The following is a 72,089-nucleotide window of genomic DNA, read 5'->3' on the forward strand; positions in this document are numbered from 1 at the left end:
ATTACAGAATTATACAACTCAGTAGAAAGTCAGAGGAGCAGAACTGAGCAAGTAGAAGCTAGAATTTCTGAACTCGAAGATAAATCACTTGACACTAATATATTTGAAGAAAAGTCAGATAAAAGAATTTCAAAAAATGAAGAAACCTTAAGAATCATGTGGGACTCTATCAAGGGAAATAACCTACGAGTGATTGGAGTACCAGAACAGGGAGGAATAACAGAAAAAACAGAGAAATTGTTGAAAATTTGTTGGCAAAAAACTTCCCTGATATTGTGAAAGATGAGAAGATATCTATCCAAGATGCTCATCGAACTCCACGTAAGGTAGATGTTAAAAGAAAGGCACCAAGACATGTTATAATAAACTTGCCAAAGCCAAAGATAAAGAGACAATTATAAGAGCAGCGAGGGATAAACGAAAAGTCACCTACAAAGGAGAGCCAATAAGAATAAGCTCGGACTACTCGGCAGAAACCATGCAGGCAAGAAGGCAATGGGATGACGTATTTAAAAAATTGAAGGAAAAAAATGGCCTGCCAAGAATCATATATCCATCAAAACTGCCTCTTAAATATCAAGGTGAAATTAAGGCATTTCCAGATAAACACAAGTTGAGGGAATTCATAAAAACCAAACCAAAACTACAAGAAATCCTAAAGGAAGTTCTTTGGTTAGAAAACCAATAATATCAGGTATCAACCCAAGACTAGAACACTGGGCAGAGCAACCAGAAGTCAACCCAGACAGGGAAATCCAAAAAAACAAAGCAAGAAAAAAAAAAACAAACAAACCCCAAACAGGGTAACAGCGATGTTATTATATAAAAGAAGACAACATTAAAACAATAAAGAGGGGCTTTAAAAAATGTAATCATACACCTTCCATATGGAGAGGAAGATATGGCGATATAAAGAAATAAAAGTTAGTTTTAAATTTAGAAAAATAGGGTAAATAATAAGGCAACCACAAAGGAGGAAAACTATCCTACTCATCAAAATAAAATACAAGGGAAAAATATAGACTCGGCAGAAACAAAACAACAACAAATATGAGGAAAGGACAATACATTAAGAAAATCTCAGCACATAAAATTAAGTGGGAAAAAGAAACTGTCAACAACACACACAAAAAGACATCAAAATGATAGCACTAAATTCATACCTATGCATAATTACCCTGAATGTAAATGGACTAAATGCACCAATAAAGAGACAGAGAGTGGCAGAATGGATTAAAAAACAAGATCCGCCTATATGCTGCCTACAAGTGACACACCTTAGACTTAGAGACACAAACAAACTAAAGCTCAAAGGATGGACAAAATATATCAAGCAAACAACAATCAAAAAAGAGTAGGAGTGACAATATTAATTTCTGACAAAACAGACTTTGAAGTTAAATCCATCAGAAAGGATAAGGAAGGACACTGTGTAATGATTAAAGGGACAATACACCTAGAAGATGTAACCATATTAAATATTTATGCACCCAATGACAGGGCTGCAAGATACATAAAACAAACTATCAGCATTGAAAAGTGAGATATACAACTCCACAATAATAGTAGGAGACTTTAACACACCACTTTTGGTAAAGGACAGGACATCCAGAAAGAAGCTGAATAAAGACATGGAAGATCTAAATGCCACAATCAACCAACTTGACCTCGTAGACATATACAGAACACTCCACCGAACAGCAACCAACTATACTTTCTTTTCTAGTGCACATGGAACATTCTCTAGAATAGACCACATATTAGGTCACAAAGCAAGCCTTAGCAGAATCCAAAACATTGAAATATTAAAAAGCATCTTCTCTGACCATAAGGCCATAAAAGTAGAAATCAATAACAGCAAAAGCCTGGCTACAACCAATGACTTCCCTGACAGGGAACACAACAGAGAACCCCTGAGGGAGCAGGAGAGCAATGGGATGCAGACCCCAAATTCTCATAAGACCAGACTTAATGGTCTGACTGAGACTAGAAGGACCCCAGTGGTCATGGCCCCAGACCTTCTGTTGGCCCAGGACAGGAACCATTCCCAAAGCCAACTCTTCAGACATGGATTGGGGTGGACAATGGGTTGGAGAGGGATGCTGGTGAGGAGTGAGCTTCTTGGATCAGGTGGACACTTGAGACTATGTTGGCATCTCCTGGCTGGAGGGGAGATGAGAGGGTGGACGGGGTTAGAAGCTGGCAAAATGGACACAAAAAGAGAGAGCGGGCTGTCTCATTAGGGGGAGAGTAATTGGGAGTGTGCAGCAAGGTGTATATGGGTTTTTGTGTGAGAGACTGACTTGATTTGTAAACCTTCACTTAAAGCACAATAAAAACTTATATAAAAAAATAACCCTTGGAATTTGCCAGCAGTCAAGGTGTCTTTGTTTTTCTGAAACAGCTAGACAACACTTAAAAATGTGCAAGCGAGTTGATCATAACTATGCACTAAGGCCGTAGTCATGCATATACATTGAGGCCCCAATGACTATTGTGAAGGACTCTGAACTTTGGAGCTTTCTTTTGAGCTTCCAAATTTATGATGCTTGTGGGAGGACTGGCATGTCTCTGGGGAGATGAAGTTCCATGCTAAAAACTGCTCCTAGGCCTTGCCTATGCATCTCTTCATATATATCCTTTTGTGGTTAAATTAAGAAGGTTATAGTGAGTATAGCCCTTTCCATGAGTTCTGTGAGTCATTCTAGTGAATTATCAAACCCATTGGGGCAGTGAAAGCCAGTAGGACCTTGTGCCTGCCTATTTGGCAGTTGATTAGAAGAGTGTCTAAATTGTGAGAACTCAGCTTTAGACTAGTGGACAGAAGGGGGCTGTGCATGCAGTCATTTTGTAAAGCTCTAACTCTGGGTGGTTAGGGTCATTGAGAGAGAAAACACAACGTGGGTGGCTGGTGTCAGAGATGGAAAAGTGGGAAATGGGGATGTAAATTGTCTTTGCATTTTTGGGATCAGACTTATATCGATTATTATGAACTCACAGAACATAATATAAAGGTACAGTAATTAAAACAGCTTGGCACTGGCATATAATAAACATATAGACCAAGGGAATAGAAGTGAGAGTCCAGTAATAAATCCATACATCTGTGGTCAACTGATTTACAACATGGTGGCTAAAGCCATTCAATGGGGAAGGAAGAGTATCTTTAATAAATAGTTCTGGGAAAAGTGGATTTCCACATGCAGAAGAATGATTCAGTATCCATGCCTCACACCATACACAAAAACCAATTCAAAATGAATCAATACCTAAATGTGAAAACTAAAACCATAAAACCCTTAGAAGAAAATATAGGGATGTGGCTGAAGGGCCACATATATATATATATATATATATTTAATTTTTATTGTGCTTTAAGTGAAAGTTTACAAATCAAGTCAGTCTCTCATACAAAAATTTATATACGCCTTGAAAAATTTTTTCTTTATATACTCCTAGTTGCTCTTTCCCTAATGAGACAGCCCACTCCCTCACTCCACTCTCTGTTTTCGTGTCCATTCGGCCAGCTTCTGACCCCCTCTGCCCTCTCATCTCGTCTCCAGACAGGAGGTGCCCACATAGTCTCATGTGTCTGCTTGATCCAAGAAGCTCACTCCTCACCAGTATCATTTAGTATCCCATAGTCCAATCCAATCCCTGTCTGAAGAGTTGGCTTTGGGAGTGGTTCCAATCTTGGGCTAACAGAAGGTCTGGGGACCATGACCTCCAGGGTCCTTCTAGTGTCAGTCAGACCATTAAGTCTGGTCTTTTTACAACAATTTGGGGTCTGCATCCCACTGCTCTCCTGCTCCCTCAGGGGTTCTCTGTTGTGTTCCCTGTCAGGGCAGTCACCAGTTGTAGCCAGGCACCATCTAGTTCTTCTGGTCTCAGGCTGATGTAGTCTCTGGTTTATGTGGCCCTTTCTGTCTCTTGGGCTCATAATTACCTTGTGTCTTTGGTGGTCTTCATTCTCCTTTGCTCCAGGTGGGTTGAGAGCAATTGATGCATCTTAGATGTCCACTTGCTAGAGTTTAAGACCCCAGACGCCACTTTCCAAAGTGGGATGCAGAATGTTTTCTTAATAGATTTTTTTATGCCAATTGACTTAGATGTCCCCTGAAACCATGGTCCCCAAACCCCTGCCCCTGCTATGCTGGTCTTGAAAGCGTTCAGTTTATTCAGGAAACTGAAGGGCCCTATTTTTAACAATGGTATAAAAATGGTGTGGCATCAGACCTCCTCATCTAACTTTAGAAAGAGGAGAGAGATTTATCGTCAGCATCAGACCAAAGCTGATGATTCCTATGAGGTGGAGGTCAGACATATACCTTCACTTTCCAACCTTTTTTTTTTTTTTTTTTTTTACCAATTCTGATACCAGCTCTCTCTCCCACGGTGCTCTCTACTTCCGTGCTGAGTTTGATAGTTCGTTGCAACGGGCGCACAGAATTCACAGATCATACTCATGGTGTTTAATAGGGAAGTAATAGGTTTGCATGGTGGTTAATGCACTTGGCTGCTAACAGAAACGTCAGCTGTTCAAAACCACCAGATGGTCCATGGGAGAAAGATGTCGCAGTGTGCTTCCGTAAAGATTTACAGTGTTGGAAACCCTGTGAGGCAGTTCTACTCTGTTCTATAGGGCCACTGTGAGTTGGAATTGACTTGATGGCAATGAGTTTTGGTTTTAACAGGTTACAATTCAGGATCAGGATCAAGTTGGAAGTAATAGGAACAACTCAGGATACAGTTCTTTGATCAGGACAGCTTCTTCTTGGCTGCTGCCACTGGTCCCTTGCTCTTAGCCTGGATCCTATGCTCTTGGCCTGGCCTCTGCCCTGCTCAGGCAAGTGTTACAGCTTTTTAGCTCCACCAGCAAGTGCCCAGAGGCACCCCACTCTGCCAAGAAGCCTCTTGCATGAAGGTGCTCGGTTCTCTTGCTCTGTGGACCGGTAAGTCCACTGTAGCCGTGGGTGAGGAAGCCCACCACCATCTCACGCTGGTCTCCTGGTTCTGCTGCTGCTGTTTCTCTGCTGCACTTGCTCCCACCTCTCGCCATCTTGTGCCTTCTCCAGTGTTACAGATCTGTCTCCTGGGTTTAGGAGGCTGTCAGTACAGAGACCCTGGGTCCAAAGATGCACTCTGCTCCTGGCTCTTCTTCTTGATGGTAGTGAGGTCCCCCTCCAGTCTTTTGGATTGGCTCCCTTTAAGCCCAGCAGGATGGCAAAACTGACCCACACCCTATAAGGGTTTCATGTATTTCATTTGCATAGCCCCACTCCACAAGGATTCCATGCACCTTATTAGCATTATTAGCAAGCTGTTCAATCCCCTTCGTGGGCCACAAGCACTTTATTTGCATAGCCTGCCCAACCATTTTATGGGAGTCAAAAGACCGTGGTTAGAAGGGCCATATAATAGTAATTCACTACACTGCAGATGGATTATCAGATATGACAACAAAAACATGAGCCACAAAAGACAAAACAGATAAATGGGACTTTACAAAAGTTAAGTAATTTTGTTCATCAAAGGACTTTATTAACAAAATGAAAAGACAAGCTACAAATAGGGAGAAAATTTTCGGGAATTACATAGCTAATAAAGGTCTAATATCCGAAATATATTTTAAAAAAAGTCTACAACTTAACAACAAAAAGACAAACAACCCAATCAAAAAGTGAGCAAAGGACTTAGACATTTTGCCAAAGGAAAAATTTTTTTTTTTTACCAAAGAGAATATTCAAATGGCCAACAAACACATGAAAATATGCTAAATATCATTAGCCATTAGAGAAATCCAAATAAAAACTATAATGTGATACCGCCCGACCCCTACTAGAATGGCAATGATAAAAACAAACAAAAAACAGGAAATGATAGGTGTTGGCGAGGCTGTGGAGAGAAACTGGAAGCCTCATTCGTTGCTGGTGGGAATGTGAAATGGTATAACCATTGTGGAAAACAGTTTGGTGGTTCCTCAAAAAGTTGAACATAGAACTACCACATGATCCAGCAATTTCAATCCTAGGTATACACCCAGATGAATTGAAGGTTGGAACAAAAACAGAAACCTGTGCACCAACCAATGTTCATTGTAACACTTTTCATAATAGCCAAAATGTGGAAACAACCAAAACGTCCATCGACAAATGGACAAGCCAAATGTGGTATATACACACAATGAAATACTACTCACCCATAAAGATAAATGAAACCTTAATGCATGCCACTACATGCATGAACCTTGAAAACATCTTGCTGCATGAAATAAGTCAGTCACAAAAGGACAAATACTGTATGATGTCATGTATTGGAAATAAGCAAGTGCATAGAAATTAAAGATTATTAATGGTTACTAGAGGTGGGAAGGAGGGGGAAAGGGAAGCTTTTGTTTGAAGAGCATTGAGCTTATGTCAATGGTGGTGGAACAATTTGGAAAAGGATAGAGAGAATGGTTGCACAACTTGAAGAATGTACTCTATGTTACTGAATTATACATATAGAAGTTGTTGAATAGGCTTATGCTTTGTTATGTATATTTTTACCACACACACACACACACAGAATGTGACTGAAGGAAGAGACAACTATCAGGATCTGCTTTTTCTAACTTCTTATTTCTCTGACTCCAGGCTGGTCATGAAGCATTAAACTTTGACAAGGTCACTCCCATCCTGACAGGTCTGAAACAGAAAACCTCCTTTGGGAGACCTGTGTTGGACAATGAGTTTTCTTCAGTAGCTACTGCTCACCCAAGGTAAGCATGTCCTCTTTTAGTTAGTTGAGTTTGCAGATTGTGAAAATGTATTAGAGCCTGTTGAACAGTTTTGGGAAAAGATCTCTGTGGCAGATATTATTTGCACCATTCTTGGATTCCTGCTTAAAATCAAGGAGATTTCATCCAGGATTTTAGCACAATAAGGGAGAAGATCTTGTAATTGACGAGAAGATATTTGCTGCCCCAGCAAGCCCCTATTCAAACAGAGGCAAAGAGACTCAGTTCTGATCTATACTACAGAGAGAGAGAGAGAGAACGAGAACTGTAGCAATTCAAACATATCTTTTGGCCTTAATTGCCTCTACTGAAAGTAAAAATGGTTTGGATTATATTATCTGGTTAACTGATGACTGGCCCTCAAGTCTTTCTGGGTGAGTTTTGAAACATGTTAGAGAATAGGAAAACTTGGTGCTATGAAACCAGGAATTCCAATGGGAAGGGAATTAAGCTGATTGTGTTAGATAAACTCCCAGGAGAAGTTGGCAGGGGAAGATCAATTCGGTTCCAGAAACATTATTTGTTACCTTCTATAAGCCCAGAACTCACTATTTTAGAAGCTATGGAGGTTGAAAGAAAAGTAGGATATGGTTCCTGTTCTCAAGGAGCACACATTTTAACGAAAGATATACACGATCAGCTCAAAGCAGAATATGATACACTCTGTGAAACAGGTACATGGACATCTGAGGGAAGATAAGTCTATAGTCACGTGGGGTGATCCAGAAAGGCTTTATGAAGGCAGTGGAGAGAACACTTAGTGACTCCCATTCAGATGATCCTGGGTTCGAATGCCAGTTCTGACACTTTCCAGTTCTGGGACCATGAGCTAGAAAATCCTCTGAGCTTCAGATTCCTCAGCTTTAAAATGGGGATTATATTAGTAAATGTCTGCTCTACTCACTTGCAGGGTTGTTGTGAAGATAAAGCAAGATGATATATTAAACATGCTCTGTAAACTGTAAAGCAGTATATAAGCGAAAGAGATTATGTTAATTATCATATTACTTGCATTGAACATAGTTGAAGTTGTGAGAGTGGATGAAATTGCCAGGAGAGAGGGAGTGGCAGAAGACAGGAATGCCTACATTGTGTGAAGGGAGAAAGATAAACAAGGCAAGATGGAGAAGAACTTGAAGGAGTAGTCATAGAAGCCAAGGGAAACGTGGTCAACAGTGTTGGAGGAGTGGCAGGGTGCAGGAAATGCTTAGTTTAAGGATGATTTAAGTGTATTTAAAGACAGAGCAGGATCCAGTAGATAGGAATAAAATAAAGATAAAAAAGAGAGGAGACGACTAGGATGGCCACAATACTGTTATCAACAATAACAAGGGCTGGGGAGGATGTGGGGAAATTGAAGATGTACCACATTGCTTGTGGGAATGTGGAATAGTGTAGGTACTTTGGAAAAGTCTTTAGCAGTTCCTCAAAATGTTAAACATAGTTACCATAAGACCTAACAATTCCACTCCTAGTTATATACCAAAAAAAATAGAAAACAGGGACTCAAACAGATACTTGTACACCAGTGTTAATAGCAGCATTATTCGTAATAGTCTGAAGGTGGGAACAACCCAAATGCCTATCGGCTAATGAATGAATAAACAAAATGTGGTATATATACACCATGGAGTATCATGCAGTCATAAAGAGAAATGAAGTTCTGATATATGCTATAACAGGGGTGGACCTTGACGACATTGTGATGAGTGAAAGAAGCCAGTCACAGAAGTCCAAATACTGTATGATTCCATTTAAACGAAATGTTCAGAGTAGACAAAGAGTAGAGTAGTGATTGCCTATGGTTGGGGGAGGCGGTTGGGAACAAATGGGGGGTGAACGCTAATAGGAACAGGATTTCTTTTTGAGATAATGAAAATTTCTGGAATTAGTGATGATGGTTGCCCAGCTTTGTGGCTATACTAAAGAGTACTAATTGTACACTTTAAGTAGTCCCTGTGTGGTGCAAATAGTTAACACGCTTGGCTGCTAAACAAAAGTTTGGTGGTTGGAATCCACCAAGAGGTGCCTCAGAAGAAAGGTCTGGTGATCTATTTCCAAAAAATCAGCCATTGAAAACCCTATGGAGCACCAAGCTCTACTCTGACACACATGGAGTCACATGAGTTGGAATCAACTTGATGGCAACTGGTATACTTTAAGGTGAATGCTATGGTGTGTGACTTATATTTCAGTTAAAAAAAAAAGTGGAAAAAGAAAGATAAGAAAAATGAGGGTGAGACCCAAAGCATAGTTGGAAAGATTAGCCTGGGCAAGAAATAACACCATCTTTTCTGTGTGAGAAATTTTGAGGTGGAGATACGCTCACATCACAGAGCATGGCTTTAAGGGTAGCTAACACGTATGTACTTCCTAGGAGCCAGGCATTTTTCTAACTGCTTTACATGTTATTTATTTAATCCCCAAAATAACCTTAAGAGGTTGGTACTATTTTTATCCCCATTTCATGGATGGGAAAACTGAAACACAGAGAGGTTAAGAAACTTGCTTAAAATCATGTAGTTGGGATAAATGCCAGAGCTGGGATTGGAATCCAGACAGACTGGCCCCAGAGTCTAGCACTTAACCACTACACCGTACTACATTTCTCAAGTCTCCATATTCTCAGTAAGGCAGGTAAGGCTGAGTGCTGAGGGTGACAAATGTGATAAGGGTTGTGAGCAGAAAAGGTTAGAAAAATACTATGAAGAACATGGGAGGGAGTCAACACCTAAATTTTTATTCAAGGTTGTTGGCAGTAGAGGCCTAGCGGAGGTTGGGCTGATTTGTATCACACCCAATCAGCCCAGTTTCTCCATTTTCACTAACATTCAGCAGCATTTGCTGAATTCTAGCCCTTACTGTTCTACTCCTGCAGGTCTGTGGCAGTTTTCCTATGTGGTCCTTGGACTTTGGCAAAGAGTCTGCACAAATGCCATCAATACTCTAGTCCAGATTCTAGGAAAGGACAGTTCTAGTTCAACCACTAAAATTTCTGAATTACGGAATAGGGATGGTAATCTGCATTTTGTCTCTCCTTTGTAACCTCAACAAGTTATTTGGTCAGGTTTGGGCAGCCACTTAAAGATAATAATGTGTCTCTGAGACTTAAGTCCCTGGCATTCCCTCTTGATTGCATTCAACTTTTGTCATACATGAGCTCCACCAACCTAAGAAGTTCAGAAGGCACAATAATTGCAAAGCCCATGGATCCTTTCTTTGGAAAATAACCATAAATCCTTCCTGAGAATCACGACTGCAACAAAGTCTGATAGGAGAGCTTTGGTGGTTGCCATTTACACAATTTAACCCCAGATGATTTTGCTGATTCCAAGTGTTCCTATCTCCTGGACTTGGGTTCATAATCTCCCTTCCCACCCTCACAGAAGATTTCTAAGTAGGGTGATTTTAAATAAAAATTTATTGAATAATTAATGACAAAACATAATAAACATAAATAACAAAACAATGAACATAAAATTACCGAGAACCCCATCCCCATATAACACCAACGATGTACATTCTTACTGTCATTTTAAACATGGTTTTACCCAGTGTGAACAGCAATTTAGGCTTTAATATTTTTGCTCATCAAAAAATGAAGGATTTTCTTAACCGCTCAATGAGTCTTTTGTTACTTTTTCTGGGCTCTCCATTTGGGGAAGAAAATCTTGAAAGTACATTTCATGTGTTTATGTCCTTATTAGTTTGTATTGTTCTGCTGGAAATAACTGCAAAAAACTTGAACCCCATCTTAGGATGGCTTATTTAGTCAACAGGGGCTGTTACAGCTATTTTTATTAAGGGCATTTATTGTTTAGTTTTTTTAAAAGGTAAAGCGTTTAGAATTTTAATACACTTTTTTTTTGGTAGGGCTTCTAGTTACCTATTCACAAAGGACTTATTCACCCAGTGACATAAGCAGAACGACTTTTCTTTCTCTCATTAAAATGCTTTTTATTTCGACCATCTATCTGCCCTTGGCCTGCAGTGACTGCACCTGCCCTGGGATGTTAATAGTCACAGTGAATCACTAAGAGGAAAGAAGACTGGGCCCCTAAAAGTTGGAAATGCCACACATCATTGTGCCCAGACAATCCAACTCATAGATTTCTAAGAATGTTTCTACTGAATTAGGATTATGGCACTATCTCTCTACCCTTAAGTGACCAAGAATGAAGAAGTGATTGTTTTTAATTATTCAGAAACCTATATGGCTTGAAGGATTATTATTTTTTCCAGTCACTAGTCCAAACACAATAAAGGTAGGTCATCAACTCATGGTAGCTGAGTGTATTTACTTTATTAACTGGACATCAGGAGAAAATACTGATGAGTGTTTCCCTTGGGAAGGATTGGGCTATCATTGCTGCTGCCAATTTGTTCACCCAGATTTTAGCTATCTATATGAAGTCTAATAAGGCTTTAGGAAAATGCACAATGAAACCTTGAAGCTATGGTTCCTATCAGACAACTGCTAATCTAATTGTCCCTGGATCTTCAGTGACCTTGATTTGGAATCTTAATGTTCCCTTGAAACTTATGAATTCCTATTGAGGAAAGCTTCACTCTTGAAGTCCAGATACACTACACTTCCAGATACGAGTGCTGCCAAGATCAGCATATCAAGGTCTGAATATTGATGGAATTAGGCTGAAAAGGCAATGGTAATAAAAAATCCTACTCATAATCAACATCCTGACTTGGGGATCATCAGGATACTCAGAAAGCTCCTCTGCTGTTTTAAGCAAGTTTGGCTTTTTAGGTTGTAATATGAAATACCACATCCAGAAAATTTTTGTTGTCAGTGTCTATATCAGAGTTTCAGAAAACTCCTCAATTTCAGTGTCTCTCATGAAGTTGATTATCTTTCTATTCTTTTGCTTTGCATGTAAGCAATATGCTATTACATTCTCTAAGCCTACGTCAGGCTTACCTGACCACAATCCTAACCCAGGGGTAGGATTCTGTGAATACAGGCTCAAGAGTAGTTCCAGGAGAACTTGACTAATTATTAAGGCAACTCTCAGCCTCTTGAAGGTGGCCTGATGGAGAGAAAGCATGTTTCCCCTTAATGCCACTATGACAGAGAAAACACTAGGCTGGAAGACCCATAGGTTAGAGCCAGTGGCACTGCTTATGCTCATGCCTGTCTACAAGGAAGTAGGCAGGGGCAGACCTAAAGGGTAATCTGACAGCTTGTGCTCTACATTTGGTCCTCTTAAAATAAATGAGAAAAATATAGACATTTTAGGGTTTGCTATGTTTTACCAGAATACATACAGTTATAGGGTAAATTGTAGGCTAGTGACTACCTAGAAGATAGGATGAAATGTACTTTGTTAATTTATTTCTGTTCAGTTTTTATTTCACCTTAAACATGTGAAAAATTAGTGGCTTTTCTTGAGTTTTAGAACAGACGAGTAAATGTCAACAGTCTCTTATAACCAGTGCTAACATGTCTTTGCCTTAAGTCTGAACTATATGTGTGAACAGATCTACTATTGACATCAAAATGCATTTTGATATTTGGATTTTTCTAAACACACTGCTCTGCTAGGCTCTTTGTTTGGTTGGCCTTTGACCATTTCACATCTCTAAGAACTTGCTATTTTATCCCAGTAGACTCATAAGGAAATTCTAGAAAGTTCTCAAAGGACAAAGCCTTATCATTCCCACTGAAAGCAAACTAAACAAAAACTAAGTTCCAGAAAACACTGCTTCTGAGAAATTCTCAAATACTTTCATCATAAGAACAAACGGCTAACTTAAAAGCAGAAGCAGAGCTATGGCAATGTAACATTAAAGCACAATACTGTGGTAAGGGTAGGAAACAATTCTAAGGTTTCTCCCTTGTTCTTCACAGCTTTTTAAAAGCAAAAAGGTCATATATATCAATTTGCAGTATACTAAAATTGTGTTCAAAGTTTATTTCAAGTCACAGAAAATATACAAACTAAGACAACAGAAATGAAGTGATTTTGTTCTGAGATAAGGTGATGGGAGTCCTCCACCTGGCACCAATCTGAGTCGTTCAAGGGTTAGGATATAGAAGTCATCTTTTCAGCATTTCAACAGAGTTATGGAACTATTTTCCAGATTTGTTGCCAGGTATTTTGAAAACCTGTAAGATAAAGTCAAGAGAAAACCATTAGAAGTAGAGACAAAGTTCTCTTCCCTCTACATCAGGAAAAAAATAAAATAAAAAGGCTGTGGAGGGAGGATATATATAAGATCACTACAAATCACCAGGGGCAGATTTCTAAGGTGTCTGCCTCCTGCCTTCCAAAAGCAATCATCCCTTACAGTAGGGTTTCTCAACTCAGCACCACTGACATTCTGGGCTAGACAAATCTTTGTCGTGTGGAATGCCCTTGCATTACAGGATGTGTAGCAGTGTATCTCTACCCACTGAATGTCAGTAATGCGCCCCACCCTCTATTTGTGACAACCAAAAACGTCCTCAGACACTGCCAAATGTCCCTTAGGGGGCAAAACTGCCTCTGGTTGAGAACCACTGATCTACGTATTTTTACGCAAATAATGTGCGCCTTCTATATTTATTTGCCAGCTGCTCCCTCCCCTGTCGAGGTAGTTTCACAAGTGTTGCTATGCCAATTTTCTTTACATGTTGCCGTAAAAAAATCAGCATAAGCACTGACAAAAATATCTTGCGGTGGGGGGACAGCAGGTGGCAAACAAACGCAGAAGGCATGGGTTATTTGCGTCAAAATACGGTAATAGTAATGATATCTAAGCCTATCAGTGATGGCAGGATGGACCACAACAGGCTAGAGGGAGAGCCAACGTTTTGGCCACAATATGCAAAGTACCAGCAAATATACATCAAAACCCTGCCCATATAAAGTTGCAAAAATCTACACACAAACACACACACATACACAAATGTAGATTTTTAAAAAATGGTGGAAACTGAATAAGGTCTGTAGTCTAGTTAACAGTAAAGCAAAAATATCAATTTCCTGATTTTGATATTGTATACAGCAATTCAAGATGTCAGCATTGCGTAAACAGTACAGGAGACTATGCTATTTTTGTATCTTCCTGTTAATCTATAATTATTTCAAAATAAAAAGTAAAAAACAAAAAACCTTGTCCTGTGGTTAACGTGCAAGACTCCAAAATGAGGTATTTTATAGGCAAGAATACATAATGAAAGAACCTTCAGAAATATTCTACCTCCACTATCCAAAAACAGTAATTTTCTCACATCATAGGGATGCCTTCTCTGGCATAAATAAATTGGAAAAAATAAATGAGGGGAACAGCTTATCTATTCCTCTAAATATAATACCTAGTTTATGCTTTTAGTGAAGAAAACTTAACACCTGGGGTGTCTGGAATAAAACGTTAGAGTAGTGGTCACACCAAAAGCCTAGATAGCCGCCCATCTACGCCAGCTTCCCGTTATAGTTCGGTCATTTTCGGTGTGAATTTAGATATGATGCATTTACAAAAGACATTTACAAATACATTTTTATTGCTGTAAAATACATATAACATAAATTGCCATTTTAACCATTTTAAATGTACATTTCGGTGGCATTAATTATATTCACAATGTCTTATAACCATCACCACTATTTGGTGTGTATCCTTCCAGAATTAGTTGAATTATTTTATTGTAATCTATCCCATCAAAATGCAGAAAATACAAAGATTTTCAGTAAAAAGTGTAAATATTTCAGATAACACGTTTCCATCACTCCAAACAGAAACTCTGTACCCGTTAAGCATTAACTCCTCATTCCCTGCAATAATATTCTGAAATACAATTTATTGAGGCTGCTAATTTGTGTATGTGAGTTCACTATCATATGATAACATATGGGTGGGCATTATAATGTGGGTGGGAAGAAAGTAGAAACTCAAAAGGTGATTATTCCAGTTGATACTGGAACAATGTGAATTTGAAACTGTGTCTAGAAAATGGAATTGTTTGAAATACAAAGATAGGATGTTAGGGGAAAAAATTAAAAAAGAAATACCAATACCTATAATCAAGTTAGGTCACATGATTATTTGTGAGGCAGGTTCTCTGGATAGTTTTTTACCTGACCGATGAACAAGAAAGGTAAGGGCAGCAGTGTGCAGCAATCTCTAAAGCGTGCAGAAACTGAGGATAACGGTACACTTGCTACCGTACATTATGTGCTGTAATAGTTTAACGTCAGAATATTCAATATAAAACAAACACTGGAAACCGAAATATTGACACAATTTATCGAAATTCTTTGTATTTTCTACATTTTGATAGGACAGCTTATAATAAAATAATACAACTAATTCTGGAAGGATACAAACCAAAGTATATTTAGAAGTAATGTCTGAGGAATGAGACTGAGAAAGCAGGGGTTTTTATTTTTAACTTTCTACATTTCTGTATTTGAGTAATTTTGTTGAGCTGCTCACATCTTACTTTTGTCATTTGGAAAGAAAAGTTAAAATGAAATTACACTGATTTCAACAACTGAGAAAATGTTCTATGGTTTTACCCTATCCCTGTAGGGGCTGACCTACCCAAGGGGAAGAGTCTAGGTAAGAGGCCTGAGGGCCTTAGCAAGAACAGTCTTGTTGGTTAAGGCTGAAAGTATATACCCGTAAGGCACAAGGAGTGTGGCCCACTCCGGTGGGGTTCCGTTTGCTCACCTTTCAAGGCGCTCCAGTAGACTTCTGTATCTGTTCTTTTAAGATCAGGATACTCTGCCTTTGTTCAGGAGGCAGCATGGCGATCTGGTCTGCGGTCAGTTGAAGAACCTGCATAATCAAAGCAGCCTGTGCGGAAGAAAACAGGCAATGAGTTTTAATATTGATAGCTTCAAAAACATCAGCTTCTGCCCAAAAGGCCACCGTGGTGGGATATGGAGCTGAATGGGGAATGGAAGTATTTCAGACACAAGAAACAGCAGCCGAAAAGAAGCTGGTGAGAAAAGACGCAATGAGAAGAACACATACAAATGAAAATACCTAAGATTAGACGATGTCAAACAGACATGAATCTTCGTGAATCCAAAGGTCCTGCAGACTAATATGGTAAGCCCCCAGAGAGCAACTTTAATCCCGTTTTGAAAGTTTCCTTTTAGTAAGTTTTTCCATCAGACATGACCTCCCCACGAAGTTGAATACAAAAACAGAAAGATACACTAGTAGGGAATCTATTATTATTTCTTTTTTTAGGGAGGAAGAGATTTGGTTTGTCAGGTCGATCTGGCCTACGCACAAAATAAAGTCTATTGGCGGATGAGTGTGAAATGTAAGATAAGCTGCCATTTATGTCCACTGAAGAACTGTAGGAGCAGGCCCACAAACTTTCAGGTAACAAGATGATAAAAGAGTTCTACATGGAAGTAAACATCACCTCCAAAGAGACTCTGAGGACCCAGGACGTCTACATGGCAACTGTGAAAAGAGGAATCACAAAGACTAAAGAGTGTTGCTTACCTTCTCATGATCCTGTGGAGTGACTTGGTTCTGCCCAGGACTAAAGCCACCAGGCTGGCCTCCACTCTGCATGCCTGCCCCTTGCATGCCTGCCCCTTGCATGCCTGCCCCTTGCATGCCCGCTCCCTGCATGACTGGGACCTAGGTGCATAAAGAGAGATGAGGAGAGATTTTCTGAACTTCTCATGTATGAGTAACCAGAATCCAGTATTAGCAACGTGCAAAATAAGATCTGCATATGGATATGAAAAAAAAATTAATGACCCTGAAGATCATCTTCTTACTATTAACAATGGCAGAAGGCAGAGGTTAGCCGGAGATTAATGAGCAAGTTAGACACACCTCTTACAACGGCTTCAGCATTATTAACAAATATCATACAACTGGGTATCGTCAAATCAAGCAAAATTCAGCCACCCTGGAAACCAGCACTCAGTGGAAACACAAATGAAAGCCACTAGATTCTAAGAGATAACGTCTGCTGGTCCGCAGGGGAAACTACATTCACAGGGATAACATCTACCCCTAGTTCAATCAGACAGAGGTAATCTGTCCAAAAGGCCCTATCCCACAAGTAAGGCAGGGACCATCATAATGCCAGAGGCAAAACGGAGATGGGAAGGCCTCCGGGGGAAAGAGTGCTGTTAGCCCAACATTTGCTTTTTCTAGCTTTTCATAGAGAATATGCTACAGATGTGTTCACTAAATACAGACCAAGAAAAATGACTGACCTGAATTAAAAGAACAAAGTACAGTTACATTATACTTCTCCAAATTTAAGATTTTCAGTGAGTCCAGCCCTTTGGAAGACTACCAGAATGCAAGTAAAAGGCTTCCAAGCACCTAGAATAACTGCTAAAAGGGCCCTACACTAGAGCTATGTTCACACTCAGGCATTCACCCAGAGCTTACGTACTCTTATTAAATACACACTGTTAACAGACTTGGTACCTGCTTCCCCAGCAGATTAGAAACAGCAAAGCATAAAACAAATGCAGGATAAACAAGTGTTAGGAGCAGGTATCATGACAGCAATTTGGAGAGCTGGGTGACAGCCTGACAGTGAAGGAGACCGGAAACCAAAAAAGGAGATAGTGATGCTTAGTATGCTTACTGAGGTATATTATTGCATATACAGTAATGGATACATTTAATGACCTTTAGTAGTCAACAAAGATTAAAATTATTTTCTGTATCCTGTTTAAGATTGGAAGGAAGCATACAAGACACTTTATAAGTTATTTTTCATTAAACTAGTTTAAAAACTTGGTAGAATATTTCTATTATCTGGAACTTTCACTTACGTGCATTAATTAATTTCCCAAGGAAATTGGAGAACTGAAGCACTAGTGTAGCTCTATACAGATTGCTAGGATATCACTCTTTCTGTGCTTTACCACTGCTGAATCCAGAGACTGGTATGAGCTTTAACGGTTAGTCACAGATCTGAAACACCTATGAGCGTAACCTTTTTGCAGCTTTAGTCAGTGCTAATTTGAGGTGCTGTAATGTGATGTGATCTAGCCATTCGATAACAGCCACTTCAAGTTTCCAGAGGCGCCTGTTCTGGCAGAACAGTAACACTAAGGATGACCACGCACCCTGGTTTGCCTAAGACAGTCCCAGTGTATGCCCTTGCCCCGGATTAATCATTAACAGTACCCTCTTTCACTTTCAAATGTATCCTTGTTTAGATAGTACATTATGTAACCATCCAAATAATAAGCCTTTTACTCACAAGATTCCAATGGGGTAGACTGGAGTTAATTTTAAAATCTGATTTAAAATTATGAATTAAGGATATATAGTCACATAAAAAACCAAGGCACAGAACAGTGAAGGGGGGAATAAGAATATATACTCACATCTGCTGGAAACCAAAAACAACCAAACTAAACCCAGCGCCGTCGAGTCGATTCCGACTCATAGCGACCCTATAGGACAGAGTAGAACTGCCCCATAGAGTTTCCAAGGAGCGCCTGGCAGATTCAAACTGCCGACCCTTTGGTTAGCAGCCGTAGCACTTAACCACTACATCACCAGGGCTTCCATCTGCTGGAAAGATACATAAAAATCTAATAAAAGTGATTATCTCTAGGAGTTGGCAGAGGGCACAGGGAAAACAGGTACAGGGAGGAAGCAAGATTCTTAATGTCTATCTTTTATATGTGACTATGTATTTTTTTTTAATGTATTTATATAGCTGAATATATTAACAATTCAAAAAACTTTTTTAAAGGTTTGAAGATAGAATCTGTAATTTTCCTCACCTCAGATCAAACTGGCTTTATAGAATCTACTAATGAAAACTATATATACCTAATATTACAGAGTAATTAGTTCAAGCACTAGCAGAGATAAAAGAACAAATCATTATCCAGAAATTCTCTTCCAAGCATTATTTTCAATGTTTTTTCTCCCCAGTGTTATCAACAGAATTACACAAGCAATGATACATCTACCCATTATGTAACTGTTGTCTGTCTCCCCAACTGGAATGTAAGCTCCATGAGGGAAGGGACTTTATTTTGTTCATATTGCTATATGCCCAGTACCTAGATCCATGTTTTGGTACACAGTGGTTGCTCAATAAATATTTCTTGAAGACCGAATGAAGACATAAAGAACCATTTCTATTATGAGGTTATTGATCATAAAAGAAAAAAAATGCTAACAAATTGATTCCAACTCATGGTGACCCTACAGGATAGACTAAAACTGCCCCATAGGGTTTCCAAGGAATGGCTGGTGGATTTGACCTGCTGACCCTTAGGTTAGCAGCTGAGTTCTTTAACCACTGTGCCACCAGAGGCTGCATACTGATCATAGAGGGCACAATAAAAATCAAGGCCTACAAACAAAGTTTTTTAAAAGCATAACTTGAAAAACAATAGAGAAACATATTCCTCACATTACTGGAAAAAACATATTCATATTTCATATTAAAAAGGGGGAGGAAGACACACATTCACATACACACAGGTGCAAATAACAGGACAGAGCAGTACGATGGAAAAAATAATGGGTTCTATTCCTTTGCTTAGCCACTGTTCAGTTGTGTGAACTTGGCCAAGTCATCTGAGTTCTTATGCCTCAGTTTCCAAACCCATAAAATGAGCAAATTGGACGACATGTTCCATTCCAGCTCTGATATGCAAAATCAATCTCTCTCTCTCACACACACACACACATAGGAAGAAGACACAAAAATATAGGGGAGAGGGAAAGAGAGAAGTACACAGAGGAAGGCACATATAAGAAAAAGGACAGTGGAGGGGCTAGAGGGAATGAAAGAGCTAGCATATAAAAACTCAGGAAAGATACACACATACCACCTCCCCATAACCAACTGGGGGAAGAAGGAGGAGATGATAACACGCAATCACAGGACAGACCACCACATTCACATGGTGGGAGAGGGCCAAATAAAGAAGAGAAAGAAGAGACAAGAACTCAATTCCATTGTTTTAAGGTGACCATTAGTAAATTGCATTTCATACTCCACTGCTCACTTACGCTATATGATGAGGGTAAATTAATATAGGTTTCTACAAACCTAAAATTATCTAAATGACACTTACAGCTCTTCACATGCTCTAATCCATGGGTCTTAATTAGGGTTGTACATTAGCATCATTTGGGGAGGTTCTTCAAACCATCTATGCCCAGAAACTACTGACAGAGATTCTCAGAGTGAGGTCTTAGGTGAGGTCCAGGCAAGTACACCTCAGAAAAATCCTGTACATGATGTTGATTTGTGTCCCCAATGAAGAGCACTGTCGAATCCCTAAAATTTCAGGGGCTCTGCTCTGAGTGGAATAGCTACCGAAATTGTGGGACAAAGTTGCTTTTAGACTACAGTCTTGGTGGCCAGAAAATCAGCATGCTAAGTGACAGAGAAATTAAGAAAGGGAAATTCTAGCCTTCTCTCTGTAACAAACTGAGAAATAGCCCAAATCAGAAAGCAGTAATAATCAGGCTAAATAATCAGTTCCTGAATAGATCAAGATTTCATATAGAAGCTAAAAGTGAGTACTATACATACCTGCCTAGATCCCTGGGGACCAACGGCCCCCATGCTAATTGGTCCAGGACCCTGGATTCCACCGGGCATAGGGCCTCTAGGGCCAGGGACTGGGCCCCTTGTATCCAAGCCTCTGGCTTCCATTCCTCTGACTTCCATCGCACGGGCCTCCATCGCGCGGGCCTCCATCGCACGGGCCTCCATCGCACGGGCCTCCATCGCACGGGCCTCCAATCCTCTTGCCTCCATGGCTCGTGCCTCCATCCCTCGCGCATCCATTCCTCGGGGATCTCTTCCACCTGTAGAGAAAGTTGTAAGAAACTATTGTATAGCTATTCTCCTTTACTGCAAGAACCAACAATCGAAGAAAAATAGAAATCTACGCCTTTATTTATATCGCCTCCCAACTGAGACTGCTTTCTCCTCCCCAGTTTCTCAGATATGCAGCTAAACCTTAAAAATGCTTGCCAACCCCATTTCCTCAGCATTCTTTATCTCAGGTTAGAGTCTAAGACAGCCAGGGTCATTACTAGTACACAACTACCAGTTAGCCTTGTGACAAGGACTCCTCTTACCTCTGCCATCTAAGGGTGGACCCCTCTGATCGATCATGGGTCCTCTCGGCTCTGCCATTAAAGGTCTGGGCTCCGTTAATGGCCCTCCCCTCATCTCATGTGGGGGTGGGCCACGGTTGTCATGGCCAGGGACATGGTGCATGGGTGGACCCTGATGGGGTGGTCCCATGTAACCTCTAGAGATGGAGAAAAATGTTGTATTTAAAAACAGAACAATACAAGAAGAAAGAGTAAACCGGGAGATCAGTAAGTAAAATCAAAGAACTGATGCAAACGTCAATGTACCAATGCTAACAAGATAATAAAACCAAATAGGTTGAAGCTACAGAGACATAAATTCATGTATACGATAATTTCATATTTGGTTGGGGCACTCACAATTAGGGAAGAATTAACAGATATTCATTATATATATATAATGAGGCAATATAGTATCGTGACAAAGAACATGGGTTCTGGATTCAGATTGTATGGGTTCAAATCTAGGCTCTATCACTTGTTAGCTGTGTGATCTTGGGCACATCTACTTAACTTCCCTATGCCTCAGTTTCTTTATCTGTAAGATAGGACTAATAATAATACCTATCTCACAGGTTTGTTGTGTGATTTAATGAGATGATCTAAGTACCTAGAGTCAGAGGCCATTAATGCTGCCAATTATGATTACTGTTATTAGTATTACTACTACCATTGAACAAGATAAGTTTTCTCTGTTCAGATATCTGTGCTGGAATTTCTGATTTCTGAGGATACAGTAGTTGGTGTTAGATCAAAATGACATATTGAACTACACAGCTCTACCCTAGAAGAAGCACTTAGTCTTGGACAGTGGCCATGAATATTTATTTATGTTTTGAAGTAGGCAAACAGGTACAACCAGTACTGAAAGTCTTTATTCTCAAACCAAGGGAAAAATTCCAATTTCTCCAATCTTTCCCTTCTATGTTATCGCTCACCTAGGCTCAACCTCTCCAGTTACAGTAAGTAAAGTGCCTCCACGTGGGTCATTTGGAGCATCTCCTAACAGACCTCGAGGAGTTGGAACACTGGCAGGCAAGGGTCCACGCTGCATAGCTGCTCTGGGGTCTTGCATCGGCACTGACAGGGAAACAAACGGGGCGTTACTGCTGTGAATGACACATAAGGAAAAAAGAAATGACTCTGTATACCACTGACAACATAATTCAGACACCTTAAAGTGGGTGAAACCTCACCACGGCAGAATCTTCTTGCAGTTCAAGAACAGAAGCAGGGTGTAGGCAGAATCTGCACCATGTCAGAGGTATGGATGGAATTATATAAAGAGCAAACTGGCATGCAACCTATCAAAGACTAGCACTGCGACCTGAAGAGGCTTATGCTCCTGGTTTTCCTTAAAATCAATCTTAGTTCAAGGGCCAAGGTCACAAAAGAGGTAGGGTCTTGGCATAAAGGAACACTGCCATATCTCTGCAAGAACCCGCCGTCTCCTTACAGACTGCTATTCCATCCAAGCCTCCTGACACCAGTAGGGAGGGAGTACAGCCTCAGACAGATGCCCATATCATCCATGTTCTCTGCCCTGTGTGAAGAGGTCAATCTTAGGCTTGTGGCCCCAACAGGAAAAAATTAAAAAACAAAAACCCACAAAACACTACTCTTTTGGGTTCTGAATGTGAGGATGACTGCCAAACAGCTCTTCGCGTCTCAACGTCCCACCCTGAACACCACAAGCAACAGGAAACCCGCAGATACGATGGGTACCTTGAACTCGCTCAATTGATGCAGGCCCGGCGGGTCCCACAGGCGAGTGCTGTAGGGCTCCTGGGTGAGCAGTAAGTTTAAAAGGAGAAAAAGCAGGCACTTAAAATAGCTTGCATGCACACGCAGAAACATACACATATAGAGACTGGAGATTTACACATGTAAGTTAAAAAGTCAAGAGTTCATTAGCTTGCTTAAGGTTATGAAATCTTCCTATATTAGTTCCTTTGCATTGCTGAAACACAGTTCCACTTTGACAAGATAGCTTCCCAAGGTAAAACTCATGGGCCAGAGATTTATTTGGGCAAAAATACCAGCCATTTTCATTTTTCATCTCTGCTACTATTACGTTTTCCCCTAAATCCCCTTATGACACCACTAAAAAAATAAATCCATAAAAGGATCATTTTGAATCCCTTATTAAGCAAAGAGTGGAAATGTATTTTCGCAAGCAAAATATGAAAGGAAGTGCACTGAAAGTGAAAGGCAAGATTTATTCTGGAGAAGCCCAGACAGAAGTGAGGCAGTACTATTTTTGCTGTATTTTAAAGCAAAAAAATTTCTGCTAACAAATATCAAATGGGGAAATGCAGTGAGTGAACTTTTGATAAGCAAAGAGACTAGCACTCCACAAGAAATACTCTGCCACAGGTCTTCAATCATAAACATTATGACAACAGCAAACAAAGACTAATAAGATGACAAGGGCATACATATTAAATATAGGTGGCAGAAAGCAAGAAAAAGTATATTCTCGGTCATTTCAGTGTTTCCTTTCACCACGACAAACGTACAACAGAAAAACTGTTGTTGTTAGTTGCCGTCAAGTTGATTATGACTCATGGCAACCCACAGATTACAGGAAAATTAAGACAAACTGGGCACGAATTAAATGATGCTTACTTCCTCTGCTGGGTACTGAAAAAAAAATCTAGAAAAAAAAACCCATCTCATTTTGTCTCTTCATGAAGACACCCTTGATATACCTTCACAATGTGAGTCATTTCCCTTTGTTAATGTTTGACCAGAAAGTCGAGGGTAACCCTAGCAGAAAGAAAGATGTCTTGCAGATGTTATGTATTAAAAAGCTAAAGCTGCTATTAGGCTGAGGAGAGGGAAAAGGATGACTGAAACCCTAATCCCTTCTCACTACCGCAAAAATACTCTGGGTGTATGTACACAATCTTTTGACAGTGGCTGAGGGTGGCTGGGGTGGGGTGGAGCATACAACAGCATAGGCTGCTTAGAGAAAAGATGAGGTATCTGGCCAGGAGCTTGTCCTGTTGTCAGCCTTCTGTGCAGAAACAATTACTAGTTCTGTCACTTCAGCAACCAACCCCAGGGTACATGCCATAGAAAAGGAGCATAGTGCACAGACCTATATCTTAATATTTTGCTTTTTAAAAATGAGTTATACTTATTGGCCATATGCTAAGAAGAAACGTGTAAAGTTGTTGTCTTTTCTCCTCACAGAGATGCAATGAATAAGAGGAGGAGGTACTGAAGAATATTTTTGTAAGTTAAGAGAGGCAGTGTGGAGTGACGGAAAGTGGATAAGCTTTGGGGTCAGAGACTTCTGAATCCTGGCTCTGCCACGTACTAGTTGGAAGATGAGCACACCAAGTCTCCCCCTCCACCAAAAAAAAAAAAAAAAAAAACCCACTGCCATCGAGTTGATTCCTACTCATGGCGACCCTATAGGACAGGGAAGAACTGCCCCAAAGTGTTTCCAAGGAGTGCCTGATGGATTCAAACTGCCAACTTTTTGGTTAGCACCGTAGCTCTGAACCGCTACGCCACCAGGGCTTCTACACCAAGTCCAGTCCACATTAATCAGACATTAGAATTTATTTACCTGTCCCCTTGAGTAAGTAACTTAAAAATTCTGAGCTTCCGTCTCTTTACCTGTAAAACTGAGGTGGTGCTACCTAACTCACAAAGTTGTTTATGAAGATTAAAGTGTGTAGCATATAGGACACACTCAAATTTATCATTAATTCCTTCTCTTCTCATCCTCTCCCCTCCTAACATTGTTTTCAACCGAGTCACTGCATTTTCTTTTCTTTCAAACTCCTGTAACATGGAAAAATAAGGTGGATATTTTAGAATGACTGCTGGCTACAGTACAACATACACTTATCAAATAGGCTTCATAGACCTATGACTCCTACCACTTTTCACTTGGGTTTAAATCTAGTCTTCCTATATATCCTGTCACGTATCATATACTCATTATTAGAATTCCTTACTTAGTCAACAGATATCCTCAGAAGGAGAGAGAACATGCCAATGGAATTATTAGACTATCAAGAAACCAAAAAGCCAAACCCACTGCTGTCGAGTTGATTCTGACTCATAGCGATCCTACAGGACGGAGTAGAACTGCCCGATAGGGTTTCCAAGGAGCAGCCGGTGGATTCGAACGGCCGAGCTTTTGGTTAGCAGCTGAGCTCTTAACCACTGCACCACCAGGGCTCCAACTATCAGGAAAAGGCAATATAAATTAAATAGAAACAAAGGATCCATTTGCTTCATCCTTGATTCTTATAGAACTGGGCTCTGAATCACTAGGTAGAAAGTACAGACCACCACATCCAACAGAACTTTCTGTGATGGAAATGTTTTACATCTGCACTTTCCAGTAGGGTATCCACTAGCTACATGGGGCTGTTGAGTACTTGGAGTGGCTAGTGTGATTGTGGAACTGAATTTTAAATTTTATTTAACTTTAATTAATTTAATATTTAAATAGCCACATGTGGTTAGTGGCTTCCATATTGGACAATGCAGAAACATACAACAGCACCAAATTCAGTCCACATAAATCAGGCATTAATATTTTACCTTGTCCCCTCTCCAAGGACACTGGTCCACTTCCTGGTATTCCAACCTGGGCCTGCATACCCCCTGGAAGATAAACGGAAGGGAAAAAAAAAGCATAGATTAGGACAGTGGATGAGTTTACACATTTCCCCATGCTGCCCACAGACAGAACCTACAAAGAAAGATACTATGTATCATTAAACAATGTAGTTACACAGAAGATAGAATCTGTTAGTATACTTTATGCTGTCTCTGGGTGGTACAAATGGTTAATACGCTTGGCTGCTAACAAATGTTGACAGGTCGAGTCCACCCAGAGGCACCTTGGAAGAAAAGCCTGGTGATCTACTTCTGAAAAAACAGTTCTACTCTGACACACATGGAGTCACCATGAGTTGGGGTAGACTCGATGGCAACTGGATGGTATCTTTTTTAATACTTTGTGCTTAAGGTGTCAAAAAAGAGAGTTAAATAAGAATACTTAAGCTTATTGTCTACCAAAACCTTGGCAGGAAGCTCTTTTGTAATACAAGAAAACAATGCCCCTTATCCAGTGGATTCTCATGGGAAGCAGTATTGTTCCCAGGGAATTTTGTAAATGTGTGGGTACACTGTTTCGGTTGTAACAATGATTTGTGAAGGCATGGCTGACATTTACTGAGAAAGTACCAACCCACTCAAACCCACTGCCATTGAGTTGATTCTGACTTGCAGCAACTCTGTAGGGCAGAGTAGAAATGTTCCATAGGGTTCCCAAGGAGCGGCTGGTGGAGTCAAACTGCAAACCTTTTGGCTAGTACCTGAACGCTTAATTACCGTGCCACCAGGGCTCCATTACCAGCGACACTAAATGTCCTGTAATGCATGAGACAGTCTTGCAAAATTAAGAATTACCCTGTCTTGTGCAACTTTCAAATGTCTCACCAAACATTCACATGAAAACCTGTTTATAGTTATCTGGACTTAGAACCTGTTTTACTTGTAAACACAGGTTTCTTTAAGATGAATTTTCCAGAAATGCAATTACTGAGTAATTAAAGGTACTATAATTTTGTTTTGTTAAGAACTTTACCAAGAGTTCTCACCATTTCAGAAAAGCACATCACCAACGTCAGCAGTGCTTGTGGTATCTGAGTTGCCAAAACAACATACTTACATTTATCAATATTTTTTGTATTCATGAGACTGCTATGTAGGTGCAAGCATCTAATACATTTTTTCTAGTGTAGTTGTGTCTGTATACTTGCACATTAAAAAACAGATTTTTCATTATAATCTTTTATTTCTCTGTATTACAGCTTAGGGCATTATACTGATTTTTTTTAAAATTACATTTAAGTAGGTTGTATCATATGTGAATTTCACTGCAGGATAGTAGAGAGTCATTACAAAATATCTGTTACAAAAAGGGGACACTGGGTCTAATAGGGTTGAGAATCACTGGCTTACTTTAATGATTAGGTGGTGCAGTGGTTAAGGGATCGGCTGCTGTCTTAGTCATCTAGTGCTGCTATAGCAGAAATACCATGTGTGGATGGCTTTAACAAAGATAAATTTATTTCTTCACAGTAAAGTAGGCTAAAGTCCAAATTCAGGGTGTCAACTCCAGGGAAAGTCTTTCTCTGTCGGCCTTCTCAATCTTCCCCCAGACTAGGAGGTTCTCTGTGCAGGGACCCCGGGTCCAAAGGATGCATTCTACTCCCAGCACTGCTTTCTTGGTGGTATGAGGTCCCCACTGTCTCTGCCTGCTTTCCTTTTCTTTTATCTCTTGTAAGATAAAAGGTGGTACAGGCCACACTTCAGAGAAATTCCCTTTACTTTGGATCAAGGATGTGACCTGAGTAAGTGCTTACAATCCCATCCTAATCCTCTTTAACATAAAATTACAATCACAAAGTGGAGGACTCTCACACAATACTGGGAATCATGGCCTAACAAATTGACACATATTTTTGGGTGGACACAATTCAACCCATGATAGTTGCTAACCAAAAGGTTAGCTGTTCAAATCCACCAGCTGCTCCTTGGAAATGCTATAGGGCAGTTATACCCTGTCCCATAGGGTTGCCATGAGTCAGAATCAATTCGGTTTTTTACTGTTTATACAAAGAATGATCATGTACAAGTCCCTGTCTGGTCTTTTCCACATTGCAATAACTTTCTTTTCCTCAAAGGAGCAACATATGCTGTGAGTGAGGAAAAAGACAAGTCAACTGTTTCCAGTTCATTAATACTTCCATAAAATAGCAAGTACACTTTACATTTCTTTATTCCATTTAACATGCCAAGCACCAAAAACCTATGGATTAAGAACTTAAAGAACTGGGAGCTAGTCTTGCCTCTGCTACCAAGTAACTGTGATTTTGAACAAGTGATTTGATAAAATTAACGTATCCTTCGGCTTCCTCATCTGTAAAGTGAAAGGACTGGTCTAAATCAGTGGTTCTCAGACTGTACCCTGACCAGCGGCAGCATCATCTGAGAATTTGTTGATGCTATTTATTTTTTTTATTAGGTGCCGTCGAGTCGGTTCTGACTCATAGTGACCCTATGCACAACAGAACGAAACACAGCCCGGTCCTGAGCCATCCTTACAATCGTTGTTATGCTTGAGCTCACTGTTGCAGCCACTGTGTCAATCCACCTCCTTGAGGGTCTTCCTCTTTTCCTCTGACCCTGTACTCTGCCAAGCATGATGTCCTTCTCCAGGGACTGATCCCTCCTGACAACATGTCCAAAATATGTAAGACGCACTTTCACCATCCTTGCTTCTAAGGAGCATTCTGGTTATACTTCTTCCAAGACAGATTTGTTTGTTCTTTTGGCAGTCCGTGGTATATTCAATACTCTTCACTAGCACCACAATTCAAAGGCATCAATTCTTCTTCAGTCTTCCTTATTCATTGTCCAGCTTTCACATGCATATGATGCAACTGAAAATACCATGGCTTGGGTCAGGTGCACCTTAGTCTTCAAGGTGACATCTTTGCTCTTCAATACTTTAAGGAGGTCCTTTGCAGCAGATTGGCCCAATGCAATGCATCTTTTGACTTCTCGACTGCTGCTTTCATGGCTGTTGATTGTGGATCCAAGTAAAATGAAATCCTTGACAACTTCAATCTTTTCTCCGTTTATCACGATGTTGCTCATTGGTCCAGTTGTGAGGATTTCTGTTTTCTTTATGTTGACGAGCAATCCATACTGAAGGCTGTGGTCTTTGATCTTCATTAGCAAGTGCTTCAAGTCCTCTTCACTTTCACCAAGCAAGGTTGTGTCATCTGCATAATGCAGGTTGTTAATGAGTCTTCCTCCAATCCTGATGCCCTGTTCTTCTTCATATAGTCCAGCTTCTCGGATTATTTGCTCAGCATACAGATTGAATAGGTATGGTGAAAGAAAACATCCCTGTTGCAAACCTTTCCTGACTTTAAACCAATCAGTATTCCCTTGTTCTGTCTGAACAACTGCCTCTTGATCTATGTAAAGGTTCCTCATGAGCACAATTAAGTGTTCTGGAATTCCCATTCTTCGCAACGTTATCCATAATTTGTTATGATCCACACAGTTGAATGCCTTTGCGTAGTCAATAAAACACAGGTAAGCATCCTTCTGGTATTCTCTGCTTTCAGACAGGATCCATCTGACATCAGCAATGATATCCCTGGTTCCACGTCCTCTTCTGAAACCACCCTGAATTTCTGGTAGTTCCCTGTTGATACACTGCTGCAGCCGTTTTCCAATGATCTTCAGTAGAATTTTGCTTGCGTGTGTTATTAATGATATTGTTCTATCATTTCCACATTTGGTTGGATCACCTTTCTTGGGAATAGGCATAAATATGGATCTCTTCCAGTCAGTTGGCCAGGAAGCTGTCTTCCATATCTCTTGGCATAGATAAGTGAGCACCTCCAGCGCTGCATCTGTTTGTTGAAACATCTCAACTGATATTCCATCAATTCCTGGAGCCTTGATTTTTGCCAATGCCTTCAGAGCAAGTTGAACTTCTTCCTTCAGTACCATTGGTTCCTGATCATATGCCACCTCTTGAAATGGTTAAACGTCGACTAATTCTTTTTGGTATAATGACTCTGTGTATTCCTTCCATCTTCTTTTGATGCTTCCTGCACCACAATTTCCCCATAGAATCCTTCACTATTGCAACTCGAGGCTTGAATTTTTTCTTCAGTTCCTTTAGCTTGAGAAACGCTGAGCGTGTTCTTCCGTTTTGGTTTTCCATCTCCAGCTTTTTGCACGTCATTATAATACTTTGTCTCCTCAAGAAACCCTTTGAAATCTTCTGTTCAGTTCTTTTACTTCATCAATTCTTCCTTTTGCTTTAGCTGCTCGACACTCAAGAGCAAGTTTCAGAGTCTCCTCTGACATCCATCTTGGTCTTGTCTTTCTTTCCTGTCTTTTCAATGGCCTCTTGCTTTCTTCATGAATGATGTCCTTGATGTCATTCCACAACTCATCTGGTCTTCGGTCACTAGTGTTCAATGCTTCAAATCTATTCTTCAGATGGTCTCTAAATTCAGGTGGGATATACTCAAGGTCATATTTTGGCTCTCGTGGACTTGCTCTGATTTTCTTCAGTTTCAAGCTTGAACTTGCATATGAGCAATTGATGGTCTGCTCCACAGTCGGCCTCTGGCCTTGTTCTGACTGATGATATTGAGCTTTTCCATCATCTCTTTCCACAGATTTCTTAGAAATAAAAAATCCTTAGGCCCCACACCAGACCTACCGAATTAGAAACTCAGGTGTGGGGGACCCCAGCCATTGGTGTTTTAATAGCCCTTCAGTTTGAGTCTGGTACACACTGAGCCACTGGTATAAATGATGGAAACCCTGGTGGTGTAGTGGTTAAGTGCTATGGCTGCTAACCATAGGGTTGGCAGTTCAAATCCACCAGGTGCTCTTTGGAAACTCTATGGGGCAGTTCTACTCTGTCCTATAGGGTTGCTATGAGTCGGAATCAACTCAATGACACTGGGCTTGGGCTTGGCCTAAATGATTTCAAGCTTTCTTCTAGCAATAATGTTCTATGATTATTTACCTAGACTACTTACCAAAACAATATACGCAAAGATTTAGGATCTGAGGAAAGTAGTGGCAGAAAGAATTATGGGCATAACTGCTTATATTATATTATACAGTATTATATAATAAATCTTTATTTCTCTGGGCTAGAGATTCCTAAGTGGAATTGGTGGGTCAAAGTGTCCATGAATTTTTAATATTAATATATTCTGACAAGACTATTTTCTGAAAAGACTGAAAAACTTCATATTCCCCCCAGCAATGTATGAGAACCACCTTCCCACCAGTATCAGGTGTCATTTCTCTTTTAAATTCCTGCTAATCTGTGTAAGTAAACTGGAATTTCATTGTTATACAATTTACAATCCCCTGACTAGAAATGCATTTGTTTTTGTTGGTCATTTAGATTTGCTCTTGTATGAAGTGCCTAATCATTTTCTTTGCCCACTGTTCTACTAGGTTGTTTTCTTTCTTATCAATTGCCAGAGGTTTGAACAAGGTACCTCAAAAATCTTAAGTGAGTTTTAAGTTTTAATAACTTCAGAAGTATAAATGCTACAAATTTACAAAAAAACATCATTTGAAAGTTTAATTATTTAACTTCATTTACACTTGCTTTCAACTTTTATGATTTCCTTTTGGTTTCTTCTGGTTTATTTTAATTATTTTTCTAATTTCTTAAAACTAGTACTTAGAATTCTTATGTTTTTCAATAATATAGACTTTAAGGACATTCATTTCCTTCAAGTATTGCTTTCACTACTTCCCATACTTTTTTTTTTTGTATGAAGTATGGTTTTTTTATATGCTTTATAAATTTCTTATTATTTTCTCTTTAATCCAAGGATTACTTTAGTGTTCCCCCCAGTTATTTATTTCTGATTTATTGGCTTATAATCAAACAGTGTGGCCTGTAAAATCTCCATTTTTTCTAATTTGTCAAGGTTTTACTTTACGGTCCATGGTCATTTGGGGGAAAAAGTATATTCTGTCGTCAAAAGATGTAAGGCTCTCTCTATATGTTAAATCACATTTATTGATTGTATTATTTAATTGCTCTATGCCCTTATTTATTTTTTAACTACTAGCACAATGCTACGGAGCCCTGGTAGCATAGTGGTTAAGAGTTATGGCTGCTAGCCAAAAGGTTGGCAGTTTGAATCCACCAGCCACTCCTTGGAAATCCTATGGAGCAGTCCTACTCTGTCCTATAGGGTCTCTATGAGTTGGAATCGTCTCAATGGCAATGGTTTAACATAACGCTACTCAAAGTGTATGCCAAAGACGATGCTGACCCATGAACTGTATGTTAATAGTTTGTGATGAAGTAAGAACAGAAATTGGGAACAGACACTAGGAAAACTTTACGGTAATTTGACATTGCTAAGAATTCAAGTGCATGATCAGTGCACGTGTCTCATCAAACAGGGTACAGACCAGTTTGGGTGGTTTTCAACTCATGTGAGTCATATATGTCATGGACTGCATACTTGTTATGCGTAGTAGGATCACATTACAAAGTATGATACTTCAAGGTTAGTTAGACTCCTATAACTCAAAAACGTATAAAAGACAAAATCCATTTCTTTCACTGAAAGGTGTCGATGGCACTAGTTTTTTTTTTTCTTATAACTGTATAGGAAAAACTGGATAGATGAAAATCCTGAGTTTGCTCAAATTTCTTTTGAAAAATTTCGACTTCCATTCCTTGTCAATTTAGCTCTGAGACTGGTTGCTCTACAAAACAGGATTTACAATCAAATTATCCCCCGAGTAGTGTAATCAATCCAATCCAGGTTATACAAATTTATTAATATAAAGTTATGAGTGAAATAGTTTAGTTATGGCTACTGAACAAGGGTAACAGCAATACTGTATTAACTGTCTATATACACACTTTCAATGAACACATACAGTTTTAAAAATACTTTTTCCTTTTGTTGTGTTTGGTCTGACTATATTTACTAAAGCACAATTCTATAACGTGACTGTTAAATATAAGAATAAATGTGACCATGTATTTTGTGTGTTTCATTTTTTTTGATTGTGCTTATTCATGTAGTTTTTTAAATTGTCCTTCAGATGAAGGTTTACAGAACTAGTTTCTCACTAAACTGTTAGTACACATATTGTTTTATGACATTGGTTAACAATCCCACAACATGTCAACACTCTCCCTTCTTAACCCTGGGTTCCCTATTACCAGCTTTCCTGTTCACTCCTGCTTTCTAGTCCTTGACCCTGGGCTGGTGTGCCCTTTAGTCTTGTTTTGTTTCATGGGCCTGTCCAATCTTTGGCTGAAGGGTGAACCTTGGGAATGACTTCATTACTGAGCTAATATGGTGTCTGGGGGCCATACTCTCAGGGTTTCTCCAGTCTCTGTCAGGCCAGGAAGTCTGGTCTTTCTTTTTCAGTTAGAATTTTGTTCTACATTTTTCTCCAGCTCTATCTGGGACCCTCTATTGTAATCCCTGTCAGAGCAGTCAGTGGTGGTAGCTGGGCACTGTCTATTTGTACTAGACTCAGGCTGGTGGAAGCGGTGGTAGATGTGGTCCATTAGTTCTTCGGACTAATCTTTCCCTTGTATCTTCAGTTTTCTTCATTCTTCCTTGATCCCGAAGGGGTGAGACCAGTAGAGTGTCTTAGGTGGCTACTCACAGGATTTTAAGACCCTCGTATGTTTTTTAATTTAATCTAATAGTCTCTGGGCTTTAATGGGAGAATTCAGTCCATTTGCATTTAGTGGAATGACAATTATACTTGCCTTTATTCCTTCCATCTAACTGTACGTTTACTTACCTTACATCATTATTTCCTTTCCTCTATTTTTTTTTTTTTTTGCTGGTTTGATTAAGTTTCCATTCATTCCATTTTTCCCTTTATTAATTTGGAAGTTTTACTGTACTTTTCCACTTTACTTTCCCTTTCTCTGCTTTACTTATCAGATAGGATTTATATATAAGAAATCAACTATTTCTTCCACCTAGGATATACACTTTCTAGCAGTATGTTAATTATATATCGAAATCCCTTTACCACATAATAACTTGGCTATAATATGACATCTGCTATAACAAAACTTTAGCAAAGTATTCTAAATGAAGTTTACCTCCAGGAGGTAAGGAACCAGGGCCAGGTCCTGTTACAGCAGTTGGTATCTGCCCTGGTGTTGGAACTCCACCCTGCATAGAAGCTTGCATCAAAGGAGGTGCGCCATTGACATGCATTCCACCCTGACCAAGAGAAAAATCAGAGTGTGTATCTGCCTCCATGGGAATTCAATACACTAAGTCTATGACCTTAAAATTCCTCTTCAAATTGACACCCCCAAATATTCTACCAAACATCCTTTTTGTAGAGTACATCATATGTAGCATTAGATTTAAAACATACTTTGAATTCCACAGACGCAAGCTGCAATACACGTGATGAATGTGATTATATATAACATGGTTAAGATGGAGCACGTTCTTAATGAAAAGACGCCAAGTCTTATCTGTGTGGCAAGGCAGCATATAGCACCTATTGCTGACTTCATGACTGGGGCCTGGCAATAAAAGTAAAAAAAATAAGTGCCTTGAAGAAGAGGAGATTGGGACTATTTTTAAAGCAACTTCTGGCTGTCTATATTTTTAAGATGAAACAATTTATCTGACCTATCTTTCCTCACTCGTCCTCAGACGTAATTCTAGTTTTGGGGAAATGTGAACACTTTTTTTTTTTTAAACGCTACAATTAGCGTTCCTTAAACCAAAAACCCACTGCCATGAAGTTGATTCCAACTCATAGTGACCCTACAGGACAGAGTAGAACTGCCCCACAGGGTTTCCAAGGCTGTAAATCTTTACAGAAGCAGACTGCCACATCTTTCTCCTGCAGAGTAGCAGGTGGGTTCAAATGGTTGCTCTTTCGGTTAGCAGCCGAGGGCTTTAACCACTGAGTAACCAGGGCTCCTGAAGTTCCTTGAAAGAAAGGGAATGCTATTTTTTTCCATCTATGTATTCCCCAAAGAACTGAACAGCCCCTTGGAAGAGAAAGAGCTCAACAAAGCACAAAAGCTAGGTTAAAAAAAAAATCACATACACTCTCTGAGCTACTGAGCAGAAACAAAACTCTAAAACAGAAAAGAGGAAGCTACACAGTGAGGCAGTTATAAGAAAACCAGGTGAGGACAGACAGAACAAAGTTCAAATCCTGGATCTGTCCCTTACAATTCTGTTAATTTGGACCAGTCAACCTCTCTCGACCTTAGTTTACTTCCTGTCTATTTTTTTAAAAAGTATTTATTTATTCGGAGCAGGGATTGGCAAAGTACAGCCCATGGGCCAAATCTGCCTAGTTTTATAAATGAAATTTTATTGGAACACAACCATATTCGTTCATTTACACTTCATTTAAGGCTGCTTTGGAACCATAAAGGCAGAGCTGAAGAGTTGTGACAGACAGTATGGTCCTCAAAGCCAAAAATGTTTACTATGTGGCTTACAGTAAGTTTGTCAACCCCTGTCCTATACCCTTGTACAATCCAAGTTGTTTACCTCTGTCAATCTGATAAGTGAAAAATGCCAGCTCACTGTAGTTCCTATTCGCATTTATCTTATTTTGAGGTTGAATACCTTTTTGTGTATTTTATATTCGTATTTCCAGTTTTGTGAACTGTTTATGCCCTTTGTCCACATTTTTCTACTGGGTTATTGGTTATTTTCTTACTATTTATAGGAGGCCTTTTTTGTTTATTATGAAAAAATCCTAGATATACTATGAGTCGGTATTGACTCGACGGCACAGGGTTTTTTTTTTTGTCGTTGTTATACAAATCATATACAGAATAACTATACAGGTTAGGAAATAAACTATATGTAAGTTGAAATTTCCTGCATGGTCTTCCCCAACTGCATCCTGTTCCCTCTCTTCCCTAGACAATCACTAGGAATTCCAAATGAAAGTTTTAAAAATTTTATATAAATCATCACATACTAAACAGTCTTCTGCAACTCACTCAACATGTTTTCAAGATTTATGCTGACACACATATCCCACATTCTGGAATGCTAACATTCACTTATCTTTCCTTCTGAATGGTACCCATTATGTTTCTGAGTTACCTGTGTTGATATTATATAGCCTAGTCCATCTTAACTGCTGTATAAAATTGTTTTTCAGAGTCATTCATGTTGATATATGTAGTTCCTTCATTTTAAGTATTATAGAGTATTCCAATGGACAAACATACCACGGTTCATCCTTTCTTCCCTTGATACACACTGAGAATGTGTCTAATCTTTCACTGTTATAAATAATGTGATTCAGGGATCTTCATTAAGTCTGTTTTCCATTATATGTGTGGCAAATTCTTTTTCACAATTTGCCATTTATCTTTGGTCATTTATTTCTTTTTTCCATACAAAAATTTTTATCAATATTCAAATGTATCAGTATTTTCTTTTATGTTTTCAGGGTTTTGTGACATGCTTGGAAAAGAAACTTTACTTTTTTCATCAATAAGCATGGAAATAATAAAGGATGCCAACGTCAAACAATTACTGTTGAGGATTAAGTGAGACAATGTATATGGAATACTGAAGTGCCAACCACAGTGAGAGGGATGTACACATATACGTGCACACACACACGCACACCAAAACCCAAACCAAACCCAGTGCTGTTGAGTCGATTCCGACTCATCCAACCCTATAGGACAGAGTAGAACTGCTCCGTAGGGTTTCCAAGTAGCGCCTGGCGGATTCGAACTGCTTAGCACTTAACTGCTACACCACCAGGTTTCTCAGACACACACAGCTTGAAAAAAAGAGCATACAAGAAAGATCTCTTTCTTTGCTTTACAAATTTGGAACTGAATCTATATTCATTCAGATGCCATGTACTCCGCAACCTGGAAAATGTTTTTTATGCTTGGAAATTAAAATTATCATCTCTGGCAGAATGGTTCCTGGCTACTCTTCTTCCAATATATACTCCTAAAAATAAATGACATTCTAAGACAGATAAAAGAAACATTAAGGGATAAAGCCCTACCAAAGACTGGGCCTGAGAAGCCTGAGGATTTTGCTGGTTCATTGATACGCTGGATGCTGGGCCAGGCCCACTGCCATGGACTGGCTGAGGGTTGCCTGCAATCAGTGTTGGAATATTTGTCTGGCGATGCAAAATTTTCTAAAAAGCAAGAAGACCAATCTATGAGCTGTCCATTTAACAAAGGTATCAGACAGTTCCCACCCCACCCAAGGTTTACCCTACCATTTCCAAAAGCACTCACCAAAGCAATCTCTGGATCCACAATTCTCATCACCACCTGTGCTTGCAGTAAGGCATAAGCCAGTTGAGGGTTCTGAAGCAACATGTTCCGCGCTTCCTGGGGACTATTCTGGACACAAAGCTGAGGAGATATGCAGATTTCATCATCAGGTCCAATACTGACTACTTAGAGGTCGGTAAGTGATTTAGTGTCATTCCCATCCAAGAAATGTAATATTCAAAAGGCTCTTTAAGGTATCATTGGTTGTTGCATAGCACACAAAATCTCGGTCACGGCAGGCAAGAAAAGAGGCATTTCAAATACCATAATACTGTCATTTAGGGGACAAAACCCCACATTTTAACATCTACATCTGATTTCTATGGGCCACAAAACCCAGTCAGATTGTTTGTATAGGTGTTTTTCCTTGTGTACAGAAATGGGAACCTCTTTGCATAAAATGTAAAATACACTATGTGTATACAGAATATTGAAGGTGCAGGAAATGATGGTCTACAGGCACACGTATTTGAACTCAGGGAACCATATCCACTGTCAATCAATCACTCCTTAAAAATCTGAGGTGATATGATTTGGTCATAACCTAATGCCTCATCCTACCTTCATTTGTTTCATCAGCTCAAACATCTGTTCTGGTGGAAGGCTGGCAACTGCTTTGCTAATGGACTCAGGGGCATCCTCAGGACTGATGGTCTCTCCATAAGGTGACTCAATGACAGGGGCACCGGTGCCAAGGCCTGGTCAGGAATAAAGTACAAGAAAGTTAAGGAGATAAGATAAAGGGCTAAATCACTTCAAGTATCTATTTTCCAGGGCTACCATAAGGACCAGTTGATAACTTAAAAATTCTCCGGAACTGTCAAATAAGTGATTTGCTAATCTTTTCTTTCTGTGGAGGCAAGTAACAGAGTGTATTTTCTGTTCTCAGAGGAAAAAGGGGACCATGATCACATAGATGGACAAAGTTAAACTAAGGTAGGAAACTAGGCATATGAACTTTTGACAAAACGCTGCACTAGCAAAAGGTTTAAACAGAAAAAAGATGTTAATTTAAAAATGGGATTTCTGGATCTATTACTTCACAGTAAAAAACACAAGAATGCCTTATTACCCCACCAGTTATAGATCTGACAATATAGTCATATGAGTGGCAAATGCTAACAACATGATTCGCACCTACTGATGGCTTGGTGAGCCTGAATAACTTCACCTCTAGCTGGAAATCAATTCCCCTCTTGGCAACTGAAGGACTCTCAATGTCAACTCTACCTTCTTTCTCAAAGATATTTACTTCCATAACTCAGGCTCCTCAAGTCAATCAAATAAAGAAATTGTGTCGCTAACTACTCCAGCATATTCTAGAATACACTCTAAATGGAAATTTTTCACTGTTACATTTTTACTAACCTGTATTTCATAAAACCTGAATTTATACTTACTCTTCAGCTCTTCTTTGTTCTTCTCACTAGCAGCATTATCTACTCTAAGTGCTCTACCACTGAATTCACGCCCATTCAGGTTCCGCATGGCACTCAGGGCCGTCTCCTGGTCTTGGTACTCACAGAAGCCATAACCTTTTGGTTTTCCTGTCTCTCTGTCATATACCAACCTGGTGAACAGAACCAAGTATCGGACACAAATGTTACAAATAATCGGACACAAATGTTACAAATACAGGGTTCTTGCTAGCATTTCCACTCTCTAATTTGGCCAACCATAGGATAAAACTTTACAATTCTGACTTTGCCTCACTAAAATCTTTTTAAGCATTTTTTTAAATGAAAAAAAAATATATATATCTCTTAGATAAGAATGCATGTGAATTGTATGGTATGTGAATTATACCTCAGTAAAGCTGCCCTAAAAAAAAAAAAGAATGCATGTAAAACATCACCAGTAAAAAAAAAAAAAACTTCTCATTATTCCTAATGGCCAAATTTGTGGCAATTTTTAAGAAGAAACCCCCTACTAAGAGGCAAAAGAAGGGGACCTCACCTGAAACTAACAACAGGTCCAACCTCAGAAAAGATGTCCTTTAACTGTTCTTCAGTAGCTTCATAAGGAATGTTCCCCACTAAGGAAAAAAATACGTGACATATTAAAATCCTGAGTTTGTAACCTAGGTCTTTAGTGAAAATGTAAACAGTACATTATCTACTTATATCACTGGGTATGTAACAATTGGCTCAAAATACAGTGTTCTTCAAATCCTTGCTCCACGGAACTCCTTCAGACGAGATTCCAATCTTATCTGCTGACAAAAATGAAGTAAACCACCGAGGAAACTCAATAAAAGGTGTACCAAACCAAATCCATTGCTGTCGAGTCGATTCCAACTCACAGCAACCCTATAGGACAGAGTAGAACTGCCCCATAGAGCTTCCAAGGAGAGCCTGTGGATTTGGACTGCTGACCTGTGGTTAGCAGCCGTAGCTCTTAACCACTACGCCACCGGGGTTTCCAAAAAAGGTGTAGGCACTCCTAAATGTTAGTTTTCAGACTTATATGACAAGTGTTAGATTTTCCTTAACTTCAGTGAAAATAAATACTAAGGCATAGGTATTTTCCTGAAAGTCTGCAAGTGTTATTTCTCACTATGAAAAATGGAGCTCTGGTGGTGCAGTGGTTAAGAGCTCAGCTGCTAACCAAAAGATCAGCAGTTTGAATCCACCAGCTGCTCCTTGGAAACCCTGTGAGGCAGTTCTACTCTGTCCTATAGGGTCGCTATGAGCCCAAATTTACTTGACAGCAATGAGTTTGGGTGTTGGTAACTACTGAAAATATAATTTTTATAACAAGCTCAAATGTCTGCATTTCCACACACACACACACACACTTAGGAAAGTCCAAGAATGCAGTGGAGTATATTTAAAAATTATTCTAAATTGTTTTGTCAAGTTCCTTTTCAAAAAGTGCTTTAAAATCACCACACATGCTTTGAAAAACAACTTATTTCGGCCGAAAAATTTACTCAGAATAGATTCAATCCTCTTCAGAATTCCTTCGACGAGGTCTTATTCATTCATTCATTCATTCATTCATTTATTTATAATCCACCTCAGGACACCAGGTGGCCGCTACCACTATGATGAACTGCAATGTTACCGGTAAAAAGCAGAGAAAGAAAATCCTTATCAGAGGGCGGAAAGTGGACATAGGGATCTACCCCCTCAGCATTTAATTTGCATTCTGGAATAGGGGGTGAGCAGGTAGTACGGGACAGTGAGGGACTGTCGCCATGCGCTCTCGCTTCCAGATAATAACTGAAGCTCGTGAAAGGAGAAACGCATAGAAGCTGAACGCTCGCCTAACTCCCTCAACAATATCGCAGAAAGGCTGCGGGACATCGCGGTACGGGAAGCATCTGTTTGCTTACAAATCTACCAGATTGACCGCCCACAGGATAAGCAGGTAGAGCTCGACGCCCGACCTATCACCGGCTCCGGTTCATGAGGTGGGAGAGTTGCAGGGGGCGTTCCTCGCCGTTCCCTGCCTCTTCCTGCCCTTCCCAGACGCTGGGCTCCACCGAATTCCTCTCACCGAACACAGAACGTAGTGAACGATCCACCGCAGGGTCCCTCACAGTCAAACCCGCCATCGCTCTCTTCAGGCGGCTTCCGGTGCGCTAAACACACTTCCGTACGGCGCGTGAGCCCAGCGCGGAACTCGCTTCCGTACGGCGCGTGAGCCGGAAGCTCCTGGGCCGGCGGACGCAGAGCCCGTCCCCAGGCGTCGTTCCGTCATCCGCAAGCTCTCGTTAGGGCCGTGAGTGGCACAACGCCTTCGTCGTCTGGCTACCGCCAGATAATATCGTTCTGGTCTAGATGGCGGATCCAGGCGACTTTGAAGGTTTTAGTCTGTAGAATTCTTGTTGTTACTCATTATCTCTTAAGTCGAGGTATCATCGACCACAATAAAGATGGCAGCAGCGGTTTTTACCATGGTAACAGGGAGCTCATTTACCAACAACCGGCACACTTTCATTTTAGTTCCGCCTTATTAAGGGAGGGAAATGCTTGCCCCGCCTCAGAAGCGTGTCTGCTGTCATTTTGCTAAAGTTGCGAGTGTACAGAGTGAGCTTAGGGAAGAGACTTTTGCCAGCGAAGAGAAGGAGGGGCGCTTAACGCCAAGTTGCCAAGATAGCTGAGGAGTTGGAGAGTTAAAAGGAGAACAGTCCCGTGTCTGCTCTCGTGTAGTCCCTGGGCTCTATATGCTTGGTGGTGGTAGGGGGCGAGGGGAGAGAACACTGACAGGCAGGGGATTGTAAACAACATAAAGCATCATTGACCATTGGTACCAAATTCTGGTGCTTGCGCTCCTGGAATATGGCATGCAGGACTAGTTGCCACCTCACAGGAAGACAGCCTGCCAGGGTTGGAGGAAGGAATCAAGAGCACTCTCTTTGACGGACTTTTTGTCCGAAAAAAGAAGGCAGAGATGCTAAAATATCTACAGAATTTGAGACAAGGACGTTTTATTAATCCCAGATAGATTAGAAGTGTGTGTGTGTGTGTGTGTGTGTGTAGATCCTTGCTTGAAGTATGAGGAATATTTGGTAAAAATAAATGAAGCTACTTTACACCGTGGAGCATGTCATTTAAAGTAATAATATGAGCCAAAATAAAAAGTTTTGGAAGAGTTCTCCCATGACTCCAGATTCCCACTTGCAATTACTGTGTGATCAAGAAAACACCTTGTGTTATAAAATAGTTCCAAACAAGATTTCAAAGAGCTTTGGCGAGCCATTGTCCCAGTGTGGTGAACTTTGTATAAATGCGTGTGTGGCTCAGTATCTTTCTCACCTAGTGTTTCCCAAACTTGAATGAGCAAAAGGCTCACCTTGGGTGCTGAAGAGTAGAAATTCCTGGATCTCCACCCCAGGCCTACGGAATGGGATTCTAGGGGAGGAATCTGAGAATAATTATTTTTAATCAACTGCCCTTGATTGTTAGGGTCAAGTAATTTGGACCGCATTGTACCTATTGAGGTAGCTTTATGGCAACATTTAATGATGCTTTCTTATAAAATTGCCCTTACATTAGTTTTCAACCTAGAACTACCCTTTTGTGGAGGAAGGTGCTTGGAAGTGTATCAGACTGGTTATTGTAATGGCTGAGGGAGTGCTATTACTTGTGGGGGGAGGGAACCAGAGATAATAGATGTATTTCTAAGTCCAGCACAGCCCTATACAATGAATCCCTCCCCCTACCTGATGCCAACTCTCTCCCCTTGAGAAACACTGAAAATTTAATACCCTTGTTAGTATCAGCAATACTAGACCAAAATGGATCCTGGATCTGAAGATCCTGTTGCATTGCTCGCATTGCATAGATAACTTATACTTCAGCCTTCTTATAACTGTGCAGGTGATACCAATGAATTAGTAATAATAAAAGCTAATACCAATTGAGATGTTTCAGCAAGCAGATGCTATGCTGTGAGTGCTCATTGTCTATGCCAAGAAATTTGGAAGACAGATACCTGGCCAACTGACTAGAAGACATCCATATTTATGGCTATTCCAAAGAAAGGTGATCCAACCAAATGCAGAAATTATCAAACAATAACATTAATATTGCACACAAGTAAAATTTTGCTGAAGGTAAGTCAAAAACGGTTGCAGCAGTACATCAACAAGGAACTGCCAGAAATTCAAGCTGGATTCAGAAGAGGATGTAGAATGAGGGATATCATTGCTGCTGTCAGATAAATCTTGGCTGAAAGCAGAGAATGCCACAAAGATTTTACCTGTGTTTTATTGACTATGCAAAGACTGTATGGATCATAACAAATTATGAATAACATTTTGGAGAATGGAAGTTCCGGAACACTTAATTGTGCTCATGAGGAACTGCAAAAATAGTGTGAGGACAGTGTCTAACCTCCTCAAATTTCACCAGGAGGAAGGAGAACCAAGATCAACAGTCCAAGGCTGATTCCTATGAGGTGGGGGTCAGGCATGCCTCCTCTCTCTGCCATCTTTACCAATTCTGACACCAACCATCCCTCCCACAAAACTCTCTACTTTTCTGCTGGGTTTGATAATTCAATGCAATGGCTACAAAGAACTCACAGACCATACTCATGATTATGGGGTTTATTTAGGAAGTAACAGATTATAATTCAGACTCAGGAAAACTCAAGGATACAGTTCTTCCATCAGGAAAGCCTCTTCCCAGCCATGTTCACATGCACACCTCTCCCTGTGCTAGGCCCCTGCCCAAAGGCGCTCAGCTTTCTCTCTCTGTGGGTCAGGAAGACCGTGGTGACATCTGCTGTGAGGTCTCTCCTTCCACTGCTTCTCTTCTGCCACCGCTTCTCACCATCTTCAGGGTTATAGCTCTCTCTCTCTCTCTCGGCTCCTGCTTCCGGGAGCTTCTCAGCACAGGGATCATGGGTCCAGAGCTGGCTCCTGGCTGTTCTTCCTTGGTGGCGCTGGGATCCTCTTTCCCGCCTTTGGAGTGGCTCATTTCAAGCCCAGCAGGATGGCAAAACTGACCAATTGCTTTGGAGGGCCACAATTACCCTATCACACAGTCCCACCCAATCACCTGGGTGGGAGTTATAAGACCATGGCAAGAAAGGCCACACAAAAGCAATCCATCATACTGCAGGAACATGTACACAGACCAAGAGGTATTCATTCAAACAGAACAGGGGGATGCTGATTGGTTTAAAATCAGGAAAGGCGTGTATCAGGCTTGTACCCTTTCACCATACTTATTCCATCCGTACGCTGAGCGAATACTCTGAGAAGCTGGACTATATGAAGAATGTGTGCGTGTAGGTCCTTGCTGTAGGATATATTCCTAGGAGTGGGACTGCACTATTTCTATTTCTAGCTTTTTAAGGTGGCGCCATATCTTTTTCCATAGTGGTTGTACCATTTTACATTCCCACCAGCAGTGCGTAAGAGTTCCAATCTCCCTGCAACTTCTCCAACATTTGTTATTTTCTGTTTTTTTTTTTTGTGCCAGTAATGTCGGGGTGAGATGGTATCTCATTGTAGTTTTGATTTGCATTTCTGTAATGGCTAATGATCATGAGCATTTCCTCATGTGTCTGTTAGCCAGGTGAATGTCTTCTTTGGTGAAGTGTCTGTTCATCTCCTTTGCCCATTTTTTAAATTGGGTTATTTGTTTTTTTGTTATTGAGGCATCGAAGTATTCTATAAATTTTAGTGATTAGACCCTTGTTGGATATGTCGTAGCCAAAAAATTTTTTCTAGTTTGAAGGTTCTCTTTTTACTCTTGATGAGCATAAGTGTTTAATTTTTAAGAGCTCCCAGTTTTCTAGATTATCTTGTGCTGCTTGTGCATTGTTAGTTATGGTTTATACTGAATTTATGCTATGTATTCGGGCCCTTAGTGTTTATTCGGGCCCTTAGTGTTGTCTCTATTTTTTCTTCCATGATCTTTATTGCTTTAGGTTCTATATTTAGGTCTTTGGCCCATTTTGGGTTAGTTTTTGTGTATGGCGTGAGGTATGGCCCTGTTTTCCTTTTTTTAACAGATGAACATCCAGTTTTGGCAGCACCGTTTGTTATAGACTGTCTTTTCCCCATTTAGTAGACTTTGGTCCTTTTATCAAAGATCAGCTGACCATAGGTGGATGGATTTACAACTGGCTTGTGAATTCTGTTCCATTCAAGTATATTTCTGTTGTTGGACGAGTCTCAGGCTGTTACGACTACCGTGGCTGTATAGTAGGTTCTGAAATCAGGTAGTGCGACGCCTCCTACGTTGTTCCTTTTCTTCAATAATGCATTATCTTCTGGGGCCTCTTTCCTTTCCATATAAACTTGGCGATTAGTTTTTTCATCTCCTTAAAGAATGCTATTGATATTTGGATCAGAATTGCATTATATCTGTAGATCGCTTTGGGTAAGATTGACATTTGAGTCTTCCTATTCATGAACATGGTATGTTTTTCCATTTATGTAGGTCTCTTTTGGTTTCTTGCAATGGTGTTTTGTAGTTTTCTTTGTATAGGCCTTTTACATCCCTGGTTAGATTTATTCCCAAGTATTTTATCTTTTTAGGGGCTATTATAAATGGTATTGCTTTCCTGATTTCATTTTTGAAGTTCTCTTTGTTGGTGTATAGGAATCCAACTGATTTTTGTATGTTGATCTTGTATCCTGCTAGTCTTTTGAGTCTTTCTATTAGTTCCAGAAGTTTTCTTGTCAAATCTTTGGGGTTCTCTATGTATAGGATCATATCATCTGCGAATAGGGAGAGTTTTATTTCTTTCTTTCCAATTTGGGTGCCCTTTATTTGTTTTTCTTGCCTTATTGTTCTAGCTAGGACTTCCAGCACAATGTTAAATAGGATGGTGATAAAGGGGATCCTTGTCTTGTTCCTGTTCTCAGGGGGAATAGTTTCAGCCTCTCCCCATTGAGAATGATGTTGACTGTTGGTTTTGTATAGATGTCTTTACTTATGTTGAGGAATTTCCCTTCTACTCCTATTTTATTGAGAGTTTTTTAATCAGGAACGGGTGTTGTACTTTATCAAATACTTTTTCTGCATTGATTGAGATGATCATGTGTTTCTTTTGTTTTATTTATGTGATGGATTACATTTTCTAATGTTGAACCATCCTCGCATACCTGGTATGAATCCCACTTCTTAGTGGTGTATTATTTTTTTGATATGATGCTGAATTCTATTGGTAGAATTTTTTTATTTATATTCATGAGAGATATTGTTCTGTAATTTTCTTTCTTTTTTTGTGGTGTCTTTGCCTGGCTTTGGTGTCAGGGGTATGGTGGCTTAATAGAATGAATTCAGGAGTATTCCTTCCTTTTCTATGCTCTGAAATAGTTTGAATAGTACTGGTGTGAGGTCCTCTCTGAATGTTTGGTAGAATTCTCCAGTGAAGCCATCTGGGTCAAGGTTTTTTTTGTTGTTGTTGTTGCAGTTGGGATTTTTTTTTTTTAATTACCTCTTAAATTTTTTTTTTGTTTGTTTTCAGCATGAATTTTTATTTATAGCCCTTTAGACAGATTTCAAGCCATTTGGCAACATGATCAAGAAGAAATAATGTAAATTACAAAATATTTCAACTTTTTTAGTTAAGTTCCTGTCATATCAGTTTTCTCTCCTTTTAGTTTGTCAGGTGACAATTTTTTTTTCTTTTCTTTTTTTTTAAAATTTTTATTAAGCTTAAAGTGAACATTTACCATTCCAATCAGTCTGTCACATGTAGGTTTACATACATCTTTCTCCCTTCTCCCACTTGCTCTCCCCCTATTGAGTCAGCCCTTACAGTCTCTCGTTTCGTGCCAATTTTACCTTCTTCCCTCTCTCTCTATCTTCCCATCCCCCCTCCAGTCAAGAGTTGCCAACACACTCTCCCGTGTCCACCTGATTTAATTAGCTCACTCTTCATCAGTATCTCTCTCCCCCCCACTGACCAGTCCTTTTCATGCCTGATGATTTGTCTTCGGGGATGGTTCCTGTCCTGTGCCAACAGAAGTTCTGGGGAGCATTGTCTCTGGGATTCCTCTAGTCGCAATCATACCATTAGGTGTGGTCTTTTAATGAGAATTTGGGGTCTGCATCCCATTGGTCTCCTGCTCCCTCAGGAGTTGTCTGTTGTGTTCCCTGACAGGGCAGACATCGATTGTGGCCGGGCACCAACTAGTTCTTCTGGTCTCAGGATAATGTAGGTCTCTGGTTCAAGTGGCCCTTTCTGTCTCTTGGGTTCTTAGTTGTCGTGTGACCTTGGTGTTCTTCCTTTGCCTTTGCTCACGGTGGGTTGAGACCAATTAATGTATTTTAGATGGCCGCTTGTTGGCATTTAGGACCCCAGGTGCCACAATTCAAAGTGGGATGCAGAGTGTTTTCATAATAGAATTGTTTTGCCCATTGACTTAGAAGTCCCCTCAAACCAAGTTCCCCAGACCCCAGCCCCTGCTTCGCTGACCTTTGAAGCTTTCATTTTATCTCGGAAACCTCTTTACTTTTAATCCAGTCCAATTAGGCTGACCTTCCTTGTTTTGAGTGTTGTCTTTCCCTTCACCCAAAGCAGTTCCCATCTACAGATTGATCAATAAAAAGCCCTCTCCCTCCCTCCCTCCCTCCCTCCCCCCTTTGTAACCACAAAAGTATGTGTTCTTTTCCGTTTTTTCTATTTCTCAAGATCTTATAATAGTGGTCTTATACAATATTTGTCCTTTTGCAACTGACTCATTTCGCTCAGCATAATGCCTTCCAGATTCCTCCATGTTATGAAATGTTTCAGAGATTCGTCACTGTTCTTTATCGATGCGTAGTATTCCATTGTGTGAATATACCACAATTTATTTACCCATTCGTCCATTGATGGACATCTTGGTTGCTTCCAGCTTTTTGCTATTGTAAACAGAGCTGCAATAAACATGGGTGTACATATATCTGTTTGTGTGAAGGGTCTTGTATCTTTAGGGTATATTCCGAGGAGTGGGATTTCTGGGTTGTATGGTAGTTCTATTTCTAACTGTTTAAGATAACGCCAGATGGATTTCCAAAGTGGTTGTACCATTTTACAACCCCACCAGCAGTGTATGAGAGTTCCAGTCTCTCCGCAGCCTCTCCAACATTTATTATTTTGTGTTTTTTGAATTAATGCCAGTCTAGTTGGTGTCAGATGGAATCTCATCGTAGTTTTAATTTGCATTTCTCTAATGACTAATGATCGAGAGCATTTTCTCATGTATCTGTTGGCTGCCTGAATATCTTCCTTAGTGAAATGTGTGTTCATATCCTTTGCCCACTTCTTGATTGGGTTGTTTGTCTTTTTGTGGTTGAGTTTTTTTTTTTTTTTTTTTTTTTTATAATGACTTTTATTAAGCTTCAAGTGAACGTTTACAAATCCAATCAGTCTGTCACATATAAGTTTACATACATCTCACTCCCTACTCCCACTTACTCTCCCCGTCTTGAGTCAGCCCTTTCAGTCTCTCCTTTCTTGACAATTTTGCCGGCTTCCCTCTCTCTCTATCCTCCCATCCCCCCTCCAGACAAGAGTTGCCAACACAATCTCAAGTGTACACCTGATATAATTAGCTCACTCTTCATCAGCGTCTCTCTCCCACCCGCTGACCAGTCCCTTTCATGTCTGATGAGTTGTCTTCAGGGATGGTTCCTGTCCTGTGTCAACAGAAGGTCTGGAGAGCATGACCGCCGGGATTCCTCCAGTCTCAGTCAGACCATTAAGTTTGGTCTTCTTATGAGAATTTGGGGTCTGCATCCCACTGCTCTCCTGCTCCCTCAGGGGTCCTCTGCTGAGCTCCCTGTCAGGGCAGTCATCGATTGTGGCCGGGCACCAACTAGTTCTTCTGGTCTCAGGATGATGTAGGTCTCTGGTTCATGTGGCCCTTTCTGTCTCTTGGGCTCTTAGTTGTCATGTGGGCTTGGTGTTCTTCATTTTCCTTTGCTCCAGGTGGGTTGAGACCAATTGCTGCATCTTAGATGGCTGCTTGTTAGCATTTAAGACCCCAGACGCCACATTTCAAAGTGGGATGCAGAATGATTTCATAATAGAATTATTTTGCCAATTGACTTAGAAGTCCCCGCAAACCATGTTCCCCAGACCCCCGCGCTTGCTCCGCTGAGCTTTGAAGCATTCATTTTATCCCGGAAACTTCTTTGCTTTTGGTCCAGTCCAATTGAGCTGACCTTCCATGTATTGAGTGTTGTCTTTCCCTTCACCTAAAGCAGTTCTTATCTACTGATTAATCAATAAAAAAACCCTCTCCCACCCTCCCTCCCTCCCCCCCTCGTAACCACAAAAGTATGTGTTCTTCTCAGGTTTACTATTTCTCAAGATCTTATAATAGTGGTCTTATACAGTATTTGTCCTTTTGCCTCTGACTCATTTCGCTCAGCATAATGCCTTCCAGGTTCCTCCATGTTATGAAATGTTTCAGAGATTCGTCACTGTTCTTTATCGATGCGTAGTATTCCATTGTGTGAATATACCACAATTTATTTACCCATTCATCCGTTGATGGACACCTTGGTTGCTTCCAACTTTTTGCTATTGTAAACAGAGCTGCAATAAACATGGGTGTGCATGTATCTGTTTGTATGAAGGCTCTTGTATCTCTAGGGTATATTCCGAGGAGTGGGATTTCTGGGTTGTATGGTAGTTCTATTTCTAACTGTTTAAGATAACGCCAGATAGATTTCCAAAGTGGTTGTACCATTTTACATTCCCACCAGCAGTGTATGAGAGTTCCAATCTCTCCGCAGCCTCTCCAACATTTATTATTTTGTGTTTTTTGGATTAATGCCAGCCTTGCTGGTGTGAGATGGAATCTCATCGTAGTTTTAATTTGCATTTCTCTAATGGCTAATGATCGAGAGCATTTTCTCATGTATCTGTTGGCTGCCTGAATATCTTCTTTAGAGAAATGTGTGTTCATATCCTTTGCCCACTTCTTGATTGGGTTGTTTGTCTTTTTGTGGTTAAGTTTTGACAGAATCATGTAGATTTTAGAGATCAGGCGCTGGTCGGAGATGTCATAGCTGAAAATTCTTTCCCAATCTGTAGGTGGTCTTTTTACTCTTTTGGTGAAGTCTTTAGATGAGCATAGGTGTTTGATTTTTAGGAGCTCCCAGTTATCGGGTTTCTCTTCATCATTTTTGGTAATGTTTTGTATTCTGTTTATACCTTGTATTAGGGCTCCTAGGGTTGTCCCAATTTTTTCTTCCATGATCTTTATCGTTTTAGTCTTTATGTTTAGGTCTTTGATCCACTTGGAGTTAGTTTTTGTGCATGGTGTGAGGTATGGGTCCTGTTTCATTTTTTTGCAAATGGATATCCCGTTATGCCAGCACCATTTGTTAAAAAGGCTGTCTTTTCCCCAGTTAATTGACACTGGTCCTTTGTCAAATATCAGCTGCTCATACGTGGATGGATCTATGTCTGGGTTCTCAATTCTGTTCCATTGGTCTATGTGTCTGTTGTTGTACCAATACCAGGCTGTTTTGACTACTGTGGCTGTATAATAGGTTCTGAAGTCAGGTAAGGTGAGGCCTCCCACTTTCTTCTTCTTTTTCAGTAGTGCTTTGCTTATCCGGGGCTTTTTTCCCTTCCATATGAAATTGGTGATTTGTTTCTCTATCCCCTTAAAATATGACATTGGAATTTGGATCGGAAGTGCGTTAAATGTATAGATGGCTTTTGGTAGAATAGACATTTTTACTATGTTAAGTCTTCCTATCCATGAGCAAGGTATGTTTTTCCACTTAAGTATGTCCTTTTGAATTTCTTGTAGTAGAGCTTTGTAGTTTTCTTTGTATAGGTCTTTTACATCCTTGGTAAGATTTATTCCTAAGTATCTTATCTTCTTGGGGGCTACCGTGAATGGTATTGATTTGGTTATTTCCTCTTCGGTGTTCTTTTTGTTGATGTAGAGGAATCCAAGTGATTTTTGTATGTTTATTTTATAACCTGAGACTCTGCCAAACTCTTCTATTAGTTTCAGTAGTTTTCTGGAGGATTCCTTAGGGTTTTCTGTGTATATAATCATGTCATCTGCAAATAATGATAACTTTACTTCTTCCTTGCCAATCCGGATACCTTTTATTTCTTTGTCTAGCCTGATTGCCCTGGCTAAGACTTCCAACACGATGTTGAATAAGAGCGGTGATAAAGGGCATCCTTGTCTGGTTCCCGTTCTCAAGGGAAATGCTTTCAGGTTCTCTCCATTTAGAGTGATATTGGCTGTTGGCTTTGCATAGATGCCCTTTATTATGTTGAGGAATTTTCCTTCAATTCCTATTTTGGTAAGAGTTTTTATCATAAATGGGTGTTGGACTTTGTCAAATGCCTTTTCTGCATCAATTGATAAGATCATGTGGTTTTTGTCTTTTGTTTTATTTATGTGATGGATTACATTAATGGTTTTTCTGATATTAAACCAGCCTTGCATACCTGGTATAAATCCCACTTGATCAGGGTGAATTATTTTTTTGATGTGTTGTTGGATTCTATTGGCTAGAATTTTGTTGAGGATTTTTGCATCAATGTTCATGAGGGATATAGGTCTATAATTTTCTTTTTTTGTAATGTCTTTACCTGGTTTTGGTATCAGGGAGATGGTGGCTTCATAGAATGAGTTGGGTAGTATTCCGTCATTTTCTATGCTTTGGAATACCTTTAGTAGTAGTGGTGTTAACTCTTCTCTGAAAATTTGGTAGAACTCTGCAGTGAAGCCGTCCGGGCCAGGACTTTTTTTTGTTGGGAGTTTTTTGATTACCGTTTCAATCTCTTTTTTTGTTATGGGTCTATTTAGTTGTTCTGCTTCTGAATGTGTTAGTTTAGGTAGGTAGTGTTTTTCAAGGAATTCATCCATTTCTTCTAGGTTTTCAAATTTGTTAGAGTACAATTTTTCATAATAATCTGAAATGATTCTTTTAATTTCATTTGGTTCTGTTGTGATGTGGTCCTTCTCATTTCTTATTCGGGTTATTTGTTTCCTTTCCTGTATTTCTTTAGTCAGTCTAGCCAATGGTTTATCAATTTTGTTAATTTTTTCAAAGAACCAGCTTTTGGCTTTGTTAATTCTTTCAATTGTTTTTCTGTTCTCTAATTCATTTAGTTCAGCTCTAATTTTTATTATTTGTTTTCTTCTGGTGCCTGATGGATTCTTTTGTTGCTCACTTTCTATTTGTTCAAGTTGTAGGGACAGTTCTCTGATTTTGGCTCTTTCTTCTTTTTGTATGTGTGCATTTATTGATATAAATTGACCTCTGAGCACTGCTTTTGCTGTGTCCCAGAGGTTTTGATAGGAAGTATTTTCATTCTCGTTGCTGTCTATGAATTTCCTTATTCCCTCCTTGATGTCTTCTATAACCCAGTCTTTTTTCAGGAGGGTATTGTTCATTTTCCAAGTATTTGATTTCTTTTCCCTCGTTCTTCTGTTATTGATCTCTAGTTTTATTGCCTTGTGGTCTGAGAAGATGCTTTGTAATATTTCGATGTTTTGGACTCTGCAAAGGTTTGTTTTATGACCTAATATGTGGTCTATTCTAGAGAATGTTCCATGTGCGCTAGAAAAAAAAGTATATTTTGCAGCAGTTGGGTGGAGAGTTCTGTATAAGTCAATGAGGTCAAGTTGGTTGATTGTTGTAATTAGATCTTCCGTGTCTCTGTTGAGCTTCTTACTGGATGTCCTGTCCTTCTCCGAAAGGGGTGTGTTGAAGTCTCCTACTATAATTGTGGAGGTATCTATCTCGCTTTTCAGTTCTGTTAAAATTTGATTTATATATCTTGCAGCCCTGTCATTGGGTGCGTAAATATTTAATATGGTTATGTCTTCCTGATCAATTGTCCCTTTTATCATTATATAGTGTCCTTCTTTATCCTTTGTGGTGGATTTAAGTCTAAAGTCTATTTTGTCAGAAATTAATATTGCTACTCCTCTTCTTTTTTGCTTATTGTTTGCTTGATATACTTTTTTCCATCCTTTGAGTTTTAGTTTGTTTGTGTCTCTAAGTCTAAGGTGTGTCTCTTGTAGGCAGCATATAGATGGATCGTGTTTCTTTATCCAGTCTGTGACTCTCTGTCTCTTTATTGGTGCATTTAGTCCATTTACATTCAGGGTAATTATAGATAAATAAGTTTTTAGTGCTGTCATTTTGATGCCTTTTTATGTGTGTTGTTGACAATTTCATTTTTCCACATACTTTTTTGTGCTGAGGCGTTTTTCTTAGTAAATTGTGAGATCCTCACTTTCATAGTGTTTGACTTTATGTTAGTTGAGTCGTTACGTTTTTCTTGGTTTTTGTCTTGAGTTATAGAGTTGTTATACCTTTTTGTGGATACCTCATTATATACCCCTATTTTTCTAAGTAAAAACCTAACTTGTATTGTTCTATATCGCCTTGTATCACTCTCCATATGGCAGTTCAATGCCTCCTGTATTTAGTCCCTCTTTTTGATTATTGTGATCTTTTACCTATTGACTTCCATGATTCCCTGTTATGTGTATTTTTTTTTAATTAATCTTAATTTGTTTGTTTTTGTGATTTCCCTATTTGAGTTGATATCAGGACGTTCTGTTTTGTGACCTTGTGTTGTGCTGATATCTGATATTATTGGTTCTCTGACCAAACAATATCCTTTAGTATTTCTTGTAGCTTTGGTTTGGTTTTTGCAAATTCTCTAAACTTGTGTTTGTCTGTAAATATCTTAATTTCGCCTTCATATTTCAGAGAGAGTTTTGCTGGATATATGATCCTTGGTTGGCAGTTCTTCTCCTTCAGTGTTCTGTATATGTCGTCCCATTCCCTTCTTGCCTGCATGGTTTCTGCTGAGTAGTCAGAACATATTCTTATTGATTCTCCCTTGAAGGAAACCTTTCTTTTCTCCCTGGCTGCTTTTAAAATTTTCTGTTTATCTTTGGTTTTGGTGAGTTTGATGATAATATGTCTTGGTGTTTTTCTTTTTGGATCAATCTTAAATGGGGTTCGATGAGCATCTTGGATAGATATCCTTTCGTCTTTCATGATGTCAGGGAAGTTTTCTGTCAGAAGTTCTTCAACTATTTTCTCTGTGTTTTCTGTCCCCCCTCCCTGTTCTGGGACTCCAATCACCCGCAGGTTATCCTTCTTGATAGAGTCCCACATAATTCTTAGGGTTTCTTCATTTTTTTTAATTCTTTTATCTGATTTTTTTTCAGCTATGTTGGTGTTGATTCCCTGGTCCTCCAGATGTCCCAGTCTGCATTCTAATTGCTCGAGTCTGCTCCTCTGACTTCCTAGTGTGTTGTCTAATTCTGTTATTTTATTGTTAATCTTTTGGATTTCTACATGTTGTCTCTCTATGGATTCTTGCAACTTATTAATTTTTCCAGTATGTTCTTGAATAATCTTTTTGAGTTCTTCAACAGTTTTATCAGTGTGTTCCTTGGCTTTTTCTGCAGATATCCTAATTTCATTTGTGATATCATTAAGCATTCTGTAAATTAGTTTTTTATATTCTGTATCTGATAATTCCAAAATTGTATCTTCATTTGGGAAAGATTTTGATTCTTTTGTTTGGGGAGTTGGAGAAGCTGTCACGGTCTGCTTCTTTAAGTGGTTTGATATGGATTGTTGTCTCCGAGCCATCACTGGGAAACTAGTTTTTCCAGAAAATCCGCTAAAAAAAAACTGCAGTCAGATCCCTATCAGAGTTCTCCCTCTGGCTCAGGCTATTCAGATGTTAATGAAGCCGCCTGGGGAGGGTGGGGGAGGGAACAGAGAGATAGGAGAGTAGCAACTCAGAATCTAGCCAGAGTTGCTTGTCTTGCTTGGAAAGGCTATTATATCTGAGATTCCCGCGGGCGCGTCGCCTATGTGTGCTGTCTGTGTGGAGATTGCCCCCGGGGGGTCTGGCCCGCTGGAGTCACGGTCAGATCCTCCGCTTCCAGCCCCACGCCCAGCGTCAAGGCTCCCCTACTGGGACGGTGCACTCTCGACTCCAAAATCAGTCGCTGCCTCCCGGGGACTTCTCGTCCCTCCAGCCGCGTGGCCGTGCCGCCCCCGTGAACCAGGTGGGCCCCCTCCCGGGGTTAGTTCAGATGGGTGGAGTAGCTCCCCGTGCTTGTGCCGCGACCGAGTGTCCCGGCTGGAACGCTGTTCTCCCTGCTCCAATACCAGTCGCTGCCTCCCGGGGACTTCTCCTACCGGCTGCATCCCACGCCGCCCGCGCGACCCGGATGGTCACCTTCCCGGGGTTAGTTCAGGGGGTGGAGCAACTCTCCGTGTTTATGGCGTACCTGCGTGCAGTCCAAATCCCTGTGGGACGGTTCCCCGGCTCGGGTGCTGCTCTTTCTGCTCCAAGATCAGTCACTGCCTCCCGGGGACTTCTCCTAACGGCTGCGTCCCACGCCGCCCGTGGAACCGGCTAGTCCCCCTCCCGGGGTTAGTTCAGGGGGGTGGAGCAGGTCTCTGTGCTTGTGCCGTACCTGACTGGTATGCTGGCTCCAGGCTCTGGAAACAATCGCTGCTTCCCCGTATTAGTTCGTTCTCCGTCTCTAAATCTGTGTTTGTTGTTCAGGGTTCGTAGATTGTTATGTATGTGATCGATTCACTTGTTTTTCCGTGTCTTTGTTGTAAGAGGGATCCGAGGTAGCGTCTGCCTAGTCCGCCATCTTGGCTCCGCCTCTGTGGTTGAGTTTTGACAGAGTCGTGTAGATTTTAGAGATCAGGCGCTGGTCTGAGATGTCATAGCTGAATATTCTTTCCCAGTCTGTAGGTGGTCTTTTTACTCTTTTGGTGAAGTCTTTAGATGAGCATAGGTGTTTGATTTTTAGGAGCTCCCAGTTATCTGGTTTCTCTTCATCATTTTTGGTAATGTTTTGTATTCTGTTTATGCCCTGTATTAGGGCTCCTAGGGTAGATCCTATTTTTTCTTCCATGATTTTTATCGTTTTAGTCTTTATGTTTAGGTCTTTGATCCACTTGGAGTTAGTTTTTGTGCATGGTGTGAGGTATGGGTCCTGTTTCATTCTTTTGCAAATGGATATCCAGGTATGCCAGCACCATTTGTTAAAAAGACTATTATTTCCCCAATTGACTGACACTGGTCCTTTGTCAAATATCAGCTGCTCATAAATGGATGGATTTATATCTGGATTCTCAATTCTGTTCCATTGGTCTATGTGCCTGTTGTTGTACCAGTACCAGGCTGTTTTGACTACTGTAGCTATATAATAGGTTCTGAAATCAGGTAGGGTGAGGCCTCCCACTTTCTTCTTCTTTTTCAGTAATGTTTTGCTTATCCGGGGGTTCTTTCCTTTCCATATGAAATTAGTGATTTGTTTCTCTATTCCCTTAAAGTATGACATTGGTATTTGGATTGGAAGTGTGTTGTATGTATAAATGGCTTTTGGTAGAATAGACATTTTTACTATGTTAAGTCTTCCTATCCATGAGCAGGGTATGTTTTTCCATTTAAGTGTGTCCTTTTGAATTTCTTGTAGCAGAGTTTTATAGTTTTCTTTGTATAGGTCTTTTACATCCTTGGTAAGATTTATTCCTAAGTATTTTATCTTCTTGGGGGCTACTGTGAATGGCATTGATTTGGTGATTTCCTCTTCGGTGTTCTTTTTGTTGATGTAGAGGAATCCAAGTGATTTTTGTATATTTATTTTATATCCTGAGACTCTTCCAAACTCTTCTATTAGTTTCAGTAGTTTTCTGGAGGATTTCTTAGGGTTTTCCATGTATACGATCATGTCATCTGCAAATAGTGATAGCTTTACTTCCTCCTTGCCAATCTGGATACCCTTTATTTCTTTGTCTAGCCTAATTGCCCTGGCTAGGACTTCAAGTACGATGTTGAATAAGAGCGGTGATAAAGGGCATCCTTGTCTGGTTCCCGTTCTCAAGGGAAATGCTTTCAGGTTCTCTCCATTTAGAGTGATATTGGCCGTTGGCTTTGCATATATGCCCTTTATTATGTTGAGGAATTTTCCTTCAATTCCTATTTTGGTGAGAGTTTTTATCATAAGTGGGTGTTGGACTTTGTCAAATGCCTTTTCTGCATCAATTGATAAGATCATGTGGTTTTTGTCTTTTGTTTTATTTATGTGATGGATTACATTAATGGTTTTTCGGATATTAAACCAGCCTTGCATACCTGGTATAAATCCCACTTGATCAGGGTGAATTATTTTTTTGATGTGTTGTTGGATTCTATTGGCTAGAATTTTATTAAGGATTTTTGCATCTATGTTCATGAGGGATATAGGTCTAAAATTTTCTTTTTTTGTAACGTCTTTACCTGGTTTTGGTATCAGGGAGATGGTAGCTTCATAGAATGAGTTGGGTAGTATTCCGTCTTTTTCTATACTTTGAAATACCTTCAATAGTAATGGTGTTAAGTCTTCTCTGAAGGTTTGGTAGAACTCTGCAGTGAAGCCATCTGGGCCAGGACTTTTTTTTGTTGGGAGTTTTTTGATTACCGTTTCAATCTCTTTTTTTGTTATGGGTCTATTTAGTTGTTCTACTTCTGAATGTGTTAGTTTAGGTAAGTAGTATTGTTCCAAGAATTTATCCATTTCTTCTAGGTTTTCAAATTTGTTAGAGTACAATTTTATGTAGTAATCTGATATGATTCTTTTGATTTCATTTGGTTCTGTTGTGATGTGGTCCTTCTCGTTTCTTATTCGGGTTATTTGTTTCCTTTCCTGTTTTTCTTTAGTCAGTCTAGCCAATGGTTTATCAATTTTGTTAATTTTTCCAAAGAACCAGCTTTTGGCTTTGTTAATTCTTTCAATTGTTTTTCTGTTCTCTAATTCATTTAGTTCAGCTCTAATTTTTATTATTTGTTTTCTTCGGGTGCCTGATGGATTCTTTTGTTGCTCACTTTCTATTTGCTCAAGTTGTCGGGACAGTTCTCTGATTTTGGCTCTTTCTTCTTTTTGTATGTGTGCATTTATCGATATAAATTGGCCTCTGAGCACTGCTTTTGCTGTCTCCCAGAGGTTTTGATAGGAAGTATTTTCATTCTCGTTGCTTTCTAAGAATTTCCTTATTCCCTCCTTGATGTCTTCTATAACCCAGTCTTTTTTCAGGAGGGTATTGTTCATTTTCCAAGTATTTGATTTCTTTTCCCTAGTTTTTCTGTTATTGATTTCTAGCTTCATTGCCTTGTGGTCTGAGAAGATGCTTTGTAATATTTCGATGTTTTGGATTCTGCAAAGATTTGTTTTATGCCCTAATATGTGGTCTATTCTAGAGAATGTTCCATGTGCGCTAGAAAAAAAAGTATATTTTGCAGCAGTTGGGTGGAGAGTTCTGTATAAGTCAATGAGGTCAAGTTGGTTGATTGTTGTAAGTAGGTCTTCCGTGTCTCTATTGAGCTTCTTACTGGATGTCCTGTCCTTCTCCGAAAGTGGTGTGTTGAAGTCTCCTACTATATATGTGGAGGTGTCTATCTCACTTTTCAATTCTGTTAAAATTTGATTTATGTATCTTGCAGCCCTGTCATTAGGTGCGTAAATATTTAATATGGTTATGTCTTCCTGATCAATTGTCCCTTTTATCATTATATAGTGTCCTTCTTTATCCTTTGTGGCGGATTTAAGTCTAAAGTCTATTTTGTCAGAAATTAATATCGCTACTCCTCTTCTTTTTTGCTTATTGTTTGCTTGATATATTTTTTTCCATCCTTTGAGTTTTAGTTTGTTTGTGTCTCTAAGTCTAAGGTGTGTCTCTTGTAGGCAGCATATAGATGGATCATGTTTTTTTATCCAGTCCGTGACTCTCTGTCTCTTTATTGGTGCATTTAGTCCATTTACATTCAGCGTAATTATAGATAAGTAAGTTTTTAGTGCTGTCATTTTGATGCCTTTTCATGTGTGTTGTTGGCCATTTCATTTTTCCACATGCTTTTTTGTGCTGAGACGTTTTTCTTAGTAGCTTGTGAGATCCTCAGTTTCATAATGTTTAACTTTGTGTTTATTGAGTCGTTACGTTTTTCTTGGCTTTTTTCTTGAGTTATGGAATTGATATTCCTTTTTGTGGTTACCTTTTTATTTACCCCTATTTTTCTAAGTAAAAACCTAACTTGTATCCTTCTATTTCGCCTTGTATCACTCTCCATCTGGCAGTTCAATGCCTCCTATATTTAGTCCCTCTTTTTGATTATTTTGATCGTTTATCTATTGATTTCCATGATTTCCTGTTGTGTGTATTATTTTGTTTATTTATTTATTTTTTAGAATTAGTCTTAATTTGTTTGTTTTTGTGCTTTCCCTGTTTGAGTTGCGTTGATATCAGGACGTTCTGTTTTGTGACCTTGTATTGTGCTGGTACCTGATATTATTGGTCATCCGGCCAAACAATCTGCTTTAGCATTTCTTGCAGTCTTGGTTTAGTTTTTGCAAATTCTCTAAACTTGTGTTTATCTGTAAATATCTTAATTTCTCCTTCATATTTCAGAGAGAGTTTTGCTGGATATATGATCCTTGGTTGGCAGTTTTTCTCGTTTAGTGCTCTGTATATGTCGTCCCATTCCCTTCTTGCCTGCATGGTTTCTGCTGAGTAGTCTGAACTTATTCTTATTGATTCTCCCTTGAAGGAAACCTTTCTTTTCTCCCTGGCTGCTTTTAAAATTTTGTTTGTCTTTGGTTTTGGCAAGTTTGATGATGATATGTCTTGGTGTTTTTCTTTTTGGATCAATCTTAAATGGGGTTCGATGAGCATCTTGGATAGATATCCTTTCTTCTTTCATGATGTCAGGGAAGTTTTGTGTCAGGAGTTCTTCAACTATTTTCTCTGTGTTTTCTGTCCCCCCTCCCTGTTCTGGGACTCCAATCACTCGCAAGTTATCCTTCTTGATAGAGTCCCACATGATTCTTAGGGTTTCTTCATTTTTTTTAATTCTTTTATCTGATTTTTTTTCAGCTATGTTGGTGTTGTTTCCCTGGTCCTCCAGAAGTCCCAGTCTACATTCTAATTGCTCGAGCCTGCTCCTCTGACTTTCTATTGCGTTGTCAAATTCTGTAATTTTATTGTTAATCTTTTGGATTTCTACATGCTGTCTCTCTATGGATTCTTGCAACTTGTTAATTTTTCCACTATGTTCTTGAATAATCTTTTTGAGTTCTTCAACAGTTTTATCAGTGTGTTCCTTGGCTTTTTCTGCATTTATCCTAATTTCATTTGTGATATCTTTAAGCATTCTGTAAATTAGTTTTTTATATTCTGTATCTGATAATTGCAGGATTGTATCTTCATTTGGGAAAGATTTTGATTCTTTTGTTTGGGGGGTTGGAGAAGCTGTCATGGTCTGTTTCTTTATGTGGTTTGATATGGACTGCTGTCTCCGAGCCATCACTGGGAAACTAGATTTTCCAAGTAGTCAGCTGGTGCGCTGGCTCCTAGTTCTGAAAACAGTCGCTGTCTGCCCGTATTTGTTCGTTTTCCGTCTCTAAGTCTGTGCTTGTTGTTCAGAGTTCGTAGATTGTTATGTATGTGATCGATTCCCTTGTTTTTCCGAGTCTTTGTTGCAAGAGGGATCCGTGGTAGCGTCCACCTAGTCCGCCATCTTGGCCCCCGCCTTACCTCTTAAATTTATTCTCTTTTTATGGGTCTATTCAGATTTTCTATCTCAGTTTGTGTTAGTTTAGGTGGGTAGTGTGTTTCTAGAAATTTGTCCATTTCCTCTAGGTTCTCAAATTTGTTGGAGTACAATTTTTTTTTATAGTATTCTGTTATGATCCTTTTTATTTTAGTTGAGTCTGTTGTAATGTCCCCATCTCATTTCTTATTTGGGTTATTTGCTTCCTCTCCTGTTTTTCTTTTGTCGATTTGGCCAGTGGTTTGTTGATTTTGTTTATCTTTTCAAAGAACCAACTTTTGGTCTTGTCGATTCTTTTATTGTTTTTCTGTTCTCTTTCATTTATTTCTGCTTAATCTGTGTTATTTACTTTCTTCTGGTGGCCATGGGCTTCTTTTGCTGTTCTCTTCCTATTTGTTTGAGTTGTAGGTCTAACATTTTGATTTTGACTCATTCTTCTTTTTTGGTGTATGTGTTTATTGCTATAAATTGACCTCTGAGCACGCCTTTGTTGTATCCCAAAAGATTTGGTATGATATGTTTTCATTCTCATTTGATTCTAGGAATTTTTTGATTCCTTCTTTGATTTCTTCTGTTGTTACTCAGTTGTGTTTAAGCAAGGTGCTATTCAGTTTGCATGTGTTTGATTTTTTTTTTCCTTGCTCTTCCTGTTATTGATTTCTACTTTTATGGTGTTGTGATCAGAGAGAATTCTTTGTATTATTTTGATGTTTTGGATTTTATTGAGGGTTGCTTTGCGGCCTAAAATGTGGTCTATTCTGAAGAATGTTCCATGTGCATTGGAAAATAATGTACTCTTTGCTGCTCTTGGGTGGAGTGTTCTATATGTGTCTCTGAGGTCAAGTCGGTTGATTTTTCAAGCCATGGTATTTCCAGTCACCACATATGCATGTGAAAGCTGGACAATGAATAAGACTAAAGAAGAATTGATGCATTTGAATTATGGTGTTGGCAAAGAATATTGAATATACCATGGTCTTCCAGAAGAATGAACTAATCTGTCTTGGAAGAAGTACAGCCAGAAAGCTCCTTAGAAGTGAGGATAGTGACATTTTTGTCTCAGGTGCTTTGGACATATTATCAGGAGGAACCAATCCCTGGAGAAGGACATCATGCTTGGTAAAGTAGAGGGTCAGTGAAAAAGAGGAAGACCCTCAATGAAATGAACTGACACAGTGGTTCCAAAAATAGGCTCAAATATAGCAATCATTGCGAAGATGGCACAGGACCAGACACTGTTTTGTTCTCTTGTACATAGGGTCAGTATGAGTCAGAATCAACTTGATAGCACCTAACAACAACATTTATTGAGCATTTGCTATATCCACATTGCATTAGTTTTCTATTGCTATGAAAATAATTGCTCATAATCACAAAAAGGGGAGGCATGTAGCCAGTTTTCTATTGCTGTGTAACAAGTTACCACAAACTTAGTGGCTTAAAACAGCACTAATTTATTAGCTCACAGTTCTGTAGGTCTTATGTCTTAGTGGATTTGACTGGCTTCTCTACTTAGAGTCTCATGAGGCTGAAATCAAGGTGTTGGCCTAGCTGGGCTCTTATCTGGGGAAGAATCAGCTTCCAAGCTCATTTTTTTGGGGGGGGGGTGCAGAATTCACTTCTTTGTGATCTCCACAACTGAGGCCCCTGTTTCCTTGCTGGCTGTCAGCTGGGGGGTGTCCTTAGCTCCTAGAAGCCTCTCTCTGGTCCTGCATGTGGGCTCCTGCGTCTCTGAGCCAGGAACAATATGTAAATCTTTCTCATGCTTTCAATCACTGACTTCCTCTTCTGCCACCAGCTGTAGAAAACTCTGCTTTTAAAGAGCTCATGTGGTTAGGTTGGGTAATCTCCCTACATTAAAGTAAATTGTGTCGTGTAACGTAACCTAATCACTACAGTAAATCCATCACATTCACAGTTCTGGGGGCTCTGCAGGGCATATATCCCAGGGGGCAATCTTGTGATCTGTCTTAGAATTCTGCCTACCACACCCATCTTATTGATAGACATTTTTAGAGAAGTTCAAGTAACTTGATTTATATCCTACAATAAGTGGCTAAGGCATGATTTGAATTCAAGTTGTTCTGGCTCTAGGTACTGAATGCCTAACTGCTGTATCTACTGCCTCCCAGTATAACTGAGAAAATATGGATGGCTCAACATACTTTATTACCATTTTTGGGAAAGAGCTTAGAATATATGACCTGGTGATGGTGAGTAAATGGCTCATAATCATGAACCACCAAGAAAAGGGGGAGGAACGTGGCCAGATTTGTTCTGCTAACATCAGCCATCTGTAGAGAATCGACTATTGATTCTAACACTTCAGCAAACAAAATCGCTCTACTGGTTATAAAAGAGGAGATGTATACAAGGGATATATCTTAACCTTTTGCTTTTTTATCTTTGGGTTTCATTACAGGCAATGTTCTAGTGACTCCTACCACAGTGCCTATCAATGAGAATCTTTTCTCTTCACTGAGACTCTCCCTGAGCGACAGCATTTCTTTTGCCTCCAGATTATAGCAAAATGAAGACAGAAGGTGGGTCATCTGATGCTTTTGTAGGTAGACTGAATGATCCTCAGCTAACAACAATACAGGTGCAGCATGAAAACTAGGAAAGATAGATTTTACATAGATGGGACTAAATATATAGGATAAATGTTATTTGGGGCTTTGAGCAGAATAGAAAGTGTACTTAGTGGAGTATCAAAAGGTTTGCTAGACCTACTCAAGATTTATGGGACATTGGCAGAAAGTTTTGTGAAAGAGTCTTGAGTTCTTGTCTACTGTTGTTGATGATGTGAAGAATCTTGCATAAGTTACTAGTGAAGCAAGCAAAGACATTCAAGATTGTGAAGTACAGAGACTCGGCTTCTTTCTCCTGACCACAGAAGGCCAGACTTCAAGGCTGGAGTATATACTACTTCATGTTAGAATAAGAATTTATTGTCTCACAGTTTTGGAGGCCAGAAGTCTGAATTCAAGTCGTAGGTAGGGCTCTCTTTCTCTTTGTCAGCTTGAGGCGAAGATCCCTGTTTCCTTTAGCTTCTGTATCCCCAGGCATTTATTGACATTTTTGACCATTCTCACATAGTGTCTTCCCACTGTATGTGTCTCTGTGTGTCCGAGACCACTCAGAAGGGGTTAGGTTTATATATAACCCACCCTGTATCACCTCATTAACATAACAAAAGTAAAACCCTATTTCCAAAAGCAGAGTCAGATTTACATTCAGGTACAGGGATTAGGACTTCAACATATCTTTTTGGGGAACACAATTCAACCCATAATTGTTCCTCAGAGAGTCATGAAATGAAATCCCTCATTGCTCCTACAGGGAATATTTGGAGCTGCAGCAGATCCTGGATAGGCATGAAAAAGATGTGAAATGGTACTATAGCATGGCCTGTGCTAGGAGCAATCTTCAATGACCAACAGCTGCAAGAGCTAAGGAATCTTGTAGCCCCCCCCCCAGAGTGTACCCATATGCTGACACAGATCCTGGCCAGTGTCTGGATGAAGGCACCAATTGGCTGTTTTCCAGAAAGAGGCATCATTCCTAAATTTTGCACTGCTGCGTTATTAGACTGGTTATGCAGCACTATCTATACTATTTGGGAATATTTTTGGGGGAGGAGGATTTTTGAAGATTCAGCTCTGAGACTACAAAGAATTGTCCAATCTATCAAATCTGGTCATTTTGGTGTTTTTAGCATTTTCAGTTTCTATTTCTTGTCTAACTACTTTTATTCTCTGTATATGCTGTGTAAATTTCCTGATTCTTTCCCAGAATCCTGTTCCTTCAAAGAAGACTCAGAGTTGTTAACCTGCTTAAAGGCTATGTTATAAGATATGTTGCTTGGAAGAAGGCCAGGGAGTTACACAGTCAACTGAATTGAAAGATTTGCCCTGTTCTTGGCAATGATGTGGTGACCAAAAACTAGGTAAGAGGAAAAAGCGTTTGAGTCTTTTTTCTAGAATCCGTCAGGCTAGTCTAAAATCTATGTCTCTTTTGGTGGTTTGTTCAGAAGTTGTTCTGCTTCAGAACCAAAATTCCGGGAGATTGTTGGTTTGGCACTTGGCATTTAGGGTTTAGCACAAGAGTGGGTATCACTGGACCGCACTTATACTCCAACAGTATGCTGCTAGGTGAACGTGGCTGTAGAGCATGTGGATAATGGCATCAGGTTGAGGAAAAGGGAATGATAATAACTAAAAAGAGCTAACATTTATGAAGGACCTTGTAGGATACAGAGCTTATCTATATAGAATAGATCTCATTTGATTTTCACAAAGCCTATGGGAGAGTCTTAGTATGCTATCTATTTTGTAAACAGGGGTACCAAAGCTCAGGTAGTGACTTATACAAGATTACAGAGTTAATAAGGAGTACAGCTGGGATTTGACTCCAAATCTTCTTATTCCAGGTTACATGGTCTTTTTATTTTTGAATAAACTTTTTATATGGGAATAATTTTAGATTTACTGAAAAGTTACAGAGATAGTACAGACAGTCCCCATATTACTCCTCCTCCCTGCCACCTTCCATATTTATTGCTTTTATTAACATCTTAGATGTATGGTACATTTGTTGCAATTAATGAACCAATATTGATACTGTCATTGTTTCCTAGGATTGTCATAACAAAATACCATGAAGTGGCTTTAAAGAACAGAAATTTGTTTTCTCACGGTTATGGAGGCTAGAAGTCCAAATTCAGAGTTTTGACAGGACTGTTCTTTCTCTCTTCCTCAGCTCTAGGGGAAGATCTTTCCTTGTCTCCCTCAGCTTCTGCAGCCATGGGTGTTTCTCAGTGTCCCTTGGCTTGTAGATGGAGCCTCAGGTGCTGTCTTAACCCTGTGTAAACCTATGTTTTTGTGTCTGTCCGCCCCTTTTTAGAAGACAGAAGTTGTATTGGATTAGGATCCGCCATATTCTGCTATGATGTTGTTAACTGGTAACATCTGCGAAAAAAGCCATGTTCACAGATATAAGGGTTACAGCTTCAACATATCTTTTTAGGGAACAGAGTTTCTGGGTTGTGCAGTTAATGTGCTCAGCTGCTAACTGAAAGCTTGGGAGGTTCAAGTCCACCCAGAGGCTCTTCAGAAGAAAGGCTTGGTGATCTACTTCTGAAAAATTGGCCATTGAAAACCCTATGGATCACAGTTCTACTCTGACACACATGGGGTCTCCACGAGTTGGAGTCTACTCGACGGCAACTAGTTACTGGTTTGGGGGGAGCATAATTCAATCTATAACACATTGCCCTCTGCCTCCCCCTGTAATTCGTATCCTTCCCACGTGCAAAATACATTCACCTCTTCAAGTATCCCCCAAATATGTAACCCATTCCAGCATCCACTCTAAAATCTCATTTTCTGAATCATCTAAACCAAGTATGGGTGAGACTCTGAGTGAGTTTCATCTTGGGGGCAAAATTCCTCTTCACCTGTGGACCTGTGAAACCTAGGATACACATTATCTATTTCCAAAATACAATGGTGGTATAAACATAGGGTAGACAGTCCCCATTTCAAAAGGGCGAAATTGAAGGAAAAGAAGGGGTAATAAATACCAAGCAAGTCTGAAACCCAGCAGGGCAAATCTCATTAGATTTCAAGGCTTGAAAATAATCCTCTGTTCTCCAGGCACATTTGAGCAATGGCCCCATCCTCTGGACTCTGGATGTTGACCCCACACCCCATATTCTGGGTAATGGCTCCTTGGACCTTGTTGGCTCTGCTCCCTCAGCCCTAGGACTCAGTTCTGCTTTCCTGGCCCACTGAGTTAGTGGCCCTGCCCCCGCCCCCAGCTTTGGGTGGCAGCCCCATTAAGCTGGCCTACCCAAACAGTGTCCCCACCATTTGAAATGCAGGTGATGGCCCCAACCTCTGAAACCAAGGAAACAGCGGCCCTGGAACTCTTGCTCATGGTGGCAGTCCTGCTGGTCTCTGAATTGCTCCTGGGATTGGCCTTTCCTTTTCTGAAGCTCAATAGATATTTACAGCCAAGGAGTTCCATCAGCACATTTCCTGCCTGTAGAATTCCGGGAGGCAGGTAGCTTTTCTTCATTTCATTCCCATTTCTATTCCCTTCATTCTGAGCTGACAATGTTTCTGCTGTGATGGTTGATTGGATTTATAGATCACATAACTAATCTCTTTAGCAAATGGTCATTTAGCCATGCCCTTTTAAATTTTAATTTTCAGAACATGGCTTTTTAATTCTTATAATAGAATTTGAAAATTCTTCAAGTTCTGGCTTCTTTTTGCTTAACAGTTCATACCAAATCCATTGCTGTTAAGTCAATTCTGACTCGTGGCGACTTCATGTGTCAAAGTATAACTGCCTTCCGTAGGGTTTTCAATGGCAGTAATCTTAAGGAAGTAGACTAACTGAAAGGTTAGTAGTTCGAATCTACCCAGCAGTGTCATGGAAGAAAGGCTTAACAATTCATTTCCTAATTTATCTCTTTCCTCCTGCATTTTACTATAACAAGCAAGGAGAAACCAAACTGCCCCTCCAAAATTTTGCCTAGACATCTCTTCAGCCAAATATTCAAGTTCATTACTTACAAGTTCTACTTTCCACAAAACATTCAAGCGTAATTCAGCCAAGTTCTTTGCCGTATTATGACAAGGACTGCCTTTCTTCCAGTGCCCAATAACTTGTTCATCATTGCCTTTTAAGAACTCACCAAAAGCACATTTAACTTCCACATTTCTAACGACATTCTGTTCATGACACCAGATGCTTTCCCATAGCTGTCCTCACTTCTTTATGAACCCTCACCAGAATCACTTTTAATGTCTGTAATTCTACCAACAGTCTCTTCAAGCCAATTTAGGCTTCTACTACCAAGCATAGTAAAAGTTTTCCAGCCTCAACCCATTACCCAATTCCAAAGCCATTTCCACATTTTTAGGTATTTGTTACAGTGTAACCGAACACCACTTGGGTTCTTGTCCTGTCTTATTAGCCAATTGAAATAAGATGGATACTGATTGCAACAGAAAGTGGCAAGTTTATTGTCTGTGCATACACGGAGTACGTGGGGTCTAGTGACCTTAAGGCCACGTGCTCGCTGACTAAGGGGGCTGGGGAGCTTTTTGTTTCCAATGGTGTCAGAGGGTTGGGTTTGGTACCCGGAATTTTCTGCCTTTAGCCCTCCCACGCCTATATTTGGGGGTGGGGGGGGTCAGTTGAAGGATGTGGTTTCAATTTGTGCATGCTTCAAGGTGTAACTAGGGCTAGTCAGTGGACGGAGCCACTACCTGCTGCGACTTCCCGCTCAAAACAAGCTTGTGGTTAGCAAGACAAAGAGGGGGGGAAGGGGTGTTGATTGGGGTTTTCAATATGGCTGAGCAGCCTGTTTCAACAGTAGTACCCTGTTCTTAGTACCAAATTCTGTCTTAGTTTCCTAGAATTGCTATTACAAAATACCAGAGTGGGTGGCTTTGAAGGACAGAAATTTATTTTCTCATAGTTCTGGAGGCTAAAAGTCTGAATCCTGGGTGTCAGCAGGGCTGTGCTCTCTCTTTCAGCTCTAGGGGAAGACTTTTGTTTCTTTCAGTTTCTATAGTCTCAGGCATTTCTTGGCATTCTTTGGTTTGTAGATGGATCCTCACATGTTGTCTTCTCCATGTTGTGTGACTGTTTCCATGTCTGGCCTACCCAATTTTTTTTTTTTTTAGATCATGAGCAGTTTATTTTTTATAACCACTGTCCATTAAAGCAAACATTTTGGTATTTTTAAGTCATCATCAATAGGTATTCTGATTCTTCTTTACCCTGATTTTGTATTATTAGCCTTGAAAAGTTTATAGTTGGTAGACAGGCCACTTCCAGATATGATCTCTGGACTGTTGGTGCCTAGTGCCTAAGTCATAATGTGGCTATAACTGACAAGGCACTGTCAATGGCCACAGCTGTAATTAAAACCATCCTCTGTTCTCTTTGTCTTGCCAGTTCAATAAATGGTTAAATGATTTTGACATCAGGGTTTAGACATAGATAATAGAACCACTAAATAGTGGCATATATAAACTTTTAGTTCCTATGACAGTAGATATACAGAGTAAAATAACCACCTTAAAAGCCTGTTTCCCTTGGCCTTTCTCTACACCTCCCCCCAAAAGAGACAGAGGACAAGAGATATTAGAGAAATGAGAACATCCAAACAAAAGCTCTTTGTATCATATTAAAACAATATAACACAGCATGTTACTATAATTGCGAATTCTGAGTAACCAAAAAGCTCAAAATAGCCAGTGTTTGAAGCATGCTTTAATCACAGTTGAACTTCTTTATAAAGACCTTGAAATGCTGCAGAGATCTAAAGTGACTTCTGAAGCAACAAAGAAAAATTTAACTATACTCAGTTAAGTTTTAATGTTAAGGGTTTGTTTGAATGTATCACAGCCTTTGAAAATTGGTGACCTGTGGTTGGTTACTTGCAGGCAAGATATGAGTATATCCCAGCATCTATATAAAAAAAAAGAAAAAAACTATTTTAAATAGTTACTGACTTTGCCTTCATTATATTATATTGAGCTTCTATTACTGTAGTTACTTTATAAGGGATGTGAACTATATTATAGGCAGTTGGAATAGACTTGATGGCAACAGGTTTGGTTTATGTTGTAATTGTTCAGAAAAGTAAGAAATCTGCTCTTCTTGTTATGCATGTAATATCTTGTCCCCGTGTCGTTTGAGGAATGAGGCAAATAAAATTTGAGACTTTCTATCCCTATCCTAAATATCTGAAGCCACAAACACATTAATTATAGATTAGTGATGAACACATCGTTATTTTTTAAAAATTTTTATTGTGCTTTAAGTGAAAGTTTACAAATCAGGTCAGTCTCTCATAAAAAATTTATAAACACCTTGCTATATACTCCTAATTGCCCTCCCCCTAATGACACAGCACACTCCTTCCCTCCATTCTCTCTTTTCGTATCCATTCGGCCAGCCTCTGACTCTCTCTACCCTCTCATCTCCCCTTCAGGCAGGAGATACGAACATAGTCTCATGTGTCTACTTGATCTGAGAAGCTCATTCTTCACCAGTATCATCGTGTATTTCATAGTCCAGTCCGATCCCTGTCTGAAGAGTTGGCTTTAGGAATGGTTTCTGTCTTGAGCTAACAGATGGTCTGGGGACCATGACCTCTGGGGTCCTTCTAGTCTCAGTCAGACCATTTAAGTCTGGTCTTTTTACGAGAATTTGGGGTCTGCATCCCACTGCTCTCTTGCTCCCTCAAGGGTTCTCTGTTGTGTTCCTTTTTAGGGCAGTCATCGGTTGTAGCCGGGCACTGTCTGGTTCTTCTGGTATCAGGCTAATGTAGTCTCTGGTTTATGTGGCCCTTTCTGTCTCTTGGGCTCATAATTACCTTGTGTCTTTGGTGTTCTTCATTCTGCTTTGCTCCAGGTGGGTTGAGACCAATTGATGCATCTTAGATGGCCACTTGCTAGTGTTTAAGACCCCAGACGCCACTTTCCAAAGTGGGAAGCAGAGAGTTTTCTTAATAGATTTTATTATGCCAATTGACTTAGATGTTCCCAAAACCATGGTCCCCAAACCCTCACCCCACTACGCTGGCCTTTGAAGCGTTCAGTTTATTCAGGAAACTTCTTTGTTTTTGGTTTAGTCCAGTTGTGTTGACCTCTCCTGTATTGTGTGTTGTCTTTCCCTTCACCTAAAACAGTTCTTGCCTTTTTACTATCTAATTAGTGAAAACCCCTCTCCCTCTTTTCCTCCCTCCCCACTCTCGTAATCATCAAAGAATATTCTCTTCTCTGTTTAAACTATTTCTCAAGTTCTTATAATAGCGGTCTTATACAATATTGTCCTTTTGCAGCTAATTTCACTCAGCATAATGCCTTCCAGATTCCTCCATGTTATGAAATGTTTCACAGACTCATCATTGTTCTTTATCGATGCGTAATATTCCATTGTGTGAATATACCATAATTTATTTTATCCATTCATCCATTGATGGGCACCTTGGTTGCTTCCATCTTTTTGCTATTGTAAACAGTGCTGCAGTGAACATGGGTGTGCATGTATCTGCTTGTGTAAAGGCTATTATTTCTCTAGAATATATTCCAAGGAGTGGGATTGCTGGATTGTATGGTTGTTCTATTTCTGGCTTTTTAAGGAAGTGCCAAATCGATTTCCAAAGTGGTTGTATCATTTTACATTCCCACCAGCAGGGCAAAAGTGTTCCAGTCTCTCCGCAACCTCTCCAACATTTATTATTTTGTGTTTTTTGGTTAATGCCAGCCTTGGAGTGAGATGGAATCTCATTGTAGTTTTAATTTGCATTTCTCTAACGGCTAATGATCGTGAGCATTTCCTCATGTATCTGTTAGCTACCTGAATGTCTTCTTTAGTGAAGTGTCTGTTCATATCCTTTGCCCAGTTTTTAATTGGGTTATTTGTCTTTTTGTAGTTGAATTTTTGCAGCATCATGTAGATTTTAGAGATCAGACGCTGATGGGAAATGTCATAGATAAAAACTTTTTCCCAATCTGTAGGTAATCTTTTTATGCTTTTGGTGAAGTCTTTGGATGAGCATAGCTGTTTGACTTTTAGGAGCTCCCAGTTATCTAATTTCTCTTTGTGCAGTTCTAGTAATGTTTTATATACTGCTTATGCCATGTATTAGGGCTCCTAGTGTTGTTCCTATTTTTTCTTCCATGAACTTTATCATTTTAGATTTTATGTTTAGGTCTTTGATCCATTTCGAGTTTGTTTTGTGCATGGGGTGAGGTATGGGTCTTGTTTCATTTTTTTGCTGGTGGTTATCCAGTTATGCCAGTACCATTTGTTAAAGATACTGTCTTTCCCCCATTTAACAGACCTTGGATCTTTGTCAAATATCAGCTGCTCATATGTGGATGGATTTATATCTGAATTTTCAATTCTGTTCCATTGGTCTACGTATCTGTTGTTGTACTGGTATCAGGCTCTTTTGATTATTGTGGCAGTATAATAGGTTCTAAACTCAGGTAGAGTGAGGACTCCCACTTGTTCTTCTTTTTCAGTAATGCTTTACTTATCTTGGGCTTCTTTCCCTTCCATATGAAGTTGGTGATTTTTTTCTCCATCTCATTAAAAAATGTCGTCGGGATTTGGATTGGAATTGCACTGTATCTATAGATCGCTTTTGGTAGAATAGACATTTTTACAATGCTTAGTCTTCCTATCCATGAGCAAGGTATGTTTTTCCACTTGTGTAAGTCTCTTTTGGTTTCTTGCAGTAGTGTCTTGTAGTTTTCTATGTATAGGTCTTTTACACCCCTGGTAAGATTTATTCTTCAGTATTTTATCTTCTTGGGGGCTACTGTAAATGGCATTGACTTGGTGATTTCATCTTCAATGTTCTTTTTGTTGGTGTGGAGGAATTCAACTGATTTTTGTTTGTTTATCTTATAACCTGATACTCTGCTGAGCTCTTCTATTAGTTTCAGTAGTTTTCTTGAGGATTCTTTAGGGTTTTCTGTGTATAAGATCATATCATCTGCAAATAGAGATACTTTTACTTCTTTCTTACCAATTTGGATGCCCTTTATTTCTTTATCTAGCCTAATTGCTCTGGCTAGGACATCCAGCACAATGTTGAAAAAGAGTGGTGATTAAGGGCATCTTTGTCTGATTCCTGATCTCAAGGGGGAATGCTTTCAGACTCTCTCCATTTAGGATGATGTTGGCTGTTGCTTTGTATAAGTGCCCTTTATTATGCTGGGGAATTTTCCTTCTATTCTTATTTTGCTGAGAATTTTTATCATGAGTGGGTTTTCAACTTTGTCAGATGCCTTTTCTGCACCGATTGATAAAATCATGTGGTTCTTGTCTTTTGTTTTATTTATGTGATGGATTAGATTGATTGTTTTTCTAATGTCGAACCATCCCTGCATACCTGGTATGAATCCCACTTGGTCATGGTGAATTATTTTTTTGATATGTTGTTGAATTCTATTGGCTAGAATTTTGTTGAGGATTTTTGCATCTAAGTTCATGGGGGTTATAGGTCTGTAATTTTCTTTTTTAGTGATGTCTTTCCCTGGTTTTGGTATCAGGGATATGCTGGCTTCATAAAATGAGTTTGGGAGTATTCCGTCCTTTTCTATGCTCTGAAATACCTTGAGTAGTAGTGGTATTAACTCTTCTCGGAATGTTTGGTGGAACTCTGCAGTGAAGCTGTCAGGGCCGGGGCTTTTTTTTTGTTGGGAGTTTTTTTGATTACCTTTTGAATCTCTTCTTTTTTTTATGGGTCTATTTAGT

General features: G+C 39.7%; 1 protein-coding gene across 1 annotated transcript; it reads right to left on the minus strand.

Moving 5' to 3' along the window:
• Positions 1 to 10,231: 10,231 nt before the first annotated feature.
• On the minus strand, positions 10,232 to 40,377 carry CSTF2 (cleavage stimulation factor subunit 2). The gene is made up of 14 exons (XM_049871723.1): positions 40,263 to 40,377; positions 38,718 to 38,796; positions 38,162 to 38,331; positions 37,323 to 37,459; positions 36,723 to 36,842; positions 36,482 to 36,619; positions 33,555 to 33,678; positions 25,427 to 25,489; positions 21,796 to 21,937; positions 20,840 to 21,015; positions 20,286 to 20,563; positions 16,241 to 16,381; positions 15,449 to 15,574; positions 10,232 to 12,902 (listed from the first exon to the last, which is right to left on the minus strand). Exons 1-13 carry the CDS (start codon positions 40,318 to 40,320, stop codon positions 15,452 to 15,454), a joined length of 1,749 nt encoding a protein of 582 aa, XP_049727680.1. The 5' UTR covers positions 40,321 to 40,377; the 3' UTR covers positions 10,232 to 12,902; positions 15,449 to 15,451.
• Between the last annotated feature and the right edge of the window lie 31,712 nt (positions 40,378 to 72,089).

The sequence above is a fragment of the Elephas maximus genome, chromosome X, assembly GCF_024166365.1.
Source record: "Elephas maximus indicus isolate mEleMax1 chromosome X, mEleMax1 primary haplotype, whole genome shotgun sequence".
Classification (NCBI taxonomy): Eukaryota; Metazoa; Chordata; class Mammalia; order Proboscidea; family Elephantidae; genus Elephas; species Elephas maximus.

What these genes read in the sequence shown, in the direction of transcription:
- CSTF2 (XM_049871723.1), bottom strand. Translation starts at nt 40,320, where the DNA reads ATGGCGGGTTTGACTGTGAGGGACCCTGCGGTGGATCGTTCACTACGT. An exon ending in TTCACTACGTTCTGTGTTCG is followed by an intron (nt 38,797 to 40,262) that starts GTGAGAGGAATT and finishes TTTTTTCCTTAG; the next exon opens with TGGGGAACATTCCTTATGAA. An exon ending in CTCCACAGGATCATGAGAAG is followed by an intron (nt 15,575 to 16,240) that starts GTAAGCAACACT and finishes TCTTCCGCACAG; the next exon opens with GCTGCTTTGATTATGCAGGT.